The sequence below is a fragment of the Natrix helvetica genome (genome assembly GCF_964273705.1).
Source record: "Natrix helvetica genome assembly, chromosome: 5".
Lineage (NCBI taxonomy): Eukaryota > Metazoa > Chordata > Lepidosauria > Squamata > Natricidae > Natrix > Natrix helvetica.
The window spans coordinates 129,886,591-129,958,679 of NC_138551.1; the positions used below are offsets into that span (position 1 = coordinate 129,886,591).

The 72,089-nt window shown below is 45.0% G+C and overlaps 1 protein-coding gene across 1 annotated transcript; it reads left to right on the top strand.

Annotated features, from left to right (window-relative positions):
* Positions 1-13,374: 13,374 nt before the first annotated feature.
* On the top strand, positions 13,375-26,419 carry LOC309393076 (vomeronasal type-2 receptor 26-like; the record flags this gene model as incomplete). Its single annotated transcript, XM_081954865.1, has 6 exons — positions 13,375-13,601; positions 14,046-14,338; positions 16,380-17,158; positions 22,950-23,162; positions 23,757-23,883; positions 25,515-26,419. The coding sequence occupies 6 exons, from the start codon at positions 13,375-13,377 to the stop codon at positions 26,417-26,419; spliced, it is 2,544 nt and encodes an 847-aa protein (XP_081810991.1).
* Between the last annotated feature and the right edge of the window lie 45,670 nt (positions 26,420-72,089).

Consider the following 72,089-nt stretch of genomic DNA (forward strand, 5'->3'; position numbering starts at 1 on the left):
TGGCCAGGAATCTGCCTGGGGCCTTCAACGAAGCCAAGCTGATCACCTTCAGCATGCTGGTCTTCTGCAGCGTCTGGGTGACTTTTGTGCCCACCTACCTGAGCACCAAAGGGAAATAATACATTGTGGCTGTTCAGGTCTTCTCCATCCTGGCCTCCAGTGCTGGTCTGCTGGGCTGCATCTTCATCCCCAAGTGCTACATTATCCTTCTGAGGCCAGACCTGAACACAAAGGAGCAGCTTACAGCCAGAACAAATGTGAAAACATGAGAAAAAACACCATGATATTTAAAGTATTGCAAACATTCCTTTTATTTGAAAAAAGGCATTATTTCCACTGAGATAGTATGCAGGAATCGAAGAAAATCATATATGTATGTTTCCAAATGGGAAATGTTTGAAGGACTGGAATTCTTTTTGCTTACGACCAGAAGAAATGTGGAAATGTGAAACAGAGGAATATCAACTTCAAGCTATTCTTCATACATGAGTGGGGCAATGATTTTTATTCATATTAATAAGGAGTGTCTGGATGATTGTGAGGAAGCTGATTTCTTGGAGGAATGAGAATGCATTAACAAGATAGAAAGAAAGGGTTAATGCCCTCATTCCTCAATACTTTTTAGCCAAACTGCTGTGGCAACACAACTGATAGTTTCCTTTTATTTAGATGATGTCTCTTTCTTGAGGATAGTAACTGTGGGTGAGCATGAACTTGAAGTGTGCTAATTATGAATATTCATGGTTATATCATCTATTAGATATGCCTATTGATTATTATCATTTTGTCCTCCTTTCCAGAAATGTATAAATATGAGTGCATCCTTTTGTCTGTGGGAATCTGTCCTGCTATGTTCACGGGGGAAATTCCTCCAGTGGACACTGAATCAATAACAACCGCAATGAGCCTGGATTATTGGTTTTTTGGGTCCTCCTGTGTTTGATTCCACAGAAACTGGTGTCAGGAGTGGGATTCACAATCTTCGAACTGCCACCAGGGACAACAGCTGAGGAACTCTTATAGGGTGAGGGTTGTGAGATTGATCCCATGTCCCTTCTTGAGGCCACATAAAGGCACTGTCTAGGAGTGTGTGTGAGGCCACGGTGTGCGTCTAAAAGTCTGATGTGGCTGGGGAGGTTTGTGGAGTGTTTGTGGTTCCATCCCAATTCTCAGCCGCCCTGGCCCTGCTATGAGCTCAGCTGAGCATTGGCTGGAGGTGTCCAGGAACCGAGGGGGAATTTGGTTTTGGAGAGGTCAGTATGGATGAACAGAGAATGACCTGGAAGCTCTGTTCAGACTCCCTTTTTCCTGCTGTCTGAATGGAGGAATTCAGATGATCCTAGGCAGGGAGGGAAGTGGATGATGGGACTCAGGCAGACTCTGCTTGGGGAAGGAATAGATGAACCCTCTGTGACCCACGGCTGGGAGGGGGTCTGGTGCCCTCACTTGTGTTTCCATAGGCCTCAAAAGAATGAGAGGGTGTGAAATTGGAGGGATGATAAAAGAAAAAAAATCCTCCTGGGTGGGAAGAGAAACAGCCCCGGATGTGAATCCAAGGACCATAATAATCAATGCAGGGAAGGAAAAGGGGAGGCTGGCCAGGAAGACTCTCCAACTCCAGAGACGGACCGAGATCAGACAGATCATGATCTGAAGAGAATCTCTCAGAATCTCTGGGAGAAAAGCAAGGGGGGGGATTTCTCCACTCTGGGGGTCTTGCAGGGGGATCCAGTCCCTTCCCTTTCATCTCAATAAATCTTGCTAAAGAGAACTCTGTGAATATCACTCAGAGAAATGTGTCGTTCAGCAACTGCCAATGAATTTGACACCTTTGAAGAAATCATTTGATCAATTCTTCATACCAACAGCAACTAAAAGTGTTTGTCTGAAAGAATGAATAGGAAAAATGGTAAGATGTGGGAGCCAAACTCCAACTATGTTGCTTGATAATCTCCATGAGAACCAATGGCCATCCCACCAAGCCAGATGCTTAGATGTTCTCATATAATGAGACCTAGTTAGCTCACCTTTCCATAGTTATTCCTGCCCTGTGAAAGAAGCTTCTCCATGAGATCCACCATCCTGTCTCCATCCCCTTATTGGGTGATAAGGACACTGTAAACAGCTGGTTCTTTTCCCCAATGCATGGACTAGGTTGAGACTGGAGCCCAGAAGATGTGGGTGGAGAAACCCCACAGGAGAGTCAGACTGCATCCTGAGGAGATTGGGTTCCTTGTGGCTGCACCAGGTGAATAGCTGCAAGCAGGAGATCAGGTGTGTCACGAACTCCACCAGAGGAAAGAAAGAGGGTCTCCCTCTCTCTCCAAGGTGGGAAGCCCAGCAGTGCAACCTTTGAAGGCCTGATCTGGGGGGTTCCCCTCAGTCATCTCAGTCTGCTTCCAGCCCAAGAAGCCCCAGAAATAAGCCCTTCAGAAGGACTTTGCTCCAGGCTCCCAGGAAGTGAGCAGAAGGGAGAAGAAAGGGGAAGTTCTAATTATGTGATCCTGAATGTCTCTGTATATAAATTAGAATGGACTATGAGGCAATAAAGGTAGTCCTCCACTTATGACCACAATTTCTGTTGCTAAGCAAGGCAGTTCTTAAGTAAGTTCTGCCTCATTTTACAACCTGTTTGCCCCAGTTGTTAAGCAAATGAGTGTGGTAGTTAAGTAAATCATGTTGTCATTAAGCAAATCTTAGGGTGACCCCATTTTCATTGTTGGCCTTTTGTGGAGGGTTGGAGGTTTCTTCTGAGTGGCTTCTCCAGAGCAGCAAAGGCAGGAGAAGACACACAAGCAGGAGGCCGCAAATCAGGATCTCTCATTGCAGGGGATTCTTTCTCTTTCCTGGAACTGAGGAAGGAGACAGGAAGTGGGAGAGGGGAAAGAGCTCCTGGGTGCAAACCAGTGGTGGGTTTCTGCTGGTCCTCACCGGTCCGTGCAAACTGGTTGGTGACCGGACCCGGAAGTAACTTCTGGGCCCTGGGAACTGGCACCGGCCCTGTCGCTCGCTTCCCTCGCCCCTAAGATGCCTGGCCACCAGCAAGTATGGGCGCGGGGGTGGAAGCGGCATGGCTGGCATCATTGGCAAGTTTGGGGACCTTGCAAGGTCTTTGCAAGGTCCCCGGACTTGCCCAGCAAAGCACGGGGTGGTGGGGCGGTAGTAGCTTGCGTGGCGTGGCCTGGCCGCCAGCAAAGCACCTCCCCAGACTTGCCCAGCAAAGCATGGGGCAGCAGGGCGGCCCCTTGCTTTGACAGCCACCTCGTTTCCAATTGGGGTGGGGAAGAAATCCATCTTTTCTGTCCCTCTCCATGGATCCCTCCCAATTGGAAATGAGGGGGCTGCGAAAGGAAAGGCAGCACCCCCCGCGTGGCTGTTCAAGCAGCAAAAGAAGGAACAGGAGAGGAGTTCCACGCGGGGCTTTTTAAAGAGCCGAACTCCCCTCCTGTTCCTCAGGCAGGCCAGATCGGGAGCGCACACCAGGCTGTTGCTCCTCCTGCTGCTGCTGCTGTCGGTGTGACTCTCTTGAGGGGAAGAGAAAAAAAGAATAAAAGGCTCCCACTATGGAGCGACCCACCCCGCTCCCCCACCTGGCAGAGCTCCCCCCCCCTCAGCTCAGCTCTTCTTCGCCCATCAAAGAGCTGCCACCTCTCGGCTGCACTCACTGTTGCCACGCCCCTCTGCGTGCCCGGCCTCTGGCCTGAGTGGTAGCAAGCGATGGCGGGGCAGCTGCCGACGGTGGCAACTGCTGCTCCTGGGCTAGCTGTGGGTCGCGCTGCTCGGCGGGCAGTGCCCCGACTCCCCTGCCACCGCCGCCGCTGCGCCACCTCTGCAGCAGCACCTCTCGCCCGCAGAACTGAGGCGGGGAAGAAGATGAGAGACGTGGAGCCACAGACTCTCATTCCCAATTTCAGTGGTGAGCCTAAATATGTGTGTGAAAACCTGCCTTTTAAAAAAGTAATTGATTCATTTATTTAAAACTATTCATCTTTTTCATCACTTAAACAATACCAAAATATATTTTTAGTTGGTAGGAGCCAGGATTATTTATTCATTTTTATTTATACTCTGCCCTACCTCCTCAGAATACTCAAGGTGTTTTCCAACCATCAAATCAAAATTAAATTAGAGTTAACTCTACCATTTTAATGTTTAATTAAAAAGAAAACAGTTCTAAAAAATATTACAACTCAATTTAATATTCACTTTCAATAAAGTATAGAAAATATTTGTGTGTCTCTCTGTGTGTGTTTTTATAATTTCACAATGTGAGTTAAGTCCTTCCCTTTTGTTTGACCTCTTCGTTGCACTTTTTTCCCCCACTATAAGTGGAATATCTTCAAAAGATGGAAAACAGGGTGCCCAGTTCTGAGGAGACTCTTTTCAAAAGAAGCAATAAATCATTCAGTTGGCTCAATGTCACCAGGAATATGAGAACTAGCAGGAGGTTATTTTTATTTGTCTACTTGGTATAACCAAATATATATTTAGATTGATAATAGACATAATATACATTGCCATGAAGAGTAAGATTACTATTTCCCTCCCACTATCCATAAATTAAAGCACATTATTTTATTAATATTATATCTATTTGGATGGATAAATAGGTCATGAGAGGTTTGATTGCTATAAAAATTAGTTCCCACAGTTTTTTTTCCATTACGCTATCTATTATATTGCTACAGGTGTATATCAACCATTGTAAGTGTTGTGTATTATAGTTTTCCCTCTGGTCCGTTCCACCAGAGGGCGCTGTGCTCGAAGCTGATTGGCTCCCGCTCTGACAGCCCAGGGTATATAAAGGCTGTCAGAGCAGGGCACAGCTGTTGCCTGTTAGCTAAGCGCGCGCTATGACAAGCCACGCTGGCAACCTTTGTTAATCAATAAAGCTGTTAGCTGCTTTGAAGTCCTGGCTCGCCTCTCTCTGTCACCCGAGTTCTACCAAGCTAGAACATTGGCGACGAAGGTGGGATTGCACAGAAGAGGAGCCCAGGCAGAGCTGTTGAAAGTCACTAAGCTGAGCTAAGTCACAGAGCTGAATTTTTTCCCTCAGGGGAAATCACTCGACGAGAGGCTGAGTGAGTCACTGATTGAAACGGGCCGCAGATTACCCCCACAGGAAGAAGATTTTCCTCAGAATGGCATCGATGAATACTCTGGCTGTGTTTAATGGAGCCACAGAGACTTGGGACTCTTTCATCTCCCGATTCGAATGTTTTTTAGAAGCCAACGACTATACCAATTTAACTGAACAGAGGAAAAAGTCGTGCTTCCTAAATTTATGTGGAACTGAAATGTTCAATTTGGCAGGGAATTTAGTCGCCCCTCATACGCTCCAAACAGTGTCCTGGGATGAGCTAATGGAGAAATTGAAAAGCCATTACTCCCCCACTCCATCTCGCACAACGAGGAGGTTTGCCTTCTACAGGCGTTTTCAACGTGAGGGAGAGTCCATAAATGATTACTTGGCTGCATTAAGGGCCGCTGCTCTCCACTGTAAATTTAAAGATTTGGATGAGGTATTAACAGACCAAATTGTGGGGGGGGGGTTAGAGACCTTCGCATCCAGCGTCGCCTGCTAGCCAAACCTGAGCTGGACCTGCAGACGGCTCTGGATGAGGCCAGAGCAGTGGAACTGTCAACTAAATCCACTGACGAGCTTCAGGGTCTCTCTAAGCTTCCTACGGCCGATAAACACGCAGAGGTCCATCACGGAGACGTTCTCGACAACGACGGGGCAGATGGCAACGATGACATCCATCGTTTGAGAACGGAGCAAGCCAGAGGTCGGCTGGGTAAGAGCAACCCCCAAATTAACTGCCCCGGGTGCGCAGGGAGGCATGATAGAACGGAGTGCCGTTTTAAAAACGCTACCTGCCTCCGCTGTGGGAAGAGAGGTCATTTGGCTAGGGTCTGCAGGGCTGCGGAGCCTTGCGCAAGCGCTCTTGAAAGCAGCTCGCAAAATAGTAGCCAAAGTGTTAAAAAACCATTCAGATCAGGAAAGCCTCAGAGTTACAGGAAAAAGGACTCCTGTTTCTCAGTGCAGGATGACAGGGAAGGAACTGAAGTGGACATGATTGTCCATAGCCCACGGGGTAAGATTTTCCTGACAGTAAGACTGGAGGGCAGCCCCTGCAAAATGGAGATTGACACGGGGTCAGCCGTCTCCATTGTGTCTTGGGCCACCATCAAACGACTGGTGCCCTATATTTCCAAAGCCAGTCTCAAGCCCTGTCAGCTGAGATTAAGGGATTTCCAAGGGAAATCCATCCCAGTCCTGGGAAAATTCAATTGTCAGGTCTCCTTTAAACAGTACCATAAGCAGCTGCCTCTCATAGTGGTCAATGGACCACGGCCAAGCTTACTAGGGTTGGAATGGTTTGAGGCCCTTGGATTAGCCATTACTGGCATAAATCAGATCCAGAGCAATCCTCATCTGGATATGCTGATCAAAGAGTTCCCTGCTGTATTCGGTGAGGGTCTGGGGAAGTACACTGGTACCCCCATCTCATTTAATTTAGACCCCCAGGTTCCCCCACGTCGGCTGAAGCCGCGTAGAGTGCCTTTTGCACTAAAACCAAAGGTAGATGCAGAGATAGATAAGTTGCTGGCACAAGGGGTATTGGAGCCCATAGACCATGCTAAGTGGGAGACCCCAATAGTCATTCCAGTTAAGGGGGACGGATCTGTGAGGATCTGTGGGGACTTTAAGTGCACTCTCAATCGCGCCCTACAACAGAGCGCATACCCCGTGCCCGTGGTCCAGCACTTACTGCATTCTTTAGGTCAGGGCACCATCTTTGCAAAATTGGACCTTGCCCAAGCTTATCAGCAGTTGCCTGTGGATGAGGCAACTGCTGAAGCCCAAACAATTGTCACGCATAGAGGGGCATTTAAGTGCAACCGACTCCAATTTGGAGTCAGTGTGGCACCGGGGCTATTCCAAAATCTAATGGAAAGGCTATTACAGGGCATACCTGGCGTCGTGCCATATTTTGACGATGTCCTGGTCTCTGCCCGTTCCCTGACTAACCTCTTGGCCCGTTTACGCTCCGTGCTTCGTCGTTTCCGAAGCGTAGGATTAAAACTAAAAACCACAAAATGCAAAATTGCGGTGCCCCAAGTAGAGTTTCTGGGTTTCCTAATTGATGGCAAAGGCATTCATCCGGCCCCAGAAAAAGTGATGGCCATTAAGCAGGCTCCAACGCCTACCTCAAAAGCTGAATTACAAGCTTTTCTTGGACTTTTAAATTTTTACAACATTTTCCTGCCACACAAGGCATCCGTTGTGGAGCCTCTCCACAGATTACTTGACAGCTCAGCCAAATGGATCTGGGGAAAAAGGGAAGCCTCTGCTTTTGAGTCTGTTAAGAAAATGCTAACCTCTGACAGAGTTCTCCACCAATTCAACGAGGCGCTTCCTGTCATCTTAACTTGCGACGCCTCTCCCTACGGAGTCGGGGCTGTGTTGAGCCACCGACTGCCCTCTGGTAGGGAGGCCCCAGTTGCTTTCTTTTCCCGCACGCTGTCTTCTCCTGAGAGGAACTATAGCCAGCTTGATCGGGAAGCCTTGGCTATAGTTGCAGGGGTGAAGCGTTTTCACGCCTACCTTTATGGCCGCCACTTTCACATAGTGACTGACCACAAGCCCCTGCTGGGAATCATCGCCGGGGATAAACAGACTCCCCAGATTCTTTCCCCAAGGTTCACGAGATGGACGGTGTTCCTGGTGGCGTACAACTACACCTTGCTTCACCAGCCAGGAAAGCACATCTGCCACGCAGACGCCTTAAGCCGATGTCCCCTGCCCATCACGCTGACCGACCCTGCTCCTGCTGCCGAGGTCCTGCTCATCGATGAGATGAACCTGCCGATTACAGCAGCTGATGTGGTCGCTCACACGCGTCGGGACAAGTTTCTCTCCACGGTGCTGAACTGGACTGTGCGAGGATGGCCACCTAAGCCAGTGGGCACTGAGTGGCAACCTTTTTCAACGCGACAGCACGAACTCTCTGCACTTCAAGGCTGCCTACTGTGGGGCTGCCGAATTGTCATCCCTGCGTCCTTAAGAGAAGCGGTGCTCACCACCCTCCACGACGGCCACCCAGGCATAGTTCGAATGAAGTCGCTGGGCCGGAGCTATGCTTGGTGGCCGGGAATGGACCAGGACATTGTGAAATGGGTCTCTGGCTGCTCACGATGCCAGGAGTCCCGTCCAGCAGGACCCAGAGCGCCCATTCAGAACTGGGAGCAACCTAGGGCTCCATGGTCACGAGTGCATATGGACTTGGCTGGCCCAGTTAAGGGTCAAATGTTTCTTGTCATTGTAGATGCTTATTCAAAATGGATTGATATTGCTTTATTGTCGTCTACAAATGCTAATGCTATTGTAAAGGTATTGAGAGGGCTATTTGCTACCCATGGGATACCTGATCTTGTCATCTCTGACAATGGGCCCCAATTTACGTCAGCCTTACTGAGCTCATTTCTCACTCAGCTAGGGGTCCGGCATGCATTTGTAGCCCCCTATAATCCCGCAGCCAATGGTCTGGCAGAACGTGCGGTGCGAACGGCTAAAGAAGCATTAGCCAGGTTTGGCCCCCAGAACTGGCAGGAGGACATTGACAAGTTCCTCCTATGGCAACACGCTACTCCTTGCTCCACTACCAATAAAAGCCCGGCGGAGCTATTAATGGGTCGGCGCATCAGAACCACCCTAGACCGGCTGCACCCTGACTATGCCCCTGAGCGTCCCCTAGACTCCCACAGCACAATAAAGGGTTTTGATATTGGCGCTCCTATATATGCAAGGAATTACGCAGGCCACCCCCTTTGGGTTTCAGGGGTAATCAAACAGATCACGGGCCCCTGCTCTTATACAGTAGAGCTGGAGGATGGCCGGGTGTGGAAACGGCATCTGAACCAGTTAAGAAGCCGGCGGGAAACAACAATGGAAACAAATAGGCAGGGCCTACCCCTGCAAACGTCAAACAATGACGAGCCTCGGCCTCGGTCTGTTTCCCCGGCTCAATCCACAAATAGTAATAACTCTAACCAAAGGGCCCTACCTGTTCTTCCCCAAGTGTCTCCAGCATCGTCCAGGAGGGAGGAGGAAAGGTCTGGGTCCAGAAGGTCTGTAAGTCCAGAAACTGGGGCAGAAGTTCTCCCCAGAAGGTCCGGGCGCATTCGACACCGCCCGAGGTATTTGCGCGACTACGCATGCGCATTCTAAGTGTGAAGGAGTGTTGTGTATTATAGTTTTCCCTCTGGTCCGTTCCACCAGAGGGCGCTGTGCTCGAAGCTGATTGGCTCCCGCTCTGACAGCCCGGGGTATATAAAGGCTGTCAGAGCAGGGCACAGCTGTTGCCTGTTAGCTAAGCGCGCGCTATGACAAGCCACGCTGGCAACCTTTGTTAATCAATAAAGCTGTTAGCTGCTTTGAAGTCCTGGCTCGCCTCTCTCTGTCACCCGAGTTCTACCAAGCTAGAACAGTAAACATGCAAGAATTTTATCCTTCCAGATTTGTCTTTTACTTGAGGAAAAGAAAAAGGGAAATATATTTTTCCTTAAGGAATGGTAGACAGGGAAACCAGCTATCAACCACTTCCTGCCTTTAAGAGGGCTTGCAATATTCTGTGAATGGTTGACCCGTGTATGACCTTGGTCACGGGAAGGATTTGTTTGGGTTGTCTGCTGTAGCCAGCTATCTACCGTGAAAATTCCTATTCAAGGGAATTCTTAACACTCCTTAAAGGAACATTAATTTTTGGTAGATGTTTTTGAAGAAAGACTTTATTTGCTCTGCAAATTCATATTTCAATTTTTAGTCCTTTGTTTACTGTATGGTTGAAGTGGTCTTACATTTGCTATCTAAACGTATATTAGAGTGTGTTTCAAGTAATTAAATTATAAAAAAATTAAAAATTGGAAAAGAACATCCCCTCACACACAAATGCAAAACAGTTTCAACTGGAACAGAGCAGAACATATATGTGTAGAGTAGACTTAGGAGCATACAAGGGAACATAAATGTAATCTAGTCCAACCCCTTCCCAAGGCAGGAGTCCTTCCTTCGCTTTGAGAGCTGTCAGTGGCAGACATGAGGGAAATGGTGTGTGTGTGTGTGTGTGTGTGTGTGAGAGAGAGAGAGAGAGAGAGAGAGAGAGAAAGAATGAGAAAGAGAAAGAAATAAAGTTAAAGAGAGATAAAAAAGAAGGAAGGAAGAGAAAAAAAGAAAATAAGTGGGGGAGAGAGACACAAGAAGGAAGGAAGAAAGGAAGGAAGGAAGGAAAAGAAAGAAAATAAGTGGGGGAGAGAGAGACAAGAAGGAAAGAAGGGAGGAAGGAAGAAAGAAAGGAAGAAAGAAAGAAAGAAAGAAAGAAAGAAAGAAAGAAAGAAAGAAAGAAAGAAAGAAAGAAAGAAAAAACTTATGATCACAATTGAGCCCAAAATTTTGGTTCCTAAGCAAGAGTGTTGTTAAGTGAGTTTCACCACATTTTCCAACTTGGCCATGCCCACCTATCACATGACCACCAAGCCACTCCCACCCAGTCACATGACCGCTGAGGCACTCCCACAAAACAGGCCACACCTACAGAATAGGTTATAAAAAAATTTGAAACCCACCACTGCCACAGTCATACCCACATATCCAGTTCTCAATGGAAGAGTTTTGCTCCAATAAAGGGCTGCATTATATGTAATTTTGGAATTCTGACCACCCAGGAAATCAATTGTTTGGATTTAAGCAATGGGTCATTTGTCTAACAATGCAGTCCAAGACCTTTCTCTTTCTTAGACAGTAGACATTCCAATAACAGATGTATTAAGATGCATGACATCTTCTTAACTGGGGCTCCACAAATAAAATCCTTTTCATTATAAGCAGTTGATTATATTTTTTTAATTAACCATTATGACTAGCTTTTCAAATCTTGCTCAAATAAATACGACCCTGAGATATTAAGGCATTTCTGTATCTCAATACTTGGAAATTTGGGAGGTCTGTTTGTAGCAGCTCATCCACTTCAATGTGCCAACCTTACTGACGTTGGGTGTATCTTTCTCTGCTCGGATATCCCAGATTCTTTGTGCAGCCTTCTCTTGAACTTGTTCTCAGAGGACGCAAGAGACAGGGAAACCACAGCTCCTAATAGGATTTGTCAGATGTTCAAGGAAAGTGGGCTGTAATTGAAATTTTGTTGGTTCTGACAGACCAGATTTTGGGGTTCTCTCATTTTCCACTAATTTCATTTTAGATCAATAATAATATTCCCCAATTTTAGTGAGAGAGAAAAATGAACAACTTCCTAAATTAGTTCTGAGGGCAGAAGCTAAAGTTATTTTATCCATCTCTAAGATACTCTTCAGATGCTGGGACTGGAATTGTACTAAGCATGAACTATTTTAACTATAGTTTGATATAGGAGCTTGGAAATACAGACTTCAATATATTGGGCTAAGGAAGCTGGATGGTTTTTAAAATTTAAGCAGCAAATTCACTGAGTCCCCTGCTCTAAAGGTGCTTCATTGAACAAGAGTGAAATGACTTTCAGTTCTGGAGAAAAGCACCCTAAATAAGGAAAGATGTTAATTCACTCTATTGACTCACCATCAAATAGCCTTCTATGTCTATGGTGTTATTTTCCAAACACCCTAACTGTTAACTTTCATTTATTAATTTTAAACAATTATTAGCACAGTAGGAACCAACTCTTCTCAACAACCTGTTGTGGCCCAGCAGGAGCCGTTGGAGTTGCCACCAGACTCCGACAGTGAGGGTCCCTATGAGTCGGCTCAGGAGGAGGTGGAGGACCCGGGACAGGGGTCTGACTCTGAGCAGGGCGCAGAGAGGCTGGTCGGCCACCAGGAGGCGCCAGAGGCATGGAGCAGAGGTGAGAGCCAAAGGAGGGGGGCTCCTGATGCCATGCCTTGGAGCAGTAGGGAGGAGTCACGGGACAGTGACTCAGACATCAGCAGGGAGTTCTTAGGTGCTCGTTACCGCCGCGCCCACAGATGCCAGGAACAAGGGTGCAGTTATAGGCGGTAATTGCTCTCAGCTGCTGATAAGTAGACTCCTCTCCAGACTATAAAGGGGCTGCTTGTGGACACGCCCTTTGCAGGAATCAACTGATCATTAGAGTTTGGAGAAGCTCTCAGATCTGTGTCGTACCTCGGCAGGCTGGATTGCTGCCAAGGGGGAATCAGGAGCTTCGCAGACTGGATTGCTGCCAAAGTGTTCACCTGGACGCCAATCTGTTACCTGGACCTCGGCAGGCTGGATTGCTGCCAAGGTGGAATCTGGAGCTTGGCAGGCTGGATTTCTGCCAAGGTTGAAACTGTATGTAATAAAACATCTTGAAGAGACTTGGTTTTGGAGTGACTTTGTGTACGAGAGGGGGGGTCAGAACAACAACCCAAGTTGAAACTATAAAGTAATATCATAACATCAGCAAAGAGGCATTTACCTCCTAAGGCATGCTTACTTCATGCCTTGATTTTGACATCTTTTCATTCATTTCTTTTAACTTTTCTCCCCACCTCCCCCTCTCCTTCCTTCCTTCCTGTGTTCATTCCATGGGGTGAGAGGCAGCCCTGATTTCACTTTTTCTAACCTCTCTCTCCCCTCCCTCCCTCTCTCTCTATCATTTTTTTTAACTCTGCAAAATTCTGGTAACTAGTTTTTCAATAAAGTTGATTTTGTTCTTGGAGACAGGCCATACTATAGCATCAGCCCTTTTGTGTGGTGCCCTTGAGCATTAGCTTTCAAAATAAAGTACATTTTGGTTCCAACTCAGCTGCCAACTATTTCAGTTCTGTGATATGCTCTGCCATTAACTGGTCCCTGGAGTTTTGTCTTTTATCACTATGCCAACAAATCTCAGATTTATTTGTTTCTTCAGCCACAGGTGCTGTGTATTCCCTCTGGGCTCAGTTTCAAGCATGGAGACCCCAAATCTCTCAATTCTAGATGATGGCTTTAATTCGATATCTGCCCCTCTTATTATGAATCACATGGGGATTATTTCCCTTTCATTTCCCTCTACAGAATTTCCCAACAATTTCTTAGTCGAAGAATTGGTTGAATTATCCAGGGATCCCTCCTGAGAGGGAGAATTATGATAAAAGTTTCAGCTCTGCTCTTTGGCCGAATCCTCCAGGGGAGACTTTGGGCAGAGAAATATGGAGTTTTGGGACAGGCAGGGTCTGTACTCTTGAATGTCCGTCTCTCTCCTTTCCAGGTGAAGCTGAGTGTTTCTCTGTGTTTCAATCAGGAAAGACACTGTATCATATTCCACCTTGTGAGAGTCCTTTGAATTCTTCTAATTCTTGAGAAACAGAAAAGGGATTCATTGATTCACCTCATGAATGATGGACCTCCTGCTTCTGCTTCTGATGCTGCTGGTGTCCCATCCAGTCTCTGGGAAGCTGAGAATGAAATGCCCACAGAGTTTGGAGCACCAGGATGGAAAACGACCACAGAGCTTTTTCAGCCCAGGAGACCATCTCATCAGTATAGTCCTCAGTGGAGTGGAAAAATTGCATACAAACTTGCTTTTCAACGTGGCTCCTTCTCTTCAGTTTGTTTTCCGTGATCCGTAAGTCATTCAGGGTGATAGAGTTGCACTCCCTCCATTCTAACACTCTCCTTCTTTTCTGTTTTTATTTTTTATTTATTCCTATATTGGAGATTATGTCTAATTTCCTGAATGATTTTGATTTCCATGGCTTCTCTCTTTTGTCTGATTTTGTGAAAGAAACTCAAATTGAAAAATAGGCCTGAAAAAAAAGCTGAAAGGGCTGCAGGTTATTTTCCTCTCTCAGTTCAATCCTTAATTTATCACTTGAATAATGAATTTTATTTAAAGTAGTGGTGGAACCAGTTGTAGTTGCTGTACCTCAGCCCATTTCCATATTTGTATAACTGATTATTGCTTTGGATCAATGTTGGCTTAAGGTTCAGTAGGCTTTTGGAGGCTTATATATTTTTAAAAAGTTTAATTTGTTGCTGCCCATTATAATAACATTTTTGTTTACAATAGGGAAATTTATGGTTTTCTACATGTCTTAATATTCATTGTCAACATTCAAACAGTCAAAAAGAATCCCCAGCTCCTGCACAATCTCACACTTGGCTATAACATCCATGCCAACTATTGGAGCACTTTCCGCACTTCAGATGCCTTGCTGGACATTCTCTCCACTGGAGAAGCCAATGTCCCCAACTACGGCTGTGGAAGAAAGGAGAACCTTCTGGCTCTTCTTGATGGAGCTAGAAGGGACATCTCCATCCAGATATCAACATTAGGAGGCACCTACAAAGTCCCACAGGTTTGTGTGTGTTTTTCTCTCTCTGGTAAAGTGAGGGGTAGGTGGTGGTGGGTGAGCAATAGATGCAATCATGTCTTCTCCATGGAATTCAAGAGCTACTTTTCTACATATTAGCAAAAATGACAATATTTTACCCCATTATGTTCGTGTTGAGATTAATCATAAAAAGCCTGAAATGCAAGCAATACATTCCCCGGAGAAGACATTCTACCAACTATTTAACTGATCAAAAAATATCCCTCGTTGTTGGGGCCTCTATTGGCATCTTCATTTCCACATATAAATAATATCCAGTCGGATTGATAGAAATAGAAGCATTTTATCTATCTAAAAAGTGGAATAAAAAGGACTCTAGCAATTATAGGCCAAATAGACTAGCAGATATTGTGGCTGAAATGTATGCCTGAATCCTCCTAGTTAAACTTGAGAAAAATGCATTTCTTGCAGAAGAACCAGAAGGTTTTAGATAGTGAATATCTATATAGATTTTATAAGAAATATTGCATGTCAATAATCTAATATTGGTAACAAATTTGTCTTGAAATATCTAATCTATATCAGCAAAGTAAAACACGGTTTTGCTGGCTTTCTAGATGTTAGTGCATTTGCCATAATTAACATAGAAATATTATATAGGAAATTGATTGCCCTCAAAATACAGCTCCACCTGTTGGCCCTGATCCAGGCTCTTTCTCCAGGTCCTTGTTTGAGAGGGAGGTTGGGGCTCAATGGAGCAATGAGAAGAAGGATTGATATTTACCAAGGAGGAAGGGAAGGATGCATATTTGAACCCTTGTTATTCTCTCTTCATATTGACAATTTACTTCAACTAATGAAGGATCCAAAAACACATCATAAATAAATGTTATTTCTTTCTTTGACAAAAATTACTAAATTAGTGGACCAGTGAAATGCAGTGCACATAGTTTCCAGTATTTGGATTTTAGAAAGGTTTTGACAAAGTAAACCACCATCTACTTCTTGGTAAGCTAAAAATATGTGGGATAGACAGCATCACCCCCAGATGGACTCAGCCTGTGGTCCTCAATGGAACTACATCTGCATGGAGGGAAACAAGCAGTGGGGGACCCCAAGGTTGCATTTTAGGCACAGTACTCTTCAACATCTTCATCAATGATTTGGATGAGGGATAGATGGGGAACTCATCAAATTTACAGATGACACTAAACTGACCGGAATACCCAACAGCCCAGAAGATAGGCTCAAGATCGAAATGGATCTAGATGGACTTGAACCCTGGGCCTATCTAACAAAAGGGAATTCAGAATAGAGAAAAGTAAAGTAATACAATAGCAGAGTTGGAAGGCACCTTGGAGGTCTTCTAGTCCAACCCCCTGCCTAGGGAGGAAACTCAGCCCCACCTGACCTGCTCCCTGCCGGCTCCTGCAAAGCCTCGCCATTCTCCTCCTCCTCTCCTTCTTCGTGTCGTCCTCCTCCTCCGCCCAAGTGGCAGTGGGCTCCACAGGACAGGTTTTCATTTCTGCCCTGGGGCAGAAAACTCTGGTGGGCTGGAAGTGAGTGTGAATGGCCTGGCTCTCCAGGGCTTCCTGGCTCAGTTGGAGGCTTCCTTCAGCCTTCAGACAGTTGCAGGGCTTGTTTGGGTTTTTTTGCTTCCAGGTTGGTGCAGGAGGCTTTCCAGGGCCAAAATGGGGGGGGGGGAAAAACCCTGTGCTTTCTGCACCCCATTTTGGCCCTGGAAAGCCTCCTGCACCAACCTGGAAGGAAAAATAAAATAAAATAAAACCCCTGCACCTGTTTGAAGGCTGAAGGAAGCCTCCAACTGAGCCAGGAAACACTGGGGGGGCGGGGGGGAGGTCATCCACACTCACTTCCAGCCAGCCGGAGTTTCCTCAGCAATGTGAGCGCCTTCCCTGCATACTCATGTGTCTCCCCCCCCCCCCCTTGGCCCTCCACAAAGGCCCGAAAACGAGCTGGCAGGCAGGGAGAGGACGCTCTGCATGCCACAGGTTCCCCATCACGGCTCTAATCCTTTCAATTCCTTTTCCATATCAATTATTTAACAGCTTCAGAGGCTCTGAGTGATAAAAGCAAATTCCCCTTTTTCCACCACATGTTCCCCAAAGAAGGAATCCAGTACCCAGCAATTGTCCAGCTGCTCCTCCACTTCAGATGGACCCTGATTGGCCTCTTTGCTTCAGACACAGAAAAGGGAGAGAATTTCATGAGGATTTTTACTCCTGTGCTTGTCAGGAATGGAATTTGTGTGGTTATATCACAACTGTTCTCAAAGACTGGATATACTTCATACCTCAGGAATTCCCTCTCTAAGTGGAGACAAGTCAACGTATTTGTTCACTTCATGGAATTTGAAACCTTTTGGGACAGAATTCTTCCTTTCCATTTAACACTAATGCGTCTGCCAGGACCCATTGAGGGGAAAGTCTGGATCCTCACAAATTTTGCAGAGTACAAAATAAACAAGCGCAGACTTCTCAAATACATCCATAGTATTTGGAACTTTGGTTATCTGTTCAAAGAAAGGCCAAAAGATTCTGCCTTTAAACCCTTTTTCTTTGTGGAAGTAAAGTTTCAAGATCATTATTTTCATTGTTCTCTTTCAAAGAATGTCTTTTCTATCAAAGGCCGCAGAAGATGCACCCAGAAAGCCCCACTGGAGACTCAGGGGAAATGGGACAGATTAAGGGCCCAAAGTGACTACCACCATTACAGTCTCATAAAGACTCTGGCCCAGGCCATGAATGATGCATATTCCTCCAGATCGAGGAGGGGAAGGAAGGAGGGAGAAAAGATCTTGGGGTCTCCAAGGCTGCAGCTATGGCAGGTATGGGGGTCCCGATATGGATCCATTAATCTTAGATCCTTTGGAGGAGGAATCCAGAGGAGAAGGAGGGGAACCATCTCAACAGATCTGGCCAATTTAATTACTCAGGGAATTAATGGTTCCAAAGAGTAGATACCATGGCATTTTAATATTTAGCACTGCTAATTGGAAAATGCTGTTTTCTTTTTAAAATAAAACCCCGTATTTGTGGCTTTGTGATGAGCCTGGTGGAATTCCACCTTTCTTCCGTCCCCATTGCAGGTGGGTCTGTGTGCAGCTGGAGAGGCAGCTAAGCCCCCCTATTCTCCTCCAATGAAAGGGAGCCTGGCGTGGATCTGGATGCTTCATTAGGAGAAGAGGACAGGTGAAACTGAGGAGATGCAAAGAGTGGAAACCAAATAGAAAGACGAGATAGGCAGCATTAACTAACAGACAGCAAAGAAGCAGCTGGAACCTTTCCAGCGATGCTCCGTGTGAGGGACGGAGGCGTTTCCAGATGACCAGGGGTCTCGGTCACAACGGCTGCTTCCGTCTTCTCCAAAGGCTGACAGAAAATAGAGTCTGACTTCAGACCTTATAGTGAGGTTTATCTGTCCCCGGCCACTAGGTGGGGCTAGAGCAACAAAATCAGCACAAAATGGACCATTTTGCCCCCCCCAACCCCCAGCAGCACTCTATAAGCCTCCATAAGGCTACGCATGCAATTTTTTGACAAAAAACGGGCTTGTTTTTTCGAAAAACGGGCCATTTTTTGCTCATTTTTGCCCCCCCCTCTCTGCAAGCCCCCCCCCCAAGTCTATTCATGACTTTTTTTAAAAAGGGGGTGCGTTTTTACAAAAATGGGCTGTTTTGGGGAGGTTTGGAGAGTGTATAAACTTTTTTTCCCCTCTTGGAAAGCTCTTTAACTGGTTGATGAGAATTACATTGATCAAGTGCTTTGCCAGCAGAAACAAAGTCTTAGGTGCTGCAGATTATTAGCGATTTCCTTCTCCAGCACATCGATAAATACACCTGGAAACATCTACCTATCTACCTACTCTCTCTCTCTCCCTACCTACCTAATGTATTTCTCTATCTGTATATCTCTCTCCATTTCTCTCTCTCTTTATCCCATTATCTACCTCCCTACCTCCCTCCCTACCTACTGTATTTCTTCCTCTTTCTCTCCCTCTACCTACCTACCTACTTTTTTTAAAAAATTGCCTCTTCAAAACCTCGGTGTGTCTTATACTCCGGTGCATCTTATACTCCGATAAATACGGTACATGTTGTGGCATGACAACCTTTATAAATTTGGAGGAGACCCTGAGACCATCTAGCCCAACCCCCTCCTCTCTGCAGGAATCCCAGTTCAAGCTTCTCTGACTGATGGCTACTCAGTCTTTGCTCTCAGACGATCCATAAAGAGGAGACTGAACTTCTCTGCTTTACTGGCTCAGCTCTAAAACAGCTCATCCTTTTATCATATATTTTTTTCTCTCATTCAGTTACAATCTCCTCTCTTGTAACTGAATTCACTTTTTCCATGTCTGACACTCTGGAATAAGAGTGAGCGGATCTTACACACGTGTGTAGCAGGAGTCAGTTATTGGAAGAGGGTTGTATCCAGTGGTAGGATTCAAATCTTTTTACTACTGGTTCTGTGGGCATGGCTTGGTCTTGTGACTGGGTGGGTGTGGCTTGGTGGTCTTGTGACTGGGTGGGTGTGGCTTGGTGGTCATATGATTGGGTGGGTATAGCCAACTTGACATCACTCATGTCAAGGGGTACCTTGCCTGGCCTCTCCTTGCAAAACTGCAAAACTTCTAAACTGTACACATTCAACCTCACTTACTGCGTTTAGAAAAAACACCCCCAGAGCCCACTTTCTGGCACACATTTAAATATCACTTCTGCACATTAGAACATTACACAGGCCTTCAGATGTTCTTCCCTAGCCTGCACATGACTGTTAGAGCCAGGAGATGTCATGGATTGAGTAGAATGTGGCAAAACTCACTTAACAACGCTCTTGCTTAACAACCAAAATGTTGGGCTGAATTGTCATAAGTCAAGGACTGTCTCTGCCTTCCTCTGCATGGCAGCTTTGTCCTAGTAAACTCCTTCCCTTTTCTGGCAATTTTCCTCTCTGTTAGAGGCACCAAAATAATCCAGAGGATATCACGTCTCCTGCTGGAGCAGGGTTTGGACTAAATGGCTTCCAAGGTCCCTTCTGACCCTACTAGAGCAGGGGTTGGACTAGAAAATGACCTCCAAGATCCCTTCCAGCCCTTTCAAACATTGTTGTGCAGTTTGAAAGAGTCTTCTGAAGCCATGGTTTGTGTCCTTCCTTCCTTTCATTTTCTCTCTTTCCCTCCCTCCATGTATCTATTGACCCATCCATCCAACTATATCTCATTCACTTCCTCCTCCCTCCCTCTCTCTTTCTTTCCCTTCCTTCCATAACTCCCTCTTTCTTTCTCTCTCTCCTTTCCTTTCTTTTCCTTTCCTTTCTTCTTCCTTTTCTTTTGTCTCTCTCTTTCTCTCTCTTTCTACCCCTTCCTTTCCTCCTTCCAAAGCTAGGAGATCCACCTGAAACAAAAATTCCTTTGGATGAAACCACCCATTTTACACACACACACACACACACACACACACACACATGTACACACCCTTCCAACCAGCTCTGCGTGGTGGGCCGGTGGCCGAAGTCCTTTCCAAGTGCCCGGCAGCATCGCTCGCATCCCAGGAAAGCCCGGCTGATTAACTTACTGGGACGCACTTTGATCGGTGTCTCTTCTGTGCAGGCAAGCTTCTCTCTCTGGAGCAGGCAGAGAAGGGGGACTTGCAGGGATAAGATTGTGAGTTTGTGTGTGTGTGTGTGTGTGTGTGAGAGAGAGAGAGAGAGAGAGAGACAGAGAGTGTAAAAGCGAGAGAGGGGGGGAAGATAAAAGAAAAAGAGAGTGAGAGTGAGGAATCAGAACCTTTTCAACCTTGTGGGCCGCCTGGGAGGAGGTGGAAACAGGGCGAGGGCCTCTCCCCGTTTCCTCTGCATCTTCCTCCCTCTTCCCCAAGTTTTTCTTTCCTCCCATCCATTCTCTCCCCCTCTCCTGAGAGCAAGGCGGCGCTGCTTTGCCTGGGAGTTTTCTGGGCTCTGGAAGGGGCAGCAGGGGGGGGGGGTCCCCAGAACTTCTTTGGGAGAAGCGTCATTCTGAACTCCGCGTTGGGGGGGCATGTGCGTGGGGTGTCCACTGAGGGGCTTTTAGGTGGAGGTGCCTCTGGCCAGGGGGGAAATTGGAGTGGCTCGGGTGAGCCAGGAGGGACGATTGAAATCTGTTGGCTGAGCTGGTCAATCCCCCCCTCCCCCTGTTTGGACCTGGCCGAACTGTCCTCCCTCCCTCCGGTCACTGTGGAGCTGCTGCAGCCTCTTCCACAACACACTGCCCAGTTATGGGCCCAGCTTGTTCTTCCCTGCAGTATTCGGGTGGGGGGGTTTCCCTCTGTTTGGGTGTAGAATTTGGCTGCAGAAACGCAAAGGGGTGGGCAGCCTTGGAGGGCCTGTTCACCCTTCCTCTTTTCCTCTCAGCCCTGCAAAACCAGAAATCTCCCCCCCCCTTCAAGCAGCAACTGAGACTGTGCAGGGGGGGGGGGCAGGAGAAGAAGATCTGACAGATCCCAATTCTGCATCAAGATGTGTTTCTGCAATGGGGAGGGGGAGGGGGAGGGGGTAGCCCCAGCTTCCAAAGGCCTTTTAGCCATAATTGCCATCAGAGCAGATGTTGGGGAGGGGGTCAAGGAGGAAAGGGGTCCCCTGACTCTCCCTCAGACCCCAAGGAAGGAAGGAAGGAAGGAAGGAAGGAAGGAAGGAAGGAAGGAAGGAAGGAAGGAAGGAAGGAAGGAAGGAAGGAAGGAAGGAAGGGGAAGGGAAGGGAAGGGAAGGGAAGGGAAAGGAAATGGGAAAGAAGGAGAGGATGAAAAACTGAGGGAATGGGAAGGGAAGGAAAAAGGAAAAGAGAAAGGAAAGGAAAGAGGGAAAAGTTGAATAATGGCCGCTGCTGGAGTGTTCGGGAGCAGCCTGAGGTGGGCATTCCGGAGCAGGCCAAGACGAGCAGAAGGCCACGGCAAAGACAGGCAAACAGGCTGGGCTTCATGGACACGTGGTTGAGGCAAGGGAGCCAAAGAGCAGCTGCAGCTATGACTCTAAGGCCCCAGCCAAGGCCTGCGAGGCAAGTAGTGGAGGGGCAGGGCATGGCCAGGCAGAATTTTTATTACCAGTTCACACAAACTGTGCCAGACCAGCTGAATCCCACCACTGGCTATATCTTCCCTTCTCCAGCGGAGAGATTGTTTCAATTGGAAAGGAGGCTCCAAGAGTCCTCTTGATCTTCAGCTCTTCTCCTTGTTGTCTTTCCTCAAGGCTAAGAACAGCTCCTTTGATCTCTTCCTTGGCTTCATTGTCCTTCCCTGAAGTTCATGTAGATTTTGTACAAATTCTCCTCCAAGCTTGTTGTCTGCAAGGGGACCTGGTCCTTGAGTTGGGGTCTCCCCAAACTAGAACGTTCACTTCCTGAGATTCTTATGGCTGCATTTGCCTTCTTTTCATGAACATCTCCCAGCTGACTCAGATTCTGTCTCCAGTTAACTACGATTTTGAGATCATTTTCACAAACATACATATACAATTTGGTATCCCTCATCTTTCTTCTAGTCCATCATTCGTCTTCTTATATGAGACTCTATTGTTAGTCAAGTCCTAGTAGCTAAAAATCAGATATTTTTCTACTGTGTGCTAATCATAAATATTGTTTCGGGAAACTTGATATTCCTTTATAAAATTTTATTTTATTCCAAAAGGTGAAATGCAAGTTTTGGAAAACTTTTAAAATGAAGTTTCAAATAAGGCTCCTAAGTTGAAAGACTTTATATTCTTTAAATCACATCAAATTCGGTTACTTTAAGATAGTATTAATGACCATATTAATGACAATATAGAAAAATTGATGACCAATGGCAAATTGTTATCCATCACATTCAGGTTTTATGGAAATATTAAAAAGGGTTAAACATTATTTGAGTTTCATTTTGAAGACAGTTTTTATCAACTTTCATACCACCCAGGTTTCCAATCACATCACAAAAATTGTTTGTGAGTCCTTTACTGAAATCCAGTTCTATCCCCAGAGTTCCCATAATCTATTTAGAAAGTGTGATGATATGTGAGAATGACTTTTGGGATGAGGGGAAGGGAGGCTGCCCAGGGAAAGATCAGAGAAGAGGGGAGAATCCTGCAGCTGCATAATGGGAGAGAAAGAAACTCAGAAAGTATCCTCACCAACTTTTCAAGATGAGAAAAGTGTTGGTGGGAGATTTGTTCTTTCAAATTGTCAAAATTTTGTTAATGTCGCATCACAATTAATTAGAATTAGTACATCTGGAGATGTTTTCCATCAGGATGACCAGGGAGAAGATTAGCCTGACAGCTTTCTTCTTGATCAACCCATGCTTTCTGGGAATCTACCTGTTGTTTTCAAAAGGTTTATGGATCATCTTTTTTTCTATGTTCATTTTATTTGTCATCTGCTCTGGAATGTTCCCTATAATTGACCAACTGTGTCAATTATATTTTCTCTATATTTTGTCAGTATGTGATTGACATTTTTTTTTCAAACTTTTTCAAACTAATTAAGATAATGGCAGTATTTGTTTCCTATTTAACCATATTTGGAGATAAGACAATTATAGAAGAAAGATTCAATAAGGGATAAGAAACAAAGTTTTCTGTTTTTCAAATTCCTGGATTTTCCTAATCTAGTTTCATCCGTTTCTGAAGAAGAATGAATTTTGGAATATTTCTCACTTTAAACTGTACTTGGACCAAAATGGAGAGAAAACAGCGGATCTTTATATTGTTGGCTTCTTGGTTCTCCCCAAGGAGGATCCCAGGAGACAGATTTTGGCGTATTTTATAAGACAGAGACTTTCTATCAGACAAGATGCTCTTTCACGGCTAAAGTTGCTCAATAAGGTGGGAGAAATATTGGTGTCCTTTCTCTGTTTCCCAAAGCCTGAGGTCCCACTTCAAGTGGGCAAAGCCTATAGTCTCCAGGGTGGTTGGCCTCCCATGCCAGTTGGTGACATCTAATGGAAGTTCTTCAACAGACAGGACCTAAGTGGAGGGGCTTTGCCATGTTTTATGGAAATCTTTCAAGATCTTACTGGTCAGAAGTTTCTTTTTTCATCATATTAATTTCATAATAAAAATCTAATGGAATAAATGTTTCCTAAATCTTTTACAATAAATTTTATTCTCAGTTTTAATATGAATATATCATCATATGTACATCATTTTTCAATTCCATCCCTCCTGACTTTACTAGACTTTATTAGTAGAAAAGTACTTTATTGTAATGTTAAATGCCAAAAGCAAAAGGGAGGAACTAAATGAAGAATCTGCCAGTAGTTAGTTATACCTCCTGCATCTTCTTAGAAGAAGTCAAATATTTCATATTTACTTACATGAAGACCAGAGGCTATTTGGATAAAGTCAGTGTCTATCTCTATTTTCATAAATGTTGACTACTAACACATTTTCTTTGGCGTTCCTTGTTTTTCTGCTCAGTCCCTGCTTCAGTCCAACTGTGCGAAAAATTGTCATCCTGGATTTGTCAAGAGGGCTCGAGAAGGAGAGCCAGTTTGCTGCTATGACTGCGTTCCTTGTCCGGAGGGGACCTTCTCCACTCAGGAAGGTGGGTCAGAACATTTTCATGAAAGTGCAAATTAAAGGACAGATTGAAGCTCACCTGGATTTTTTTATTATTTTTAACCTGCACAATTTCTTATCTAAAAGGAAGTAAATCAAAAAGTCTTTGAAGGAGGGGCTGGGTGGAGATGGGAGGAGGGGGTGGCAGACTGAGCAAGCTTTACTAACAACAGAGGAAACATCTCCCCTGCTGATGGATTCCAGACATCACAGGGTTCATTCCAAGTTCTCTGTCTGCCTCTTGCAGAGTTTATTCTTTTTATACAGTTTTCACAAGCAAAGCAAAGAGCATATAGCCTCAGCATCTTATTGGTGCATTCTCCTTGTCAATCTCTAAGAACATCCCAGCCCGGATAGAGTCTTACATATCTAGATGATGTCTGGCACTGCTAATTAGGTGAGCTCATAGGAATCTGAGGTAACCAGCTACTGAGATCATGGCAGTGTGCTGCGCATGTCTGTACGTAATCTTTCCTCCATTCCTACACCCTGCTTTTTAGTCTGGATACGTGCTGCTAAGTTCACCTTTCTAGGAAGATCTGAATTCTTTGAAACTTGATAAATTGTTTTAGGTCCACCTTCTGAAAGACCTTGCAATTCAGTGTATATTGGATTCTCCCCTTGAGGATCACTGAGAAGGTGTCACTGGTCCATAATGTGGTGCTGTGGATAGTTATGGGGGGAACTCATTACACAAATATTCTGCCAATCATGTAGATCAATCAATCAATCAATCAGAGTAGAGCTGGAAAGGACCTTGGAGGTCTTCTAGTGCTACCCCCTGCTCAAGCAGGAGACCTGACACCATTTCAGACAAGTGACTGTCCAGTCTCTTCTTAAAAACATCCAATGTTGAAGCACCCACAACTTCTGGAGGCCAGCTGTTCCTCTGGTTAATTGTTGTGACTGTTAGGAAATTTCTCCTGAATTCCATATAGCTTCCAGATGTTAAAAGATACTGTAGGTATCCTCTAAGTCCAGTATATTAATTGCCATATGGCAGGACTCTAAATATTTGTATGAAAAGATTATATGATTCATTATTAATCTGTAATAATGTAGCTTCCTATGAATTACATTACACGTTACACCAGAAATAATTCACACCCTAGGACAGTGATGGCGAACCTTTTTTTAACGGCATGCCAGAATTGCACGCATGTGCGCTATTGCATGGACCCGCGTGCCCACTCAATTTCCCACCCCTGCGCATCTGCAGGTGACCCCCTCGCATGCGCATGCAACCACTCCCCAGGCTCTGGAGGCACCCACAGCTTCTGGAGGCCAGCTGTTCCACTGGTTATTTGTTCTCACTGTTAGGAAATTTCTCCTGAATTCCAGCTTACTTCCAGATGTTACAAGATACTGTAGATTTCCTCTAAGTCCAGTATATTAACATTTTTGGCTAAAAAGATTATATGATTCATTATTAACCTCTAATAATGTAGCTTCCTATGAGTTACATTACACGTTACACCAGAAATAATTAACACCCTACGACTTTCCTCAACTTCTTATACCTAGCTACTTTTTTAAAAGATTACATCCTTCTTATGCTAGTTTTAACAAAAAATAAAGGGACAGAATTTTAAAGAAAATTAATTTTTGGTTTCTCAGATGCAGAAAAATGCACCAATTGTCCAGATGATAAATATCCAAATGAGGACAGAGTCCAATGTATCCCCAAAGTTGTAACCTTCCTGTCTTATGAAGAACATCTGGGCATCATCCTGGTCTCTTTTGCCCTACTCTTGTTCCTAAGTACAGGACTTGTTTTAATCATCTTCACTAAATACCGAGAAACTCCCATTGTCAAAGCCAACAACCGGGATCTCTCCTACATCCTCCTGGTCTCCCTCCTGCTTTGCTTCTTGTCTCCTTCTCTCTTCATTGGTCAACCAAGGAAAGCCACCTGCCTTCTCCGACAAACGGTTTTCAGCATCATCTTCTCAGTTGCCGTTTCTTCTCTCTTGGCCAAAACCATCACGGTGGTGCTGGCTTTCCTGGCCACAAAACCAGGAAACCGGGTGAAGAGATGGTTGGGGAAGAGCTTGGCCAACTCCATCATCCTTTCTTCTTCTGCTGTCCAAATTATCATCTGCTCCATCTGGCTGGGAGTTTCTCCCCCCTTCCCTGACTCTGACCTCCACTCCCAGCCTGAAGAGATCATCCTGCAATGCAACGAAGGGGCCGTTGTCATGTTCTACATCACCCTCAGCTACATGGGCTTCCTGGCTGCCATCTGCTTCACGGTGGCTTTCCTGGCCAGGAATCTGCCTGGGGCCTTCAACGAAGCCAAGCTGATCACCTTCAGCATGCTGGTCTTCTGCAGTGTCTGGGTGACTTTTGTGCCCACCTACCTGAGCACCAAAGGGAAATACATGGTGGCTGTTCAGGTCTTCTCCATCCTGGCCTCCAGTGCTGGTCTGCTGGGCTGCATCTTCATCCCCAAGTGCTACATTATCCTTCTGAGGCCAGACCTGAACACAAAGGAGCATCTCACAGCCAGAACAAATGTGTAAATGTGAGACTGAGAAATTTCAACTTTTAACATGTTCCACAGTCTAAACCAGTAATTCTCAATCTTTTTTTTGTCCATGCCCTACCTAAGCATCTTTAAAATCCTGGTCCCCCCCCCCCCTCCTGTGACATATAATTCTTACTTTACTCAAAGAGTGAACTCTACACATGCGGAGGAAGCCTAAAAGGCCATTAAATTGGTTTAAACAAGGTTCAAATTGCCCCCATTAAAAATCAAATTGCCCCCCTGTGAAGCATGGGCCCCACGTTGGGAACCACTGGTCTCAACATAGACAATGGTCCAAGCTGTTCTGCATGCAGGAGTGGGCCAACTCTTTTTCTTCAAATAAAGAAAGGGTGCGTGGAAGATTGTGAGGAGACAATTTTTTTGGAGAAATGGGGGCATGTTGGCAAGATAGAAATATAGAAGGAATGTAAGGAGCAACGTTGATGCCCTCATTTCTCAGGACATTTTGCCCAAACTGCTTTTATTTACACAATAACTCTTTCTTGAGGGTAGCAACAATACAAGGGTGGGAAGATAACTTGAACTCTCACTAATTATGAATATTCATGCTTACATCTATTAAATAAACTATGCACCTGTATGATTGTCATTTTCTCCTCCTTTCCAGGAATGTATAAATATGTGTGCATGCTATTGTCTGTAAGATTTCCTCTCACTATTTTATGGAGGGAAATTCCTCCAGTGGAGACAGAATAAATAAATCCACTGAGCTTGGATTATTGGGTTTTTGGGTCCTGCGTTTGATTCCACAGAAACTGGTGTTAGCAGTGGGATTCACAGTCTTAGATCTGCCATCAGGGACAGCAGATGGGAAACCCCTATAGGGGGACTGTTGTGAGATTGATCCCATATGACCCTTCCCCCTGCCCCATAACGGCCCCATTGAGGAGCTTCTGGGAGGCCACAGTCTGTGTCTCAGAGTCCATTGTGGCTGGGGAGGCTTGAAGAGGGTTTGTGGTCCCTTCCATCCCAATTCGCAGCCACTCTGGCCCTGCTGCAACCTCAGCTGAGCAACAGCCGGAGGTGTCCAGGAACCGAGGGGGAATTTGGCTTTGGGGACAGGATCAGTGTGACCTTTCCATGTGGAAGAACGGAGACTCACCCAGAGACTCTGCCCAAACCCTCCTTTTCCTATTGTGTGAATGGAGGAATTGCCTGAGCTGATCCTGGGCAGGGAGGGCAGTGGATGATGGGGCTCAGGAAGACTCTGCTTGGGGAAGGAACCTTTCCCAAAGAAACAGAGAAACCTGCTGTGTCCCAGGGCTGGGAGGGGGTCCAGGGTCCTCACTGGGGCCTCCATAGGAAGTGAAAATGGAAGGGATGATTTTAAAAAAACTCTACCTCCCTGGTGAGAAGAGAAATTCCTGGATCTGCACACGGCCAGGACAGATTCCATGCAAACAGAAGCAGGAAAGTCCGTTTTTATTTTTGTTAGACTTTTTCCCACTGTTTTATTATTTTTTCAACTAACTAAAGGAGGCTTATCTGAAAGAGAGCATCTGTCCCGAGGTCAGCAAACAGGCTTTCAGGGCTAAGGCAGGACTCAAACTCAGGATCTCCTGCTTCCTAGACTGCTGCCTTAACCATTGTCAATGTTAAAGCAAGGTGGATTTTGGGCAAAGGTCCTGCTGGTCACCACTGCTGCCTTGTGTTCCAGCAGGAGCCGGGAGTCCAGCAGGACCCCAAGTTTCCCCCTGGGTCCTTCTGGGGTAGAGCAGCCCCATCCAAGAGCAAAGGAGAAAAACTCCTGGACACAGAGAGCCCCTCCCCCAGTCACAGCCCCTCCCTCTTGCCAGGGTTCAGCTGGAACTCACTGACTGTAGGGGGCAGCATAGAGTCTGGCCCTGAATTCCTAGCTGGGCCCTGGGAATTCAAATCAGAGCCTTCTGGTGATTGGCTCAAAGTCCCCAGCTGCCTTTGATGCCTAAGGCGGGACTAGAACTCAGAGTCACTTACTGATTGGGACAAAGTCACTAAGGGGCCCCACCTAATTTTCTTCATAGCAAGATAGGTTGGCCACTGCCTTCTTCTCAACCTACCCCTGGCATTTTCTGGTGGTCTCCCATCCCTGCTTAAATCCCGGCCTGCTTAAGCTTCTCCAAACCATCCTGCTATTGCATCCTATGGGTATTCCTCGACCTACGACCAGAATTGGGACCAAAAATGCCATTGCTAAGCTAGGCAGTCATTAAGTGAGTTGTGCTGAATTTTACAATGTTTATTGCCACAGTTGTTAAACGAATCATTGCGGTTGTTGAGTGAATCCTGCAGTCACGAAACAAACACCATTTCGCCCACTGATTTTACTTGTTCTAAATCCATATCGATTGCCAGGCACCCAAGGGGCGACTATGTGCTGCACTAGTTGTAAGTATGAGGACCCATCATGAAGTGCTTTTTTCAATGGCCGTGGAACTTGGAACAGTCGCTAAATGAATGCATGTAAATTGAGGACTATGTGTAGGATACTTAGAGAATGTATATAATTGGATCCATTGTTTCTTCAGGCACTTTCTCACAAGGCCTTTTTAAGAGGAATAATATTTTATGCATATTTGCCTTTCATCCTCTGGGGAAGTGCAGGAAAACCAGGATTCTCTGGATCTCTAATACCAGATTCCAGATCCAAGGGACAAAACTCCCAATCTGCAAGACTCCCAAGAGCAGCACAGTTTTCTCAAGCAGACAGTGGATGAACTTCAGACCACAACAGAAGACCTGCAGAAAACTCTGCTGGACAACAAAGGAAGCTTGGACCAAGCCAACATGATGATCCACCAGTTGGAGCTCGAGAAAGAATCTTTGGTGAAAAACTCCAGAAAGAAATGTCTGAGGTTACTAGCCAAGTGGCTTTCCTCAAACTTGAGAAGGCTGCCTTACAATCTTTGAGAAGCTCCTCAAAGAGGTCTGGAACCTTCTTAAGAACTCAAGAAGCACCTCTATAGAGTGTGCAGCATGAACTGGCTGAGATGGACCAAAGTTCCACTTTGTGGAGAAAAGCCACTGAAGCAGAAAGTCTCCATTCTTCAGAATGTGAGGGGAAATGAGAAGAAGCACCTCAACCATCTGCAGCAGCAGCAGACCTGTGTTTACCAGGCCAGAATGGAAGACCTGCAGAAAACTCTGGAGGACAACAGAGAAGGATGGACCCATGTCAGAATGGCCATCCAAGAATTACAGCTGCAGAACAGGTGCTTTGAGAAAGACAGGGAAGATTTCCACAGGGAGGTCACCAGCCAAGTTGCCTCCTTCAGAAATGATGTTGGCACTCCTGAGTGATCAGCACATGGGACAACTTTGCTGAAACTCACTCTCCCCATACCTGGAATGGAGGAATGGTGGCATTTTACCCATTTGAAAGAGAAAAGAGATTCTTCCTCTCCCTTCCCTTGACTTGCCACCCAGTGTGCCAGGGGACTCAGGGGGGGGGGAGACAGACAGACAGACAGACCCCAAGTTGCCCCTGGCTGTGGGGCTGCACCTCCCTTTCACTCATCCACTGCAGCCCCACTCCATGCTGGATGGGGGGGGGCAAAAGGAAGGGATGGCATGAACCCCCTTGAGCTGGGGGGGGGGGCTCCCCCAAGACTGAACATATTCCCCCTCCCTCTCTTTTCTCTCAGCACAGAACTCTCTCTTCCATCAGGTGAAGTCAAGGGAGACTCTGCCCGGAGACTGATGACGCTACAGTAGCGAGAATTCCTATTGGTCCGCTGGAGCTTCATCGGATCCTGGGAAAACGCGATTCGCTGGTTTTAGTCTGCATTTCTCTGCACATCCCGCGTTTCTCAGGCATTGCGTCGTCTGAAGGCCCATTCTGGGCTTGGCAGCGCATCTGTGTATCTCCCCGGCCTGATGCTCCAAACCCCTGAGGAGGCATCTGGAAGGGGGTGGAGCGTTTGTCTCGGATTTTGGAGGTGGGAGGGCCGGGCCAGAACTAGAGGCAGCACCAATGAGAATTCTACCTGCTTGAGCGTCATCGGTCTCCGGGCAGAGTCCCTTGGGCTTCAGCTGAAGGAGGAGAGCCAGTTCTGCAGAGAGAGAGAGGCGGGGAAAGTGGGAGGGGGGATCTTGGCCTGAAGAACCTACTGGGGCTTCTTCTCTGCTTGGAATGCTCTCCTGCACTGGGGGAAGTCAAGGGAGACTCTGCCCGGAGACTGATGACACTAAAGAAGGGAGAATTCCCATTGGTCCTCCTGCTCTTTCTGGACCCTCCCAATCCCGAAGTTCCAGGAAGCCCCATTCTGGGCTCTGCAGAGTTTCTGCGATTCCTTCGCTTTGCGGAGAGAGGGAACCAGTGGGGAATTCCACTGCCTGAACCAAAGTGATCCACGGGATCTTGAGACAGGTCGTTTTCTCGGGGTGGGGGACACCCTCAGGAGGGAGGTGGGGGGGCACACCGAGGCAATTCAGCCGGTTGGCCGAACTGCTCATACAATTAACAAGCAGTTTTAGGGAACCCTTGGGAACTGGCTGAATCCCTCCCCTACCTGGTTCCATGTTGGGCCAAGTGATACATCCCTCCTCCCTGCTTGTGGGCAGACCAGAGGCATCTGGGGGGTCAGCGTGGATTTTAGACTGACCTCGGTCTGATCCATCAAACCTTTTTTACCTGCTTAAAATGGAATTTGCAAAGGGATCCGAGTGGCAACCAGAAGCCATTCTGAAACCTCAGGCTGACTCCTCATTGTCACGATGTTAAAAAGTTTGCTAGGCATGAACTGACATTCAAGAGTTAAACTAAGAAAGCTTTATTGCGCAGGTCATAAAACAAAATGTTATCTGAAAGTGATTTATTGCGCATGCGTCACACATTCCAGAATTCCCTTCTTCTTTGTTCGGCTGCCAACTTGGCAACCGAAGCTTTCATTATCAAAATGTAACCATTAGTTATTTCTGTTTCATTTACTTTTATTATTTTCGTATTAAAGTTTGTTTATTAATTAGAATACTTCTTAAAGACTTTTATTTTTCTTAATATCTCAAAAGATATGCGGAAGGGAATCAGCCCGATCCATTGATCTCAGATATCAGGCGTTTTTTTCCCCCTGACAACTTGGTATGCAGAGGTTGGTTTGATGATACCAGCTGAGATGGCTACAATTTATGGCTGTATTTTCCCTTCGCGCTATCTTAAGATAACCGACTAAGGCTAATTAGCCATGTCGAAGAAGAGAAAGAAAAGAAAAAAACGCGGACATGGAAAGCGCTTGAAAGAATCTATTTCCTCAGACACAGAGAAACAAGAACCTTCAAACGTATTCCAGGAGCAACAAAGTGCCGAGCCAGATGTGGGGGAAGGAGCTACAGAAGGCAAGATCTACGGACTGAGGTCAGTAAATCTCCCTCATTATCAAGATATAATTAATGAACGGCAAAAGTCTAAACGGCAACTGCCGGCAGAGAAAAAATCCTCCCACGCAGAAAGCAAAGTTTATGAAATCTTCCCAGATGATGAGGAAGAAATGCAAAGCTATCTATATCGATTAAAGCTGTTTGAAAAATATGCTAGGGACGCGAAAGAGTGCTTTAACGAAATGAAGAGAAGTAGGAGGAGCTCCCCCACTCCCAAAATGTCTGAGGACGCCATCTTTTCTTCAAAACAACAGCCTAAGACACACCCCACAGAGTTCATTGGTCAATTAGAACAAAGAGACATATACACGTCACCGAGGTCACGTGGTCCCTTTGAGCCCATTGAACTTCCGGCCATGTATAGAGGGCTGCAGCCAAGAAGTGAAGCTGCACTGCCATCTGCTGGCGGAGAAAAAATATTAGAGCAAAAGATGATGCAGTTTCATCAAAGCTTTAGAGATTTACCTATGAGTTCTTTAGAAGCCAAAACTTTGCCTCCAAAGGTTAAGTCTTCAACACCCCCTGGCGGTGTGGAATCCTCCCTAGATGGAAAAAGGCAAAGCCAAAGGCGAATTCGAGGAAGCCAATTTGATGTTGCCACGCAAAGGCCAATGATGCAACCCCAGCATCCCCTGGTTCAACAACCAGCTTTGCAACCAGATCAACAAATTGTTCCAATGCATATTCCTCAGCAGGTATTCACAGTCACCCCCTTGACTGGTGAGTCCAAATTAAAGGAGTCAGGAGAGAATTATAAAGCCTGGGTCAGTGAAATTGCGCTCTTGCTTCGAAGAGAAGGCACACATTCCATGATTTTTAATCCTCCTCCTCAACCATGGACACCTGCAATGAGAGACCTCGAAAACAGAGCAATCACGACTTTGCTCATGTCAATGGAAATTGAGATCCAAGGTATCTTTCCACCTGATGCAACTGCCCAAGAAATTTGGGCTATTTTGGAAGATTGCTACAGGCCCGTTTCAATTGAATCTTCATGTTTGCTCATGTCTGAGTTCCATGGTTTGAAGTTGAAACCTGGTGAACGAATTGGTGGACATTTGACCAAACTGAAAAGAATGAGAAGTGAATTGAGACAAAATGGCCATGTAATCGATGATATCCAAATGATTAGCATCATCATTAACTCATTGAATTATGAATGGAAAGATGCTGTTGCAAAGATTAACTACGTGCCTATTGCTCAACGCACAGTTAACCACGTTTGCAGACTTTTAGTGGAAGACGAAGCTATCAGGTTAGCTACACCACATCTGCAACGACCTCCAGCATCAAAGGCTCCAGCCAGACGTCCCTTCCGAGGAAGAGGCTACGCTCCAAGGATGCCAAAATGCTACACCTGCAACCGTGTGGGACATGACACCCGGGATTGTCCCCAACGAGTTCCAGCTCCCGCCACGTACCAGCCCAGAGGAACAGATTCCAGAGGCAGAGGTAGAGGCGGAAGACAAGGCCGTCGTGGTCCAAGGCGTGATTCACAAGCTCCACTTGTGACACTGGCCATAACCAACATTCCACAACCTGATCCAAAGTTCGACAGACGTCTTTTGTGGACTTTAGATAGTGGAGCAGCTGTGCACGTTACCCACAGAAGGGAACTTTTCACAGAGATGGGCGAACCAGAGCCCGAGTATCGAGAACTGTATTCCTTCACCAACCACACTTGCAAGGTCATGGGAAAAGGAACTGTTTACATTGAAGAACTCGATACACACATCCCTGATGTTTATTACATACCTTCAGCAACCAGTAATTTGCTTAGTCAAAGTCACTTGTCTAGAGATCTAAAGTTCCAGGTTCACCACCTCGAAAAAGCAAGTTACTTAGTTAAAGATGGTGATATTGTTGCTGAAACCATGCTGATTGGTAGTGTTTATTACTTAAAGCCAAAGCCTAAAGGGCAAGCACAGGCAAGTATGCAAACTCCAAAAAGGCACAACGTAGACCCAGAGAGAGTTGTCCCAGAGAGAGAAAACGTTACTGTGCCAAAGGCTCCTAAAGCCAACAAACAGAGAAAACAAAAACAGATTGCTCAGAGCAAGCCTGAGGGTCCTCATGAAACTGTTAATGTTGAGAATTCACTAACTAGTAAACCTTTACATTCCAGGTGTATTCACAAGTGGCACAGAAGATTGGGGCATGCCAGTTTCCGTGTTCTTAGAAAGATGCCGGAGTTCGCAAAAGGTTTGGATCTAAAGGGGTGTAAGGTGTTTTTGGATTGTGCCGTTTGCAAAAAGGCTAAATCCAAGGCGGCTCCAATTCCAAAACACGCTACACGCCGGTCAACACGCATTTTTGATTTGGTACACACTGACATAGTGGGTCCTTTCCCACCAACACTTGGTGGCAGAAAGTATTTTTTAACAATTGTAGATAATCATTCTAGATATGGATTTGTATATCCTATGAGAGAGAAATCTGAGACCTTTCAGATCTTTAAAGACTTTGCAGCTTTTGTTTCTACACAATACCAAGTTCGCATCGCCAGAATCCAGAGTGACCGTGGTGCAGAATTCATGTCTCAGCGTTTCCAGGACTGGATGCGTAAGAATGGAATTCTTCATCAGACATCTGCTCCATATACACCGGCTCATAACGGAGTCGTAGAAAGAAGACAAGGGGTTCTACAAACCATGATGCGTTGTCTTCTAGAAGATGCCAATCTCAGTAACGCATACTGGGGTGAAGCAATCAAATATGCAAATTACATTGTCAACCGTACTTGGAGCAGTGTAATCAATCAAACTCCTTTCTACATGCTGTATGGCTACAAGCCTGATCTCAAGAACCTCCATATTTTTGGTTCATATGCTATGGTGAACACTCCCTTAAGTCAAAGAAGAAAGGGAGGTACAGTAGCAAAGAGACTGAGATTTATGGGTATTGATGATAATTCAAAATGGTACAAATTCATTGATACTAAACATGTGATTGTCATTTCACAATCTGCTAATTTTGAGGAAGACATTGACTGGTCCAGGATTCATTCCAATGATCCTGAAGTTTATTTTCCTAGAGATGGTGTTCCAGATGCCACGCAGCCTGATGACAATTTGCAGGCAGATGTTCCTTCTACCAGTTCTTCACAACCTGATGTTCCGTCTTCGCAAGCCGCGGATGCTGATGCTAGCGACGAACGTGAGGACGAGGATGATGATGATGATGAAGAAGAAGACTGGACTGATGTTTCTAGACGTTCCAAGAGGGCCACAAAAGGAATCCCTCCACAACGTTATTCATGGCAACTGACAAAGTCACCATTACCTTTGATTTGCAACGTTACTCTTCCTCCAGAGACATTCACACAAATCAAACAGCTTCCTGATTCAGAACAAGACAAATGGTATGATGCAATGCAGGATGAAATGGACAGTTTAAAGAAACTTAATGTATTCACACCTGCAAAACCTCCAGCAAACAAGAAAGTCATTGGCACCCGATGGGTCTACAGAATCAAGAAGAAACCAAATGGTGAGTCTTTATACAAAGCCAGACTTGTAGCTCAGGGTTTCACTCAATGTTATCCTGAGGACTACACAAACACTTACTCACCAACAGTCAGAACTGAAAGTGTAAAAATTGCTTAAACCACTGCAACTATTCTTGGTTTAGAAGTTTTCCAATTTGATGTGGACACAGCTTATCTACATGCAGACCTAGATGAAGAGATCTACGTGAGAAGCCCTCCAGGATTCCGAAAGCAAGAAGGGGATACCTGGTTCCTGAACAAAAGTCTTTATGGTCTGAAACAGTCAGGTTTAATGTGGTATTTATGTCTTACTGACAAACTAAATTCAATGGGCTTTATTAAGTCCGAAACTGATGAATGTGTGTTCACAAAAAGATCTAACAATGCATATGAGATAATTCTTGTTTATGTTGATGATATTGTTTATATTGGTCCAAATAAGAAAATGAGTGAGATTTTTGCTAAAAGTTTGCAGAGATACTTCACACTAAAATCTTTAGGACACATTAGCACTTATTTAGGTGTTCAAATTGAAAAGACACAGAAGGGGTTTAGTCTTTCACAAGAAGAGAAAATTGACCACATTCTACATCATTGCAACATGAAAGATGCTAGCACAACAAAGACACCCATGCAAACAGATTTTCACAACTTAACACATGAACCAAGTGCTGAGTTCGAGGATCAAACACTTTATCGTTCAGTCATTGGTTCACTATTATACATTAGTAGTTGGACCAGACCTGACATCGCACTTAGTGTTAATCTTTTATCATGACACAAAGGTAAGGCAACACAATTTCATTGGTCATGCATTAAGAAGTTGTTGAAATACCTAAAACACACTAAACACATGAAGTTATTGCTAGAACCAACACACGCTGATCAACCAAAGTTGATTTGTTTTGCTGATTCCGACTGGGCGAGCGACAAGAAGTCACGCAAAAGCACTTCTGGTTACATGATGTTCCTAAATGGTTGTCCTGTTTACTGGCAAGTGAGAAAACAGAGTTTTGTTTCATGTTCATCTACTGAAGCTGAATATGCTTGTGTTTCAGATGCTTGTAATTCTCTAACGTGGTTTGATGCTTTGATCACAGATATCTGGACACGTCCGATTCGACCAATCACCGTGATGGAAGATAATGTATCTGTGGTTTATATTTCTGAGTCACATTTTACAGGTTCTAGGTCCAGACACATTGACATTCGTTATCAAAACACAAAGCAATTAGTTAAGCAAGGTTTTGTTAAATTGCAATATGTTTCTACACATGATCAGATCGCAGACATGCTTAACAAACCACTCGCCGCAAATCAACACGAGTATCTGCGAAAGAAGATGTGCCTTAATTGATGATTTGATGACGTCAGCCCAGACTAGCAAAAGAAGGGGTGTCACGATGTTAAAAAGTTTGCTAGGCATGAACTGACATTCAAGAGTTAAACTAAGAAAGCTTTATTGCGCAGGTCATAAAACAAAATGTTATCTGAAAGTGATTTATTGTGCATGCGTCACACATTCCAGAATTCCCTTCTTCTTTGTTCGGCTGCCAACTTGGCAACCGAAGCTTTCATTATCAAAATGTAGCCATTAGTTATTTCTGTTTCATTTACTTTTATTATTTTCGTATTAAAGTTTGTTTATTAATTAGAATACTTCTTAAAGACTTTTATTTTTCTTAATATCTCAAAAGATATGCGGAAGGGAATCAGCCCGATCCATTGATCTCAAATTTCTACAGGGCGTTTTTTCCCCTGACACTCATCCACCCACAATCTCTGTGGTTGGAAAGCAGAAGACTTTCCATGGGTGCCTCTTGCTAGAAACCTGGATGTCCCCCCCCCTTACTCCCCCTCCTCTTCCTTCTTGGACCTGGATGAATAGGCGGCATTGAACGCTCTCATGCCACAATCCAGAGCATTTGGTCAATTTGATTTACTGGGAATGTTCTGGTTCAAAAAGATTCTGTCCTACAAAGAGGGAACCCAGAAGTCAAAAGTTACAATTTGTTGTAGTTTAACTCATCAAAGGAAAGTAGAAAGGAAAGTTTACCTGGATAGAACAGCAAGTCAGTTATATAAGCTAAACAGAATAACCGAATCGCAGAACAAGAGCCTTGGAAGGGACCTTGGAGGTTGTCTAGTCCAACCCCCTGCTCAAGCAGAGAACCCTCCACCATTTCAGAATAGTGGCTCTCTAATCTCTTCTTAAAGACCTCCAGTGTTGGGGCATCCACAACCTCTGGTGTCATTTCACTGCTTAATTCTTCTAACTGTCTGGAAATTCTTCCTTAGTTCTAGGTTGCTTCTCTCCTTCATTAGTTTCCACCCTTTGCTTCTTTTTCCTGCCTTCTGGTGCTTTGGAGAATAGGTGAACCCCCCTCTTCTTTGGGCAGCCCCTCAAATATTGGAAGACTGTTTATCAGATTACCCCTAGTCCTTCTTTTCACTAGACCAGAGAGACCCAATTCCTGCAACTGTTCTTAGTATGTCTACAGCCCCCTAATCCTCTTTGTTGCTCTTCTCTGCCCTCTTTCTAGAGTCTCAACATCTTTTTTTCGTTGTGGCGACCAAAACTGGATGCAGGATTCCAAGTGGGTTCCTACCAAGGCCTTATAGAGCGGTATTAACACCTCTTGTGACCTTGAGCCTCTGTTAATGCAGCCTAGGACTGTGTGGGCTTTTTTGGCAGTTGCAGCACACGGTTGGCCCATATTTGATTTGTTGATTCAGGATTTAGGACGTGAATGAAAAAAAGAAGAAGTCATAAGGTTACTTAAGAGTCCACAAAGAGAGAGACCACATGCTAATTAAGACGGAAGGAATTCTTGGCATGGAAGAGAAGAATTTATGGGCATCACTGTAGCTAACATGCTTAACGACATAAGAATACCACATCCTTTGTCGAGCTAAAGCACCTGCTGTTTACGCAGAAACGCTAAACCACAAAGCCTGTCCGGAGAACTCCGGGCATGAGAGAAAACCACATCCTATAGAAAGCTTCTAACCTGCTTAAGTTTTGCCCTGCAACAAGATTTTAACCAATCATGTAATCGTGTGTTGTATTACGAAAACCCTTCTTGTATGCCTTAATAAATACCGTCTCAATCAGCCAGTCGGGGTTCTTTTGGCATCCTGCTGAGCTGGTTGGTGCGTTTTTACACACCTTGGTGTCCGTGCTTCCTTAGCAGAGCCAGACCCACCTAGCTTAGGCTCACCCTAACGAGGGTTCTCACCCCTTCAGGGGTCCACAAGCCTAGCTCAGGTGCACCCTCACGAGGGTCCCAAAAGCAGACGAGGTCGTCACCGTGTGGCAGCCAGCCGCACAATCACACATCACATTATCTAAGCATAGTCCTCCTTGGCAAGGAAAAATAGCTTATCTTACAGGTAGGGAATCTTATAATGTTTCAATAGTACAGGTGGTCTCCGACTTACGACACTTCATTTAGTGACCAATCAAAGTTACAATGGCACTGAGAAAAAGTGACTAATGACATGATCGAAATTCGGACACTTGGCAACTGGTTCATATTTATGACGGTCACAGCGTCCCAGGCTAAGATGATCGATCCCCTTTTGCGACCTTCTGGCAAGCAAAGTCAATGTGGAAGCCAGATTCTCTTAACAACCATAGTATTCACTTAACAACTGCAATGATTCACTTAACAACTGCAGCAAGAAAGGTCATAAATGGGGCAGAACCCGCTTAACAAACGTCTCAGTTAGTTACATAAATTTTGGGCTCAATTGTGGTTGTAAGTCCACAATTATTTACCTGAACACACCGTAGATCCTAAGGATATTTAGCCTGAAATGTGTGCAATTAAAATTTTGATATCTCGTCCGATCTTTCTTTGGCTCTCCATCTCCCCATTCCCACTCCTGGTTCGCCCTCCCCAAATACCATGATTGCATCATTGCAGTGTCACCTAGCAACAGAAATGTTGGGCTCAATTGCAATCGTTAGTGGAGGACTACAAGTTTCCCCCCCCCTTTTTTTATCCCTTGTGGGTTTTGTAATCAAAATGTGATTAGCCAAACAATAATCTAATAATCCCATTTCCGAGAGGAAAAGCTTTCTAGGTCCCAGCCTCAAAGTCATTGCCATCCTTTCAACATTGCCTTGGCAAGAGAGAAAAATAAGGCCAATCAGGACCCAAAGAAACCCTGGGCTACTTAGCAAGAGCAACAGTATCAGGACCCCCATGTGGTGGGCGCTACAAAGCCCCCCAAATCCAAGAGAGCTGACGGAGGGGGCAGGAGGCCAGCCGAGGGGAATCTCCCACCCCTTGCTAGAGGCTGGGCTCCCCTGCAGCCATCCAGCAACCGCTCAGTTAGGGCATCCTAAGGGTGGGAGGTCTGTGTGGGGAGGAGGGCAGCCCCCCTGCCACACCTCTAGCAAGGACGGAGGGGAGGGTCGCAGGGCTCTGCACCATTGACCCAAACAACACAAATAGGCAGGAATCAGGTGGGAAGAAGCGAGGAGGCAGGACGGCCGGAGCACCTGTTTTGCCAGACTTCCTAAGATGCCTGCCGGGATCCCTGCGGTGTCTCCCTTTTGTCTCCTGGCCTTGTCTTCCTCTGCTCCATCCAGAACAGCCCCAAAGGAGGGAAAGGGGCCCTGCCAGAGCCACCTGTCAGAGGGGTAAGGTAGAGCATCCCAGGTGTTTCTATTTACCCTTCCAGTCTTCTTCCTTAAGGGAGAATCCCATAGCCTTCCCTTCCCTCTCCTTGTCCTTTCCTTGTCTCTGTGTTACCAAACCTTTCCTTCCCAGTAGGGTGGGAGCTCTGTCCATGAGGCACACCTGTGGCCTGAATGGTAATCTTCCTCCCCCCCAATGCAGAGGTGGAAGAGCAGTAAGAGGGTTGGAAGGGACCTCAGAGGTCTTCTAGTCCAACCCCCTTGCTCAAACAGGAGACCCTGCACCATTTCAGACAGGTGGCTGTCCAATCTCTCCTTGAAAACCTCCAGTGATGGAGCACCTGTAACTTCTGGTGGCAAGCTGTTCCACTGGTTAATTGTCCTCACTGTCAGGAAATTTCTCCTTAATTCTAGGTTCCTTCTCTCCTTGATTAGTTTCCGCCCATTGCTTCTAATCCTGTCTACTTTGGAACCCCCCTTTCTTTGTGACAGCCCCTCAAATACTGGAAGACCTCTATCATGTCACGCCAGGGCCTTCTCTAGACAAGCCATACCCAATCCCTGCAACGGTTCTTCACATGTTTTAGGCCTATGTCATTTAGCCATTTGGCCAAGTCATGTGTGCAAATTCATTGGAAAAGTCAGTGATGCTAGGAATGGTTAGTGGAAGAAGCTGAAGGGGGAGCAAAGAACAGGTTGGCTTGATAACATCAATCTGACCCAACAGTCGGGGCTTCTCAGGGCACCATGGAAAGCAATGGCCTACAGGTGTTGGACACGACTGAACAGGAGTTCTCTGAACAAGAACTCAAAATAATCTCTCCTCCTGCAGATGTGATCAAAGTTGACACAGTGGGAGCACAGAATCCTTTAGCCACAATTTCCACTGGTGTAATTTCCTGGATGAAAGCTTTCCTAGCTGTCAGACGGCTTCAAGGTGGGATTCAAAGGTTTCTAAAATAGAAGGGAATAGAATAGAATAGGAGCTGGAGGGTACCTTGGAGGTCTTCTAGTCCAACCCCCTGCTCAAGCAGGAGAACCTAGACATCTCAAGACAAGTGACTGTCCAGTCTCTTCTCAGAAACCTCCAATGATGGAGCAGCCTCAACTTCTGGTGGCCAGCTGTTCCACTGGTTAATTGTCCTCACTGTCAGGAAGTTTCCCTTTAATTCTAGGTTGTTTTTCCTCTTTGTTTAGTTTCCATCTGTTGTTTCTTGTCCTGCCCTCCAGTGCTTTGGAGAATAATTTGACCCCCCTTTTCTTTTGTGGCAGCCCCTCAAATACTGGAATACGCCTATCATGTCACCCGAATCCCTCCTTTCTTTAGACTAGCCAGGCCCAAAAAACAGTCTTTTTTAAAAAAGCACATGTCAGCCTCTGTTTCGCTATTTGCCTTCGGCTGCCATTGAAATGGGGAGGGGGGGCATAGTATTTGGGAGGGGAATATTTGGTACAGGAGAGATAGTGGAAAAGGGAGTTTTGTTCTCACCATCTATTGCGCATGCTGAAGACTGGGGTTCAGAGTTGGTCAAGGCCAACCGTCCTGCATACCAACCTGATGATGCTTCTTGGAGATGCAACCCACATGACACCTGAGGGATTTGCAGATTGGGCAATGGGATGGGGGTTGTTGGGGGGAGGGGGTTGGACAAATATTGATATGTATGATTCTGCGCCCTTCTGCCTCAGACCTCGCCTTACTTTGCTGCTATCTTTTCATAACCAGTAAAAGAACTTTTAATTCTGAAAAATGGAGCTAAGTGTTTTCTTTCTTGGTTGCTGAAGGAGGCCGACTTGACAGCACGGGAGATTGATCCCCTGAGGTGGCCATTTGGGGACCCTCCAGGTTGAGCAGCAGTCTACCTTGAATGCTTTGGGATTTAGCAGCGGGAAGGAGCCAGGGCTCCTTAGCAGGAACTGATGCCTCCAGGTGTTCATCCTCCCCATTTCATTTCTCCTTTTCCTTTTTAGTGTGCCCCTTGTGGCCATGGCAACAGAGGGAATTGCTTCGGGCCCAACTCTGTTGCCCAGAAAATGCCCCAGGTGCTTTGGTGGGCCTGCAGCCAGGCTGAGTTGCCAGAAGGAGGCGCTGTTCCCATTTCCCTGCCAGGATCCTGGGAGGCCCTGCGGGGGACGAGGACGAGGCCTTTGCTGCAATGGCGGTATCTATGGACGGAGAACCAGGGGTGGGAAAGGGGAGACGGAGAGCCAAAGAACGACCGGACGAGATCGAAATATATTTCATGCACCGATTTCGGGCTAAATACCATTATGATCAATGGTGTGTACAGGTAGTCCTCAACTTACGACCGCTATTGAACCCAAACGTTATGTAACTAACCAAGATGTTTATTCAGTGAGTTTTGCCCCATTTACGACCATTCTTTCTGCAGTTGTTAAGTGAATCACTGAGGTTGTTAAGTTAGTAACACGGTTGTTAAGTGGATAAGGGTTCCCCATCGGCTCTGCTTGTCAGAAGGTGGCAAAAGGGGATCACATGACCCCAGGACATGGCAACCGTCATAAATATGAACCCGTTGCCAAGCATCCGATTTTTGATCATGTGGCCACAGGGATGCTGCAGCGGTCACAAGTGTGAAAAATGATCATGTCAGTTTTTTCAATCCCGTTGTAACTGTGAATGGTCACTACATGAACTCTTGTAAGTTGATAAATACCTGTAGTATTTTTTAACAATGTGGAAAGAAAAACAGCTTAAGAAGAACAAACCTGTTCAACCCCTCTCCACCCAGTGAGGGCAAAACACAAACACACACACACACACACACACACACACACACACACACGAGGCACAGAAGAAATTGATCTTTCTATTTTTATGGTGACTGATCATGATTGATCACTTCTTTTTTTATATATACAATGCACCGAGCTTATGCACCGAAGACAAATTCCTTGTCTGTCCAGTCACACTTGGCCAATAAAGAATTCTCTTCTCTTCTCTTCTGCTCTCCTCTGCTCTGCTCTGCTCCAGTCCAGTCCAGTCCAGTCCAGTCCATATTTTCTATTCTGTTCTGTTCTGTTCTGTTCTATTCTATTCTATATTCCTATTCCTAATCTTTATTTATTCTATTCCTATTCCTATTCCCATTCCTATTTATATTCTATCCCACCCTATTCTATTCTATTCTATTCTGTTCTATTCTATTCTATATTCCTTATTCTATTCTATTTATTCTATTCCTATTCCTATCCTATCCTATCCTATCCTATCCTATCCTATCCTATCCTATCCTATCCTATCCTATCCTATCCTATCCTCTATTCCTTATTCTATTCTATTTATTCCATTCCTATTCCTATTCCTATTCTATCATATTCTATTCCATAGGAGACCAGAGCAATTAGTAATCTTTGCAGCCTCTCTTTATCCCTTAATGTATTTTATTTAATAACTGGATCGATTGCAGTCACTGAATGAGAAGCACTTGAATCCACCTTTTTCCTCTCTGTCATGACCAGCTTTTTCAGCTCCCTAGGAAGACCGATAATTCTTTAGAGGTAATCCTCTACTCACGACTACAATTGAGCCCGAAATTTATGTTATTAAATGTTAAGTGAGTTGTGCCCCATTTTATGACTTTTCTCGCCACCGTTTATTTATTTATTATTTATTGAATGCCTATTGCATGGTTGTTAAGTGAATCATTGCAATTAATAAGCAAGTAACAAGGCGGTTAAGTAAATCTGGCTTCCCCATTGACTTTGCTTAACAACTGTCTTGCTTAGCAACAGAAATTTGGGGCTCAGTTGTGGTCGTAAGTTCAGGACTACCTCTATGCTGCCTAGAGAATTCTGGGAGTTGATGTCCACCCATCTTAAAGTGGTCGAGGTTGAGGAACACTGACTTAGTCCAAGAGGGGAATATTTTCCATCAGTGGGGGATGTTGGAACTCATTGTTGGAATCCCAAAGGTTCTCCCCCCCCTCCCCAAGAGGCAACTGGACTTTCTGATTTTTCTTTGAAGATGTTTTGCTTTTCATCCAAGAAGCTTCTTCAGCTCTGACTGGATGGTGGCGAATGGAAGGATTAGTATAAATATCACTCCTTCCATTCCCCACCATCCAGTCAGAGTTGAAGAAGCTTCTTGGATGAGAAGTGAAGTGTCTAAAAAAGAAAAACCAGAAAGTCCAATTGCCTCTTGGTGTGGGGTGGGGGAAGCACCTTTGGGACAACCATGATCTGGATGCCTCCAAAGGCATTGTTGGAATGTATTTTTATGCAACAACTACAGTAGTATTTAATCAGTATATAGCAGTGTTTAGAAGTTTGGAACTATGGTATATACTCTATGCTCTTTTGTTCTGAGTTTCCTGTTTTCTGTTACAGTTAGATAATTGAGCAGTAAAGCACATGGTGATTGTACTCTCTTTGTTCTGTGGTGCTTTATACACACAGAATTTCTACCCAGGGACTATCCTAACTTCACCCAGAGTGAGTTGCTTCTAAAACCCCACAAACAAGAGCTAGGGAAAGCTTTGTTTGTCTTGCCTGCCTGCCTGGGACTTACCCAGGAGGCATCGTGGCAGTGCCAAAACGTAACGGCTTCTTCTCCTTCCCATCCTTTCACAGCCATCTGCATCGGAGATCCCAGCTGCAACTAAAAGGATAGCGACAGAGAACAGATGTAACCTGAGGGCCACAGAGGATGGACTTTGTAATACTTGAAATGTGGCTATTGTAATATTGTTTCCTTGTATTTTAAATTTGCTTTTTCAATTGTATTGCTGATCATTTCACATAACCTCCAAGAAAAAGCCTCTCTTTCGGGAACCAGGACTGGCATCTTTCCTCTGATGGAGTTTGAGAAACACCCCATCTCCTGCTTGCAACTATTCACCTGGTGCAGCTACAAGGAGCCCAATCTCCTCAGGATGCAGTCTGACTCTCCTGTGGGGTTTCTCCACCCACATCTTCTGGACTCCAGTCTCAACCTGGGCCATGCACTGGGGGAAAGAACCAGATGCTTCTGCTGCCCTTATCACTGAAAAAACAGGATGGAGAGAGGATGGTGGATCTCATGGAAAAGCCTCTTGCACAGGGCAGGAGCAGCTATGTAAAAGGTGAGCTAAGTAGGTCTCCTTGGGTGAGAACATCTAAGCAAGAGGACCTGGAGGCCCCCACCTTCTCTGGCTTGGTGGGATGGCCAATGGTTCTCATGGAGATTGTCAAATAACATGGTAGTTGGAGCTTGGCTCCCATAGAATCTATCTTACCACTTTTCCTATTCATTCTCTCACACATACACTTTTAGTGCTGTCCATAGGAATCATTTTTTTTTAAAAAAAAAGCGTTCTTTAAAAGGTGTCAAATTCATTGGCAGTTGGTGAACAACAAATTCCTCTGAATGACTTTCACAGAGTTCTCTTTAGCAAGATTTATTTAGGTGAAAAGGAAGGCAGAATTAAAATCCTTCAACAATTTCCCATTTGGAAACATGTAGATCTGTCCTTTGATTCCTGCATGCTATCTAAGTGGAAATCAGGTATTCATTCAAATAAATGGACATTATACCATTCTTAAATATCATGGTGTGTTTTCTCATGTTTTTACATTTGTTCTGGCTGTGAGATGCTCCTTTGTGTTCAGATCTGGCCTCAGAAGGATAATGTAGCACTTGGGGATGAAGATGCAGACCAGCAGACCAGCGCTGGAGGCCAGGATGGAGAAGACCTGAACAGCCACCATGTATTTCCCTTTGGTGCTCAGGTAGGAGGGCACAAAAGTCACCCAGACACTGCAGAAGACCAGCATGCTGAAGGTGATCAGCTTGGCTTCGTTGAAGGCCCCAGGCAGATTCTTGGCCAGGAAAGCCACCGTGAAGCAGATGGCAGCCAGGAAGCCCATGTAGCTGAGGGTGACGTAGAACATGACAACGGCCCCTTCATTGCATTGCAGGATGATCTCTCCAGGCTGGGAGTGGAGGTCAGAGTCAGGGAAGGGGGGAGAAACTCCCAGCCAGATGGAGCAGATGATAATTTGGAGAGCAGAAGAAGAAAGGATGATGGAGTTGGCCAAGCTCTTCCCCAACCATCTCTTCACTCGGTTTCCTGGTTTTGTGGCCAGGAAAGCCAGCACCACCGTGATGGTTTTGGCCAAGAGAGAAGAAATGGCAACTGAGAAGATGATGCTGAAGACCGTTTGTCGGAGAAGACAGGTGGCTTTCCCGGGTTGACCAATGAAGAGAGAAGGAGACAAGAAGCAAAGCAGGAGGGAGACCAGGAGGATGTAGGAGAGATCCCGGTTGTTGGCTTTGACAATGGGAGTTTCTCGGTATTTAGTGAAGATGATTAAAACAAGGCCTGTAGTTAGGAACAAGAGCAGGGCAAAAGAGACCAGGATGATGCCCAGATGTTCTTCATAAGACAGGAAGGTTATAACTTTGGGGATACATTGGATTCTGTCCTCACTTGGATATTTGTCATCCGGACACTTGGTGCATTTTCCTGCATCTGAGAAAAAAAACCATATTCCCTTACTATTCTCTCCTTTTACCTTTCAGGAAATACCTTATGTCAGGGGTATCCAAACTTGGGAACTTTAAGACTTGTGGACTTCAACTCCCAGAAATCCCATGCTGGCTGGGGAATTTTGGGAGTTGAAGTCCACAAGTCTTAAAGTTCCCAAGTTTGGACACCCCTGCCTTATGTGGACAATAAGTGATACCAGGAGATATTGTCTAGGACACATTTATTAGTACCTCTAGTGAGAGATGGTAAGTATAAGACTTTTTTTAAAATCAATTTTTGTTTAATTGTCTATGAAAGTGAGAGAAGAATTGGGACCCAAATAATTTCCTGTGTGATGTTCAGAACCAAACTTTATTATTTGATGTATGTAATGAATCAGTTCCACTTCCTTTCCTCCAGTCTCACCCACCTTCCTGAGTGGAGAAGGTCCCCTCCGGACAAGGAACGCAGTCATAACAGCAAACTGGCTCTCCTTCTCGAGTCCTCTTGACAAATCCAGGATGACAACTTTCCACACATTTGGACTGAGGCAGGGACTGAGCAGAAAAACAAGGAATGCCAAAGAAAAGATGTTAGGACTCTCCGTCCATGGAAAATGGAGGGAGAAATGGATGGAGACAAGTAGCCTCTGGTCTTCACTGAGGTAAATATGAAATCTCTGACTACTTCTAAATAATGCAGGAGGTAGAACAACTGGCAGATTCTTCATTTAGTTCCTTCCTTTTCCTTTTGGAATTTAACTTTGCAATAAGGTACTTTTCTACTTAATAGCCTAGCGGGATGGAATTGAAAAAAAGATTTAAGTATGATGATATATTCATATTAAAACTGAGAATAAAGTTTACTAAAAAAATGTAGGAAACTTTTATTCCATTAGATTTTTTAACGATAGAATAAAACTGTGATGAAGAAAGAAACCTCTGACCAGTACGATCTTGAAAGGTTTCCATAAAACATGGCAAAGCCCCTCCACTTAGGTCCTGTCTGTTGAAGAACTTCCATTAGATGACACTAACTGGCATGGAAGGCCAACCACCCTGGAGACTGTAGGCTTTGCCCACTTGAAATGGGACCTCAGGCTTTGGAAAACAGAGAAAAGACACCAAAATTTATCTCACCTTATTGAGCAACTTTAGCCGTGAAAGAGCATTTTGTCTGATAGAAAGTCTCTGTCTTCTAAAATACGCTAGAATTTCTTTCCTGGAACCCTCCTTGGGGAAAACCAATAAGCCCAAAATGGCCAGATCTGCTGTTATCTCTCCATTTTGGTCCAAGTACAGTTTCATCTCAGAAATATTCCAAAATTCATTCTTCTCCAGAAAGGGATGAAACTAGAATAGGAACATCCAGGAATTTGAAAAGCAGAAAATTTTGTTTCTTATCCCACATTGAATCTTTCTTCTACAATTGTCTCATTTCCAAATATGGTTAAATAGGATACAAATACTGCCATAATCATCATAAGTGAATGAAAAAGTTTGAGAAAAATTTATCAAACTATAGAGAAAATATAATAGACACAGTTGGTCAATTATAGGGAATATTTTAGAGCAGATAACAAATAAAATGAACAGAGAAAAAAAAGATTATTCATAAACTCTTTGAAAACAACAGATTGATTCCCAGAAATCATGGGTTGATCAAGAAGAAATCTGTCAGGCTAATCTTCTCCCTTGTAATCCTGATGGAAAACACCTCCAGATCAGAGGTGGGTTCCTACCTGTTTGGACCAGTTTGGCTGAAACGGTAGTAACCTGGTGGCTTGGGTTGCTGGAACCAGCAGTAACCCAGGCTGGCCACGCCCCTGAACCGGTTCTCTCGGCCATATTGTTTTTGGCTTCTGTGGATGTGCAGAGCAACCGGCAGTAGCGGTAGCCAGAACCCACCCCTGGCTCGATCCCACTTAGGAACCTCAGTTTATTCGTGAGCCCCATTGGCCTTTCTCCCTGCCTCTCCTGGCCAATGTTGCTCATGAGTAAACTGCAGGTAGGATCTCCCGCGTGTTGCACACCCAAAAACAACATGGAGGCATGGGAGAAAGCTGGGAGGGGGATGCAACACACGGGGTGGCACCTGGCCAGCCCTGCTGTTGGAGTAGCTGCCTGGGCGAGCAACTCCCCACCTCCCCAGACCAGGCCCAGAGCTGATGTCAGATTGAGGCTGCAGCCACCACCTGCTCCCTTGTCCACCCAGCCAGCGGGAGCCACAGCAGTGCCGGTCATGGCTGAGAGCTTTCTTTGCCAGCTGGCAGCCGACAAGTTCTCCCTCTTAAAAGCCTCCAGTGATGGAGCTTTCGGATCCAAGCACCCTTTAACCAACCAACCAACCAACCAACCAACCAACCAACCAACCAACCGGGGCTTAGTTTGGAAACAGAAGAAGAAAGAACCGGTGAGTGTCTGTGCCCAGGCGTGGGGGATGTTGGAGGGGAGGCTGGGGGGGGAGCGGGAGGGTAGGAGGTCTCTGAGCAAGTGCTGGACAAGAAGGCGGTGGATGACCTCACTTTCCAGTCGCAGGTGAGTGGCTGCGTCCAACCGGGGGATCAGAGGGGGCAGCTGAGCGAGCGCTGGGCAAGCAGGCAGGAGGGAGACCTCGGAGGCTCATTGTCAACCTAGCTTTGCGCCCAGTTGGCTCTGGTTGCATAACCATCGGTTGGCTTAACGGTTGGGCATGGGGAGTTGGGGGATGCCGCTTGGCAGGAGTGGTTTGGCTCAGTTGTTCACCGGGCGGCAAAGCGGAGCGACTCACGAAGGATGAAGGGGATCTTCGGTGGAGCCGGTCGAGGGAACAAGCCCTGGCTTATTGAGTCTTATAGAGTTGATGGGCCTTGTCTTGGGGTGAGGGGTGGGCCCAAATTGCACCCCACTGCAGGCGTCTCTCAGCCGTTGTGTGCAGGGAAAAACCTTTCACAGTAAAGAAAACCTTCTCGTGAGTGTGAGGTAATTAACAATTTCTCGAACTCTTGGGAAGTTTTTCTTTACTGTGCAAGGTTTTTCCCTGAACACAATGGCTGAGAGACACTCACAATGAGGTGCAATTTGGGAGTGGCGGGTGGGGCAGGGGATGGGCTGGGCCAGGCCACAAGATGCACATTTTACTGGAGACTGGCAGCTCCAGATCTTGTGGCTTTTGGGGGTTTTCTTTAAAAAAATGCCTCTGCAGAGGAGCTGAAAACCTCCGAGGTTGCTTTGGGAGAGGGAAGATGGACAGCATCCCCCCCTCCCTGGGTGCCTGCAGCCGTGGAGCAACTCTGGGCCCTTCCACAGTAAAGAAAATCTTCTGGCGAGTGAGAAGTTGTTCATTGCCTTTGCTGTGCAAGGGCCGGGAGTTGCTGCAGGCTCTGAGGCTGCAGGCGCCCAGGGAGGGGCGAAAGCTGGCCATCTGCTTGCCCCCTCCAGAAGCAACCTGGTGTTTTTGTGGGGAGGATCCCCAGAGCACCCTTGGAAAGGACTTTGGCGATCGGCCTGCCGCTAAAAGCAAACAATGAGGCGAGGCGCAGAGCTGGTTGGAAGAGGGAGGGAGGGAGGGAGAGAGAGAGAGAGAGAGAGAGAGAAAGAGAGAGAGAGAGAATGTAATGGCCGGTTTCATCCAAATGAGTTTTTGTTTCAGGTGGATCTTCTAGCTTTGGAAGAACGAAAGGAAGAGATACAAAGAGAAAGAAAGAAAGAAAGAGGGTGAAAGGGAGAGAAAGAAAAAGAAGGGAGAAACAAGAAAGAAAAGAAAAAAGAAATAAAAGGGAAAGAAAGAAATAAAGAAAGAAAGAAAGAAGGAAAGAAAGAAAGAAAGAAAGAAAGAAAGAAAGAAAGAAAGAAAGAAAGAAAGAAAGAAAGAAAGAAAGCGGGCGGGAGGGAAAAGAAAGTGAATAAGATATAGATGGGTGGATGGATGTACATATACATACACGGAGGGAAGGAGGGAGAGAAAAAAGAAGAGAGTAAGGAAGGTTCCAGAAGACTCTTTGAAACAGCACAGCAATCTAGGATTGGAAGGGATCTCGGAGGTCATCTAGTGAAACCTCCTGCTCCAGCTGGAGGCCTGATATCCTCTGGATTATTTTGGTGCCTCTAAGAGAGAGGAAAATTGCCAGAAAAGGGAAGGAGTTTACTAGGACAAGGCTGCCATGCAGAGGAAGGCAGAGATAGTCTTTGACTTATGACAATTGAGCCCAACATTTTTGTTGCTAAGCAAGAGCATTGTTAAGTGAATTTTGCCAGTGTAATGTTCTAATGTGCAGAAGTTAAAGTTAAATGTGTGGCAGAAAGTGGACTCTGGGGGTGTTTAAACGCAGTAAGTGAGGTTGAAGGTTTACAGTTTTAGAAGAGCTGTGTGTGTGTGTGTGTGTGTGTTTGTGTGTGTACATACACATACAGTATATATAGCAGATGATGTATCTTTTTGTGTGCCTATACACACACTAAACTATGTAATGTGTATGTACACATATGGCATATATACATAGGATTAAATTGTGTATTTTGGATATTCATTAGTAGTAAATAAATAGACAGGGAAATTGTATCTTGTTGATGCAAGGAGAGGCCAGGCAAGGTACCCCTTGTCATGAGTGATGTCACGTTGGCCATGCCCACCCAATCACATGACCACTAAGCCACACCCACCCAGTCACATGACCACCAAGCCATGCCCACAGAACCGGTAGTAAAACTTTTTTAATGCCACCACTGGATACAACCCTCTTCCAATAACTGAGTCATGTTACACACGAGTGTAAGATCAGCTCACTCTTATTCCAGAGTGTCAGACATGGAAAAAGTGAATTCAGTTACAAGAGAGGAGATTTTAGCTGAATGAGAGAGAAAAATATCATAAAAGAATGAGTTGTTTTTTTAGAGCTGAGCCAGTAAAGCAGAGAAGTTCAGTCTCCTCTTCATGGATCATCTGAGAGCAAAGACTGAGCAGCCATCAGTCAGAGAAGCTTGAACTGGGATTCCTGCAGAGAGGAGGGGTTGGGCTAGATGGTCTCAGGGTCTCCTCCTAATTTATAAAGGTTGTCATGCCACAACATGTACTGTATTTTTCGGAGTATAAGATGCACCAGAGTATAAGACGCACTAAGGTTTTGAACAGGCAATTTTTTAAAAAAAAGTAGATAGGTAGATAGAGGGAGAGAAAGAGAGAAATACAGTAGGTAGGTAGGGAGGTATTGAGGTAGATAAAGGTTTAAAGAGAGAGAGAAATGGAGAGAGATATAGAGATAGAGAAATACAGTAGGTAGGTAGGTATATATATATAGAGAGGGTAGGTATTTATTATTTATTTATTTATTTTATTCAATTTATAAGTCGCTCCCTCTCCACGAAGGACTCGGGGCGGCGTACAATTAAATATATAAACATATGGCATGGAGGAGGTATATACATAAAACATTTTTACAATTCATAAATAAAATAGCCATAAAGTTAAAAAAACAGTACAATAAAATTAAAACAATTAAAATACCCGAAATTTACCATTTAAAATTGCCAGGGGGATAAGAGAATATAGTTCTAATTTAAGCCAGGCCGGCTAGTTGGAACAGGTGGATCTTGAGTTTCTTGCGGAAGGAGCGGAGATCGGTAGTTGTCCTAATGTCGGGGGGGAGGTCATTCCAGAGGGCTGGGCCCATCACAGAGAAGGCCCTTCCCCTAGGCGTCGTCCGCTGGCACTGCTTAGTGGACGGCACCCGGAGGAGTCCCTCTCTGTGAGAGCGAATTGGTCGCAGGGATGTATGGGGCTGGATGCGATCCCGCAGGTAACTAGGTCAGAGGGATAGAGAGAGAGAAATAAAAAGAGAGACAGAGAAATACAGTAGGTAGGTAGGGGGGGAGAGAGTAGTTAGGTAGGGAGGTAGGGAGATAGATAAAGAGATAGAGAGAGAAATAGAGAAAGATAGAGAGATAGAGAAATACAGTAGGTAGGGAGGGATAGAGAGAGAGAAATAAAAAGAGATAAAAGAGAGAAATACAGTAGGTAGATAGGGATAGAGAGGGGGGGGAAGGTAGATAGAGGGAGAGAGAGAGAAAAATTAAAAAAAAAAGAGAGAGAAATACAGTAGGGAGGGAGGGAGGGAGAAAGAGAGAGTAGGTAGATAGGTAGATGATTTCAGGTGTATTTATACATGTGCTGGAGAAGGAAATCGCTGACAATCTGCAGCACCTAAGACTTTGTTTCTGCTGGCAAAGCACTTGATCAATGAAATTCTCATCAACCAGTTAAAGAGCTTTCCAAGAGGGAAAAAAAGTTTTTATACTCTGCAAACCTCCACAAAACAGCCTGTTTTCGTGAAAATGCCCCCCCCCCCTTTAAAAAAAGTCATGAATAGCCTTGGTGGGACTTGCAGAGTGCTCCTTGGTGTGGGGGGCAAAAATGAGCAAAAAATGGCCCGTTTTTTGTCAAAAAATTGCATGCATAGCCTTATGGAGGCTTATAGAGTGCTGCTGGGAGTTGGGGGGGCACAAATGGTCCATTTTCTGCTCATTACAGCCCTCCCCAGCCCCCAGGAGCACTCTGAAAGCCTCCATAAGGCTATACACGGCCATTTTGGTGAAGGGGACGGGGCTTCGGCAGGCAAAAAATGCTGTATTCGATGTATAAGATGCACCCAGAATTTCAGCCTCTTTTTTGAGGTGCGTCTAATATTCTGAAAAATCCGGTAACTGTTGTGCTGTTGTTGCTCTAGCCCTCACACCTAGTGGCCGGGGGCAGATAAGCCTCACTATAAGGTCTGAAGCCAGACTCCATTTTCTGTCAGTCTTTGGAGAAGACGGAAGCAGCCGTTGTGACCGAGACCCCTGGTCATCCGGAGACGCCTCCGTCTCTCACACGGAGCATCGCTGGAGAGGTTCCAGCTGCTTCTTTGCTGGCTGTTAGTTACTGCTGCCTATCTCGTCTTTCTATTTGATTTCCACCATTTGCATCTCCTCAGTTTCACCTGCTCTCTTCTCCCAATAAAGCATCCAGATCCACGCCAGGCTCCCTTTCATTGGAGGAGAATAAGGGGGCTTAGCTGCCTGTCCAGCTGCACACAGACCCACGTGCAATGGGGATGGAAGGAAGGTGGAATTCCACCAGGCTAATCACAAACCCACAAATACAGGTATTTATTGTAAAAAGAATACAGCATTTTCCAATTAGCAGTGCTAAATATAAAAATGCCATGGTATCTACTCTTTGGAACCATTAATTCCCTGAATAATGAAATTGGCCAGATCTGTTGAGATGGTTCCCTTCCTTCTCCTCTGGATTTCTCCTCCAAAGGATCTAAGATTAAGGGATCCATATTGGAACCTCCATACCTGCCATGGCTGCAGCCTTGGAGACCCCAAGATCTTTTCTCCCTCCTTCCTTCCCTTCCTCGATCTGGAGGAATATGCAGCATTAAGGGCCTGGGCCAGAGTCTTCATGAGACTATAATAGTGGTAGTAATTTGGGGCCCTTTTTCTGTCCCTTTTCTCCTGGGACTCCAGTGGGGCTTTCTGGGTGCATCTTCTGCGGCCTTTGACAGAAAAGACATTTTTTGAAAAAGAACAATGAAAATAATGATCTTGAAACTTTCCTTCCACAAAGAAATAGGGTTCAAAGGCATCATCCATTGGCCTTTCTTTTGGCAGAAAACCAAAGTGCCAAAGACTATGGATGTATTTGAGAAGTCTGCGCTTGTTTATTGGATGCCCTCCAAAACTTGTGAGGATCCAGACTTTCCCCTCAATGTGTCCTGGGAGACGCATAAGTGTTTCATGGAAAGGAAGAACTCTGGCAGAAAGGGAATCATATTCCATGAAGTGAACAAAGATGTTGACTTGTCTCCACTTAGAGAGGGAATCCCTGAGGTATGCAGTATATCCAGTCTTTGAGAACAGTTGTGATATAACCACACAAATTCCATTCCTGACAAGCAAAGGAGGGAAAATCCTCATGAAATTCTCTCCCTTTTCTGTGTCTGAAGCAAAGAGGCCAATCAGGGTCCATCTGAAGTGGAGGAGCAGCTGGAAAATTGCTGGGTACTGGATCCCTTTGGGGAGAAAGTGGTGGAAAAAGGGGAATCGACTTTTATCACTCAGAGCCTCTGAAGCTCTTATATGATTGATCTGAAAAAGGAATTGAAAGGATTAGAGCCGTGATGGGGAACCTGTGGCATGCAGAGCGTCCTCTCCCGGCACGCCAGCCACCCCAGCCCAGCTCCACTAGCATCCACATGCAGGCGCCCCTCCTGCCGGCCAGCTGGTTTTCGGGCCTTTGTGGAGGGCCAGGGCGGGGGACGCGTGAGTATGCATGGGGAGGGGGCGCTCACATTGCGCAGGAAACTCTCGCGGGCTGGAAGTGAGTGTGAATGGCCCTCCCCCCCAGTGCTTCCTGGCTCAGTTGGAGGGTTTTGGGGTTTGTTTTTTTTTTGCTTCCAGGTTGGTGCAGGAATAATAATAATAATAATAATAATAATAATAATAATAATAATAATAATAATAATAATAATAATAATAATAATAATAATAATAATAATATATATATTTACTTAGCCGCACCCTCTCCCGAAGGACTCGGGGCGGCGTACAATAAAACACATAAAAACAATAAGGACAATACACACACAGAATAAATGAACACGTGTACATGGAGGAGGTATGAAGATAAGAAAAGACAATTAAAACATAGTTTAAAATCCCCTTATAAAAGTCTAAAAGTCACAAAAATTAAAAAACCCGTCAGGAGCAGTGTGAACGAACTATGGTTGAGCCAGGCCAGCTACTTGAAATAGGTGCGTCTTGAGCTTTATCCGGAAGGCGCGGAGGTCGGAGGTAGTCCTAATATCCGGGGGAAGGTCATTCCACAGGGCTGGGCCCGCAACAGAGAAGGCTCTACTCCTAGACGCCGCCCCCCGACATTGTCTGGTGGACGGCACCTGGAGGAGTCCCTCTCTGTGCGAGCGAATTGGTCGCAGGGATGTATGGGGCAGGATACGATCCCGCAAGTAGCTAGGTCCTGAGCCATGGAGCGCTTTAAAGATCGTTATCAAGACCTTGAAACGCACCCGGTAGGAGGCTTTCCAGGGACAAAATGGGGTGCAGAAAGCACAGGTGTTTTTTTTTCTCCTTCTCCATTTTGGCCCTGGAAAGCCTCCTGCACCAACCTGGAAGCAAAAAACCCCAAACAAGCCCTGCAACTGTTTGAAGGCTGAAGGAAGCCTCCAACTGACCCAGGAAGCACTGGAGAGCCAGGCCATTCACACTCACTTCCAGCCCACCAGAGTTTTCTGCCCCAGGGCAGAAATGAAAACCTGTCCTGTGGAGCCCACTGCCACTTGGGCGGAGGAGGACGACAACACGAAGAAGAGGAGGAGGAGGAGAATGGCGAGGCTTTGCAGGAACCGGCAGGGAGCAGGTCAGGTGGGGCTGGCTGGCTGGCTGGGGAGGGGGAAATCCTGGTGCTTAGGTGGCAGCAGCCTTCATGCCCCAACTGTGCTAGGGAGGAAATAAGAGGCCCTGCTTGAATGGGGATGAAAGTACACACACACCCTGCCTCCCTGCTCAGGTGTCGGCCACACCAGTTTGGGTGCCCTGGCTGAAGCACGCTTTCCCTGACATACACAAACAGACACACACACAGACAGACAGACAGACACACACAGACACTTAGATAACTCTCTTACCCTCCCTGTCTCTGTCTGGCCCCATTTGCATGCTCAGCTGTCGCCCACACCATTGGCAGCAGTTTGGGTGCCTTGGCTGAAGTATGCTTTCTCTGCCAAACACACTTGGATTGCCTGTCTCTGTCTGGCCCCATTTGCTGCTCCTTGAGACAAAGAAGCCTCATTAAGTAGCTAAGTGGAAAGTAGTTGGGGGCAGGGGAGGAGCAGGAGACCTGCAGGTAACCACTTTCCCTACCTACCCACCCACCCACCCCCGAGAACCACCCACCCACCCCCGAGATTGAAAGTTTCTGGATCCCTAACTCTGCAAAAGAAGATGGATGCCTGAATCTGCACAATATTATAGCACCCAGGAGTGTCCATTCTCGGCACAAAAAGCATTTCCCAGCCAACTCTCCTCTCCCTTCTTCAAAGGCAAAGAAGCCGAGAAACAAGAGAGGAGACAGAGGTTTGGAAAGTAAGTGAGTCCTTGTTGCAGGAAGGGAGGGAGAATCAGGAGGTATCTCAGTGGGTTGGGGAGGCCTTGAGGGTCTCTTCTATCACTAGGACCCCCATGGCCTTCCCCACCCTGAGATACAATGCAATAGCAGAGTTGGAAGGGACCTTGGAGGTCTTCTAATCCAACCCCCTGCCCAGGCAGGAAACCCTATACCATTTCAGGCAAATGGCTATCCAACAATTTCTTAAAGACTTCCAGTGTTGGGGCATTCACAGCTTCTGGAGGCAAGCTGTTCCACTGATTAATTATTCTGTCAGGAAGTTTCTCCTCAGTTGTAAGTTGCTTCTCTACTTGATTAGTTTCCACCCATTGCTTCTTGTTCTACCCTCAGGTGCCTTGGAAAATAGTTTGACTCCCTCTTCTTTGTGGCAACCCCTGAGATATTGGAACACTGCTATCATGTCTCCCCTAGTCCTTCTTTCTATTAAACTAGAAATACCCAGTTCCTGCAACCGTTCTTCATATGTTTTAGTCTCCAGTCCCCTAATCATCATTGTTGCTCTTCTCTGCACTCTTTCTAGAGTCTCCACATCTTTTTTCCATCGTGGCGACCAAAACTGAAAGCAATATTCCAAGTGTGGCCTTAACAAGGCATTACAAAATGGTATTAACACTTCACGTGATCTTGATTCTATCCCTGATGCAGCCTAGAACTGTGTTGGCTTTTTTGGCAGCTGCTGCACACTGCTGGCTCATATTTAAATGATTGTCCACTAGGACTCCAAGATCCCTTTCACAGTTAGTACTGTTGAGCAAGGTACCACCTATACTGTACCTGTGCATTTCTTTTTTGTTGCCTAAATGTAGAACCTTACACTTTTCACCATTGAATTTCATTTTATTAGATAGTGCCCAATGTTCAAGTTTGTCAAGATCCTTCTGTATCTTTAGCCTATCTTCTGGAGTGTTGGCTATTCCTGCCAGCTTGGTGTCATCTGCAAATTTGATGAGTTCCCCATTTATTCCCTCATCCAAATCATTGGTGAAGATGTTGAAGAGTACTGGGCCCAAAACAGAGCCTTGGGGTACTCCACTACATGCCTCCCTCCATGTAGATGCAGTTCCATTGAGGACTACACGTTGAGTGCAGTTGGTCAGCCAGTTATGAATCCATCTCTTGGTGGTCATGGCCACATTGGTATCCTTGAATTCTGAGCTCTTAGGAAAGTATCCCCTCCTTATGGGTTGCAAACAGCTGTTTCCAGTGGGGAAAAAAGGACAAAGCAATTGGGGAAATAGTTTCCTTTGCTATATTTCCAGTCTGAATTAGACCATGGCAGAGCATTTGCTCTGCTCTTAAATGCTAAAGCTGTTGTACATAAAAAACAAAGGAGCTCTGATCAACTACCAGAGCCATCATTTTGACACTTTTGCTGTCCTGTAGTCTGTCCCCATGAAATGCAAACATGGAATAAACTGAGCCTGGTTTGTTCTCGGTCTTTTCAGTGGCCACAAACTACTAGCAAAAGTGGCATTTGATCACAAGGCAAGGAATGTTTCCCCTTTTGCATTGGAGCATCCAAGAAGGGACAGGAAAGACCAAAAAAAAGATGGAAAGTGGAGAAGAGAGCAAGGAAGCAAAAAGAAGGAAAGAGGGGAAGAAAGAATGAAGAGGGAAGGAAAAAGAAGGGAAGGAAGGAGATTATAAGGAGAGAGAGTGAGGGTGTGAGGTAAATCCTGCCTTAGCACTTGATCATAAACAGCCCTGTTGCCTTTTACCATCCCCTTGTCCCATCCTCCTGACCTCTCCTGGTGGTCTCCATCCTATCATTGAGTATGCTTTGGTTACAAAGCTAGGTCTCGTAAGGAGAGAGAGTGGGCCTCCCTCTGACCCACATACTTTGACCTCCTGCACACACCATGGGCAATCAAGGAGAGTGAGCGCTGCAGCAGTGGGAGCTGGCCATGCCCACCATGCCCTCCAAAGTCAACCACAATGGGGCCCTCATTGAAATTGAGTTTGACACCCCTGGACTAACAGATGACCTGAGTGCTGCATGTGTTGCTCTCAAACTTACAACGTATGAGTCAAGGTTAGAAAAATTATCAGCTTGCATTCAACAGCAAAGGTCACATTAATCAAAAGCATGCCAAATGCAAACGTTTACCTTTCAATAAAAAAGTTTGTATCATTGAAAGCGCTATTATTGGGGGAGGGGGCTGTTTTCAGAGAAAAGACATTAGTGATGTATGAATTGTTTTTCTAAACTAAAACCTCATTATTCAGGTTAAATTGCCGTGTTGGCATTCCGAGATAAATAAGTGGGTTTTGGGTTGCAGTATGGGCATTCGGTCTCTAAAAGGTTTGCCATCACTGCATTAGAGCATACACAGAGTGTAACCTAATTCAGCTTTTGTTAAATTGCTGTTGAGAGAAGCTCCATTGTAACCTAAGGTGCCAACTACATAGATAAAACTTCTAGGCGAATTGCCAAGCTTAGCCTAGCAAAGTAACTTCTTGTGAAAAGTAGAATGTGGAATCTGCCAAGTAGCCTTGCTTATAATTTAAAATGTGTGTTCAGCATTCCCTAACAAAGCTAAGAGTTATACTCCAAAAAATGGATTTCTTTTCCCTTCTACAGTCTATGGTTTTCAGAGCGGTGACAAAAATCATGAAATTTGTGTGATATCAAATTATGTTTCTATAGCAATAGCATTCTGTGCAAGCTATAAAATGTTTGGAAAAGTTTTTGGCACATGCCTGTTTTTCTTTTTCTGCCTGCTCTGTTAAGGTGGGAGACAAAAAGGTCATCCAGTCTTTTGCTTTCTGCAGAAATGAAAGCTGATAATCCATAGCTTCGTCTTCAGAGTTTCACTGGATTTATCAGATTCTGAGCTGCATTCAAAAACCTTACACAATGAAGAATGCTGTGTTATATTTGGGGTCAAATCAAGTCCAAACTATTATATTTTAACAAATCCAATCTTGTTCTTGTGAAAACATTAGAATCATTTGTTAATTAGACGTTGTTTAAAATATTAAAGACAGAATATTAGCAAGATTGTATTATAAAAGTGGAAAATAATAAATAAATTAAAAAACTATAAACAATGTAAGTCATATTACTGTATCTCACCCCTACAATTTATTGCAATTAGATTAACATGTGGAAATGCCAAATGAAGTATTCTATTCCAATAAACGGCCTACTATAATTTTGAGGATTGCTGCACATTTTAATGCTTCTATGGCCCAGATTCTTTGTGCAGGAATCTTTTAACTTCTTCTCCAGTTGTACAAGAAACAGGGAGACCTCAGTTCCTAATACAATTTGTCAGTAATACAATCTAAAATGGGTCTTTAATTGAAATTTTGTCTGTTCTAACAGCCACAATTTTCAGAGTCTGTCAGTTTCCATAGATTAAATTTAATGCCAATATCCATATTTTCTGATTTTAGACAAAGCAGAAATTGTGTAAATTCCCAAATCAGCTCTGAGGGGCAGCAGCTGGAGTCCTTTTGTCCACCCCAAGATCCTCCTCGGAGGGTGTGATTGGGTTGGTTCTGCTGGTGGTTTCTCTCTGAAGCCCCAAATATCAGATTGATGTAAGAACATGGGGGAAACCTTGGCCTCATATACTTCAATAATTGGGGCTGAGGAAGCTGGAGAGCTATGAGGTTTTCTTTTAAGCACCACTTTCACTCATGTCTTTGATCTAACTGAGCTCCTTTAATGATGAGGGAGCCAAGATTCAGTCTCAGAGAAAACAACCCCAGGTAAGGAAAGGTCTTACTTGCTCTATTGGCTGACCATCTATCGTTAGGATGTCATTTCTCAAACACCATAACTTTTGAACTTGATTTATTAATTATCAGATAATTATTATGACAAAAGAACCCAAGTCTTCCTCACAGGGTATATAATCCAATGTGTAATTATGATAATATCACAGTGTAAATCAGCATGTTCCAATAGATATTTAGCATGCTAAACATATGTACCTATAACAGAACTTATAACAAAATAAAAGGGTTGGAAAGGATCTTTGAAGTCTTCTAGTCCAGCCCTCTGCTCAAGAAGGAGACCCTATACCAGGGGTCCTCAAACTACGTCCCACGGGCTGGATACAGGCCACTGAAGCCATTAATCCAGCCCACGTGGGACCATGAGGCTGCCCTGTCCAAATCACCCCGCCCACTTGCCAGTCCCCACCCACCGGCTGAGTGCAGGCCTTCCCTTCGCAAGCCCCATGGACTGAAACTGCAAAGTAAGACCAAAGCTTTTGGCCGGCACAGTACTTCTGGGGGCTGGGGAGGCCAAAATTGGGATGCATGGAGGCCCCAGGAGGGGAAATGGTGCCCTCTGCTTCAGATTTTTAGCTTGGGCTGAGTGGAACCCTAAGCCATGCCTGTTGCTCCTCTGGGTTTCTTGTGTGCATGTGAGCATGACGATCAGCTGGCCTTTGTGTGCATCGCAGTGCCAGGAACTGGAAGAGCTGGTCTTCCAGTTTCCACGATCACTTGGATGCCATCTAGCTGATCGTGGCATATGTGCGAGCCAGAAACCGGAAGAGGAGCTGCCTGGTGCACATATGTGCAGTGGCATGCACACTGGGCAATTCTCTTCCAGATTGCATCCCTGACAAGAGCATTCAGTGCCGAAAAGGTTCTCCATCCATGTACTATTCCAAGGGTGGTTTTACCAAGGCATTATAAAGCGGTACCAGTATTTCACGTGATTTTGATTCTATCCTTCTGTCGATGCAGCCTAGGATTCCAATGGCTTTTTTTGGCTGCTGCCACACATTGTTGGCTCACATTTGAGAGATTGTCCTCTAAGATTCCAAGATCCCTCTCACAGTTACTACTATTGAGCCAGGTTTCGCCTAATGTGTACCTGTACATTTGGTATTTCTAGCCTCAGTGTAAGACTTTATTTTTCTCTACACTGACTTTCATTTTGTTAGATAGGCCCGGGGTTCAAGTCTATCAGGATCCATCTGGATCTTGAGCCTATCTTCTGGGCTGTTGGCTATTCCTGGTAGTTTAGTGTCATCTGTAAAGTTCCCCATCTATCCCTCATCCAAACCATTGATGAAGATGTTAAAGAGTACTGGGCCTAAAATGGAACCTTGGGGTCCCCCACTGCTTGTTTCCCTCATGTAGATGTAGTTCCACTGAGGACCACAGTCTGAGTCCATCTGGGGCTGGTGCTGTCTATCCCATAAATTTTTAGTTTACCAAGAAGTAGATGGTGGTTTACTTTCTAAAATCCAAGTACTTTATAATATGTGCACTGCATTTCGCTGGTTCACTAATTTAACCATTTTTGAGAAAGAATGAAATAACATTTATTTATGATCTGTTTTGGGATCCTTTATTACTTGAAGTAAATTGTCAATATGAAGAGAGAATAACAAGGTTTCAAATATGCATCCTTCCCTTCCTCCTTGGTAAGTGTCAATCCTTCTTCTCATTGCTCCATTGAGCCCAAACCTCCCTCTCAAACAAGGACCTGGAGAAAGAGCCAGGAATGCATTTTTCTTAAGTTTAACTAAAAGGATCATGGCATACATTTTACCCACAATATCTGCTAATCTATTTGGCCTATAATTGCTAGACTCCTTTTTATTCCACTTTTTAGATAGATAAAATGCTACTATTGCCAACTTCAATCTGAGTGGATAGGGCTCGCATTATTTATATGTGAAAAAAAATGTGTCAATAGAGGCCCCAACAACCAGGGATGTTTTTTGATGAGTCAAATAGTTGGTAGAATGTCTTTTCCAGGGAATGTATTGCTTGCATTTCAGGCCTTTTATGATTAATCTCAACATGAACATAAAGGGGTAAAATATTGACATTTTTGCTAATATAGAGAAAAGCAGCTCTTGCATCCAATACAATACAATACAATAGTAGAGTTGGAAGGGACCTTGGAGGTCTTCTAGTCCAACCCCCTGCCTAGGCAGGAAACCCTATACCGTTTCAGACAAATAGCTATCCAACATCTTCTTAAAGACTTCCAGTGTTGGGGCATTCACAACTTCTGGAGGCAAGCTGTTCCAGATGCTACTATCCCATGGAGAAGACATGATTGCATTATTGCTCACCCACCACCACCCACTACTCACTTTACCAGATGGAGAAAAACACACACATACCTGTGGGACTTTGTAGGTGCCTCCTAATGTTGACATCTGGATGGAGATGTCCCTGTCAGCTGCATCAAGAAAAACCATGAGGTTGTCCTTCCTTCCACAGCCATAGTTGGGGACATTGGCTTCTCCAGTGGAGAGAATGTCCAGCAAGGCATCAGAAGTCCGGATGGTGCTCAAGTAGTTGTCATGGACGTTGTAGCCAAGTGTGAGATTGTGCAGGAGCTGGGAATTCTTGTTGACTATTTCAATGTTGAAAATGAATAGTAAGCCGTTTGAAAAACCATCAACATTCCTATTGTAAAAAAGAGTGTTATTATAATCAACAGCAACAACAAATACTGTTTTTAATGTATAATCCTCCAGAAGCCTACTGAACCTTCAGCCAACATTGATCCAAAAGCAATGATCAGTTACACAAATATGGGAATTGGCAGAGGTACAGCAACTACAATTGGTTCAACCACTACCTTAAATACAATTCATTATTCAAGTGATAAATTAAGAATTGAAGTGAGAGAGAAAAATAATCTGGAGTCCTTTCACCTTTTTTTCAGACCCCTTTTTGAGTCTCTTTCACAAAATCAGACAAAAGAGAGAAGCCGTGGAAATCAAAACCATTCAGAAAATTAGACATAATCTCCAATATAGGAATAAATGAAAAATTAAAAAAACAGAAAAGAAGGAAAGTGTTAGAATGGAGGGGGTGCAACTCCATCACCCTGAATGACTTACAAATCATTGAACACAAACTGAAGAGAAGGAGCCACATTGAAAAGCAAGTTTACATGCAATTTTTCCTCTCCACTGATGACTATACCGATGAGATGGTCTCCTGGGCTGTAAAAGCTCTGTGGTTGTTTTCCATCCTGGTTCTCCAAACTCTGCGGGCATTTCATTCTCAGCTTCCCAGAACCTGGATGAAACAAAAGCAGCATCAGAAGCAGAAGCAGGAGGTCCATTGTTCATGGGGCGAATCAATGAATCCCTTTTCTTTTTCTAAAGAAGTATTAGAAGAATCAAAGGATTTTCACAAGGTGGAATATGATCCAGTTGCTTTTTCTCAACACAGAGAAACACTCAGCTTCATCTGGAAAGAAGAGAGACAGACATTCAAGAGCACAGACCTTGCCTGTCCCTAAACTCCATATTTCTTTGCCCAAAGTCTCCTCTGGAGGATTCCGCCAAAGAGCAGAGCTGAAACTTTTATCATAATTCTCCCTCTCAGGAGGAATCCCTGGATAATTCAACCAGTTCTTGGACTCAAAGGTTGTTGGGAAATTCTCTGGAGGGAAATGAAAGGGAAATAATCCTCATGTGATTCATAATAACAGGGGAAGAGATTAGATTAAATCCGTCATCTAGAATTGAGAGGTTTGGGGACTCCATGCTTGAAACTGGCCCCAGAAGGAATACACGGTGCCTGTGGCTGAAGCTAACTAGAAATGTGACATTTGTTGGCATCGTGGTTAGAGAGAAAACCCCGGGAGACAGTTAATCCCCCAGCATGTCACGGATCTGAAATAGCTGCCTGCTGAGTCTATGCCAACATTTGCTGTATTTTGAAAGTCAGTGCCCAATGGCGCCCCTACAAAAGGGCTGATACAATAGTGTGGCCAGACTTCAAGAATAAAATCAACTTTAATGAAAAAGTAGTTAGCAGAACTTTGCCCAGTTGAAAAAAATTCACACCCACAAATAAACACACTGAGAGGGAGAAGTCAGAAGAAACCAAATGAAAAGAGATGGAGAAATTAGGGCTGCCCCTCACCCCAAGGGAGGAATTGATGGTCAGTGAATCCTGGGAGATGCATTGTTGGGTGTGGAATTCTGGGGGTTGAAGTCCATTCATCTTAACGTTTGAAAAACATGGATGCAGACCAACAACTCTCCACACGTGACCTCCATTTTGGAAAATAACAAACACACCTGAAGAGACCATCAGTCATTGGCCAGGTTGCATAAGGCAGAAACCATGGATTTTTATGGCCATCAGATGTGAAACATGCCACAATTAGCTGGACTGACATATAACCTCAAGATCCTGATCGTGGTTTGAAAGCTATCCTGGTTGGTTCTTAGAAGTCTCTCAGCCAGGAATGGTGAACCTTTTCTGCATTGAGTGCCAAAAAGGTGCAGAAACGTCGCAAGCCTGCTCATTGCGTGTGGGTGTGCTTGTTGTGAATCCGAACTTCCGGATTCTGGGGCACATGTATGTCCAAAGATCAGCTGGCTTGTTCACATGCGCACCCTGGTTTTCGGCACTGCCAGGTGCGTGAAGTACAACTGATTGTCGCACACACAGACCCACCTATTCCAAGCAGCTGGCCTGGCTCAACTTTGATTTAACCATATCGCTCCTGACAGGTTTTTAACTGGGTATTTTAATTTCATTTAATTTCTAGGGGTTTTAAATACAGTATTTTATTGTTTTTATCAATCGATCTCCTCCTTATGTATGTATGTATGTTTTAGTGTACCTTTGTTATATGTTTGTTTTGTTTGCATATTTATTTCGAATGTTTCGTTGTACGCCGCCCCGAGTCCTTCGGGAGAGGGTGCGGCTAAGAAATAAATATATTATTATTATTATTATTATTACACATGCATGCCAGAGACCTGGAAAACGAACAGGCAAGGCCGCACGTGTCGTGTGACATGGTTACACATGACACTTAGGGCATGCGTGCCATAGGTTCACCATCATGGTCCTGTACTAATCCTAAACTCGACATGATTTTAAAACTCCTTGTGCCTGATAGTCAAATCTGCCTTGGTTCACCTTCCCAATAAGCAATCGAGTTGGAAGATCACTTAGAAGCCATTTATGAGGGTGCCCTGATAAAGTGGGATCTTCCTATGAAAAGGGAGAACACAGAGATCCCTCTTACATTCCTTTTTATAGTTGGCACAGCAAAGAAAAATGAAAGAGGAAAGTTGATTGGACAGGATAAAAGCAACCTTTGCATAGGAAATCAGTTACATGTACTCAAACGTGTTACATATTTGCGTCCCATAATGTCACACGTTCATTAAATTGAGGTCTGACATCAGAAGGGGCATAAATTGTAAGGAATACAGTTGCTTATAGTTCAAGAAAGAGATAAAGCAGACCCTGATTTGTGTGAACAAACTTTTTTCTTATCCGGAGCTAGTCTCCAGCCAGTTTATCTTCCCAGGTTAGCAATGTTGACGGCTACTCCTACATTCCAGTCTGTAATGAGCCTGAACATCATTGTAAGAGAGAGAAAATAAGTCAAATTAAAATACAATCTAACTATGTTGGTTAACAAGTTACAAAATCCATGCCCTGTGCCCCTCTGCCTGAAGTGAAACTTCGTTTCCCATCTGTTGTGGAAAGGAGAATGGTGGGATGAGAGCTGACTAGGAGTCAGGAAGGGCCTTTCAGCCACGTTGCTGTGTAAGGAGGAAGAAAGTTACGTAGCGAATAGGAAGTTTTATTTCTTCCCCTTTACAGTGCGGGTGTTGTCTTTTAATTAAGCAGCGGATGGAGTCTCTTCCCTTCACCCTGTGTTGTTTTCATGCAGGACTCTGAGGTCTTTTCTGCTTCCTCAGTTCCTGGAGTAAGCAGAGGGCTGAGAGGCTGCAGCTGAGATCCTGGAGGTGCCCACAGAATGGGGGATGGCACAGCCTGAATTCTTGCCACACCTACCTAGAGGCCCATGTAGGAGGGCACAGTGGCCCCTCTTAGGGTTGTGTGGGTGTTATTTGGTGGGATGGGACCCCTCTGACCTTCCCATCTCCCAGGCCTTGAGTGAACCCCCACAAAAGACCTCCAAGTTGTAGGAAGGCCCCATTGGGACTCCCGGTTTATGTGGGCCTGTGGTTGAGGGATTGTGTTCCTTTCCTGGAGGGGGACATTGATGTGTCCACCTTGGCCCAGGAGGGGGAACTGGGGGAGGGGAGAGGGGAAGGGAGGGGAGGGGAGGGGAGAGGAAGCTCCATCCTTGGGAATGAGCTGCTTCCCTCAAAAGAACCAGTCATCAACCAGACCCTTTGAGCCCTTTCCCAGGTGGCCAGCTGGACCAGCCCAGGTGCCCCTTGGAGGGAGTTATGGACTTTAATTAAAAATGATGGCTGTTAAGATAAAATCAAATTAAATGACACAGTAATATAAAATATTAAATCTTATGGTGGGCAATAAACTGAAAAAAGCTCCCATAGTTTACTTTATTGTCATTGCATCTCGTACAACAAAATTAAATGCCATCTTCAGTGTACACCATACATAAGAAAACTATTAGAATAAAACAAAAACACACATCCTTCACATTCTATACAATTGAATTGAAAACCCCTGATACTGCATTAATATTGCACTAGAGGCTAGAATTCAACAGTTACTGTTCTGGGATAGAAGCTGTTTTTTCAGCCTATTTGTCCTTGCTTTTATTGTCCTGTACCATCTGCCAGACGGTAATAGTTCAAAAAAAAGGATGCCCAGGATGAGATAGATCTTTAAGGATGTTTTGACCTTTCTTGAGGCAGCGAGAGCTATAAAGTTCTTCCAAAGAGGGGAGAGGGCAACCAATGACCCTCTGGGCAATGACGTTGACCCTCTGGAGTGCTGTCCTATCTGCCACTGTGCAATTGGCAAATCAAACACAGATGCAGTAAGTTAAAATACTCTCTATAGTGCAGCAGTAGAAGGTCAACAGCAGTTTTCCATTCAGCTGTTGTTTCCTGAGACGTCTCAAATAGCATAATCTCTGCTGGGCCCTTTTGATCAGGGATGCAATTTTAGTGCCCCAGGTCAGGTCCTCTTTTATGACAAAACCCAGAAACTTAAAACTGGCCAGTTGCTCCACTCGGTCTCCATTGATAAGCAAGGGCTGGATGTCTGATCAATTCCTTCTGTAGTCCACTATAAGCTCCTGGGTCTTATTGCTGTTAAGGGCTAAGTTATTGTCTCCATACCACGAAAGCAAGCGTTCCACCTCATCTCAATAGGCAGACTCACCCCCCCCCCCGGAGATGTCCCACCACTGTTGTATCATCTGCAAGTTTAGTAATAGTATTACTGGTGTGAGTGGAAATGCAGTCATGCACATAAAGAGTATAGAGCAGTGATGGTGAACCTATGGCACGCGGAGCCATTTGTCAGGGCACGAGAGGCGCTGCCCTGTCAGCTGGCCAGCGCTCATGTGCGCGCTGGCCAGCTGAGTTCACTCTTTTTAAAGCCATTTTTCGCCCTCCCCAGGCTCCAGAGTCTTTATAGGAGCCTGGGGAGGGCGAAAAGAGCCTCCCCCGCTCCCCCCAGAGGCCTCCGGAGGCTTCATGAGCTTCCTTGATGCCTTCGGAACGCTTAAAACGACCCTCCGAGCAAACTGGAAGTGACTATCTGCCCGATTACAATGGAAGGGGGTTGGCCACAATCCAAGGCCACTAGGGGCAGACCAGAGGTCGTTAGAAGGTGATTACATATCCCAACTCTGAATAACCTTCCTATATGTTTGCACACTTCTGAGTTCCCGGGCCCAATTTCCATGCACATTATGGACATCTGCAAATCGAATCCTCTGGGATCATCACATGGCTGGGGCCATCCCTCTTCTCAATATGCTGGGTCTAACCTAAGTACTTTGTTAGTTTCACTGTCCACCCTCCCTATTGGTTCACTGAGAGCAATTCTATGGCTAGGACCCATTCCCCTAAGTTTTCAATATACACGTCACCATATCCCAACTGTAGTTTACATTCTAATACCATAATTAATAATATAAATCTTGGCTCCATTCTTTAGCCTTGTGTAAAGGATCAGCTTCCGGAGTGATCCAGCAGGGCGTCTTCGACACTGTGCGCAGGGAACCTATTGCTGGTAAGGTTCAGCAGAGTGTCCTTTCAGGCGCAAACAAGAAAATCTACTACAGTTTTTCTTCTTCTTTTCTACTGCTACTGAAAGGCAAAGTCACTTGCGCTTAAGCCGGAGCACCAAGGGTTTGTCAGTGGATTGTGTTTCCCACTGGACTGGGTCACTTTGAGCTGTTCCTTTCAATCTGGTCCAATGGAGCCACGATTTGGATTCCAGAGTTTTTACTGCCAAGGGAGAACACATGACTACAGTATATGGTACTTTCCATTTAGCTTTTAGAGGTTCAGTTTTCCAATGCTTTACCCATACTCTGCCCCCTGGCTTAAAGGGATGGCATTTGGTGGCAAGTAAAGGGGGTGTTTGTTCTCCTACATATTTCTTTATGACCTCTAGTTGTGTATTCAACCCCTGCAATTGTTTGATTAATTCCCTATTACCTATTTCCCCCTTAGGGGATAATTCCGGAATATATAGGAACTGGTGTTTCAGAACAGTATTCCCTAATTGACATATCGTGGGCTTAAGAATTGTTCTCCCTAAAAACCCTTCCTGAGACCCCTTGGATTTGAATTTGTCTGTCCGTTGGCAGTGCAATTGGCTTATTCACCAGTGAACAGCTAGTCCCTTTATCTAAAAGGAAGGTTGTTTCTGTATTCCCCACCTGTATCTTAACCAAGGGCTTAGGACCCGTTGGCAGTGCAATTGGCTTATTCACCACTGAACGGCTAGTCCCTGTATCTAAAAGGAAGGTTGTTTCTGTATTCCCCACCTGTATCTTAACCAAGGGCTTAGGGGGTGGGTCCTCTGAGCCCTCTCCCCTTCAGTCAGACCAATTCATCTCCGCTAATCCTATCATCTCTCTTGCCTCCTGCGGTAGCATTCCTCTTCTGTCTGTCTCATATCATCCCCTTCCTCTGAATCCATGTCCTCTAAATCCTTGTCCCCTAGAGCTGGGGGGAGGCAATGCCCTGCCTATTCCCCTGAACGTCCCACAATTCTGGGATCCCAAATGCCATGTCCCCATTCTTTACAGAGAGCACATTGATTGGATCCAAGTGTGACCCCTCCTATGGCTGCCACTAAAGGTTCCACTTTTTTTTTTCATGGAAAGGCATTGAGAGAGACAGCAGAAGGATTCCTTCAGTGGCTGCCAGAGAGCTTTCAACCATGAAGGTCTAGCAACCAGGGCACAATTTCTGGAAAGAAATTTACAGTATCCAATTTTCCATGCCAATTAATATCGGATATCACTTTCTGTGAGCTTCCAGACAGGTTTCAAGAAAGCAGAAGTCCCAAAATTCTTCACAGCCATGCTTTTCCTTTAAGTTACAGGCTGCCCATTTCGAAGGGATGGTTCTTGAACCTGCCCTAGCTCTTATTTTAGTGAGGCCAAATTGAGATTAGCTAGTGTGCAATCCAGGCTGTTTAGTTTTTTTTAAAAATTACACACAATGAGCACCACTACTGTTCTCTCTCTCTCTCTCTCTCTCTCTCTCTCTCTCTCTCTCTCTCTCTCTCTCTCTCTCTCTCTCTCTCTCTCTCTCTCTCGTCAGTGAGGCTTGGTAGAGTCTGTCCCATGCTTGGCTAAGTTTTTTCCTCATGTCAGGTTTTATCAGGATGCAATCGCCAGCAGCCAATTGGAGAGTTATGGTTTGAGCTAGCAATCCTTTGTTTCTGAGGTAAAAAAAAGAGAGGCCAAGAATACAGTTCTTTATAGACATATCTTTAGTCTCATGTTGTGGAATCTCACCCATTCTGTCCAAGTGTGGAAATCCAAACATTATTTCAGAAGGCAGACAATGTAAATTTCATGGAACATGACATTCCCACTGCCTCTATGATTGAAACACTTTTGCAGTAAGATGAGTAAATTTCCAAAAGGGACAACAACTTGTGTTGCAAACAAACAAACAAACAAAATATCATAGGGTAGAGCACCTTGACTCATAAGCATTTAAAAATGCACTCAGGCGTAAAAGAGGGAGGGAAGAACAGCTTTTTTAAAAATTGCAATTAAAAAAGAGGTACTTTGAGTCAACACTCCAAAATATCAGATTCCATTCAGATGGAAGCAAATTCTCATTAAGTATTAAAAATGTAAGCAAAATATCTCAAAATCATTTCTTTTAATAGGTTTAATTAAGCATTTTAAATCTCAAAAATTTCCAGAAGAAAAAAAATCAAAATTGTATTCAGAGCAGGCAAAGAAATGTAACTGCATAACTTTTATATGCAGATGAAAGATCACAACAGTGAAAGGTAAAGGTGCAGGAGCAGATCACCCATTTACTTTAAATTTCTCAGAAGAGAGAGAGAAAAAATGGTTAAAGTGAGCAGAAAAACCCGCAGCAGCCTTTAATGATCCAAAAGGAAGGAGGGAAAGGAGGAGGGGATGCAGAGAGGCATTCACAGGTATCATTGGGGGCATCTCATACACACACTCATGGTAAAAATGAGCAGACACTTACACTCCCCCCCTTCCTGCTTCCCTCCAAAGAATGACCCAGAAGGAAGAGGGGGAGGGGAAACATTCACGTAGGCAATCACAGGTCTCTGGATCCCTTCACTTATCACTCCCTGGGGCATCGGGGACATATACTCACATTCATACTGCAATCAGATCTTCATGCTTGCTCATGCTAACCAATCATAATAAGTATTTCAGGAAGCTTTTTTTCACAAGCCACCAAGCTTCATTTTCTTTTAATAGAGGATCTCACCCTCACTTCAGTTTTGGAAAAGATAACACACATGCATACACACACATACCATTAAACAACCTTGCAACTTACGGTTTCTTTATATGAAAGGGAATCAAATTACATTCATACCAACTTTTACCATCAAATACTCACATTTGCACTGCAATCAGACTGCTTGTGTAAATTAATTTCACATACAAATATCCCATTTTATTCTTTCTTCATGCAAAGCAATTATTACAATTATTTCAGGGAGCTGTACATAAGCCAATGAGCTCCATTTCCTATTATTAAAGGATCTCAACTTCCCTCCAGGTCTGGAAATGATTACACACACACACACTCACACACATACTTGCACAAATACCATGGAACAACACTTTCAGGCCTGGGGGAGGTCCTGTCCCTTTAAATCTTCAATTTTCTTTTATTGGGAAAGCATGGGAAAACTCAGAGAGCAGTTTAAATCCTAACTACGCTCCCCTTCCCCTTTTTTGGGCCCAACAAACTGAGCAAAGGCAATTTCTACCAGTTTACTCTTTTCTTTCTTTGAACAATTTAAAATTCTTGTCTTTTTGGATTGGAGACATTTTAGTTACAATTACCTTGAGGGTGCACAAAGACTTAGACACACATTTACACAAGGACAAGGAGAAAATAAGAGAGGGGGGAGAAAAGTCTCAGGTTTGCACATCCTAGTCATTCCCAGCACATATTTGTTAAATTAGGGAAGGCACAAATCTTAACAAACAAACCACATGGTTGCATAGAAGACAGAGAAAGAGACAGACAAGAGAAAAAAAAAAGAAACCCCAATATTTTCCCTTTTCTTTTAAGTACCTTTATTTAGCCAAATTAGTTCTCCTGTATTATCTTTCAGCAAAGCC